This window comes from Nuphar pumila, chromosome 10, assembly GCF_984573655.1.
Source record: "Nuphar pumila chromosome 10, dmNupPumi1.hap1.1, whole genome shotgun sequence".
Lineage (NCBI taxonomy): Eukaryota > Viridiplantae > Streptophyta > Magnoliopsida > Nymphaeales > Nymphaeaceae > Nuphar > Nuphar pumila.
The window spans coordinates 95,094,000-95,166,088 of NC_143258.1; the positions used below are offsets into that span (position 1 = coordinate 95,094,000).

The following is a 72,089-nucleotide window of genomic DNA, read 5'->3' on the forward strand; positions in this document are numbered from 1 at the left end:
TCGGCAGGGTTCCTGAAGATGAGCCAGGCGGGCGCGAACGGGAGGAATGCGAATCGTCCGGGCCGAGTCAGAGTCTCCAGCCCGGTTCCCGGGACGGTAAGCTTTACTTTTCTCTCACGTTTTGGTTTCCTTTCCAGTTATCATCTCCTGTCCCGAATCATGATGATTTCGGTTGGTTATTTGGTGCTTACGGTAAAACGAAGAGAGGAAAAAAAGGGTTATGGTTGGAGGGTACACATCCCATGTGTGGGGGCGTGCATCATGTCGCCATCAACTCTTTCGTTTCCACTCGAGAACATTAGAGGTTTGAAAATTTGCAATAGTGCCACTTTAGCCACTTTGTGTCAGCATCCAATCCTGACCAAGCCGACCCCTATGTGAGAGCGGACGCCCAGCTTGGTTGTGAAACGTCTATCCTACTGCGAGCCCCGCAAACATTAACTGGTTCTTGACATGTTTTAGGGGGGGCTGGCAACACACGGCATGCAGTGAGATGGGGGCACCACATGTTTTTTTTTTTGTGCAATGTAATTCGACATTCACTGATCCTGAATGCTTAATGTCGGCATCGGAAGCCTTCATTCCCCGTAACTTTTCTGGTTCTCGCTGGTTCTTATTTCTTGACCTTCTCTCATCATCGAGTTTGAAAATAAGTCATGAATGTAGCTGTTGGCACGTGTAAACTGTAACCCTTTTTGTTTCTCAGATAATCAAGTGTAACCCGTCTCTGTGGTCTTCCTTTTGGAGCCAATTGGAAGCATGAAGAAACGGAGTGACCTCTAGGTTCTAGTTTTACTTCTCCTCACTGTGTCACACTACCCTTCATATATTCTCTATAAGTAACTGTTTCAACTTTCAATTGCTCAAATATGATGGCTTTTGCATCTTTTGTAGCAAGGGCATACCTTAATTAAGCATTTCTCATACTACTAGGGGATGGGATTTTATTCTTGCCTTTGCATTTTTACAGCAAGAGCTCGCGAATATGACTTTATGTACTTAGTCCATTTGATGTCAATTCGAATGTTCGACCTCCCAAATGTTTTCTTTCCAAAAAAAGAAAGAAAGAATGTCCCACCTCCCAACGGTACGATTCGTTTTGGCGGAGTGGGTGCTCCATACCTATCCCAAACTCCCCTTAATTCATGGGTCTTAATGTCTTGGACGTACTCTCACACAATATCGAATAATTTAGTCCAATACGTAGGGTTCAGTTTATTTGTTAGGAACACAAGTCCAGGCTGGCCTCAGCTGGCGTAGAACCATTTATTTAAAATGGACTATATGCTCACCGAATCGCAGCATTATAGTTGACCTAGAAGTCGTGGTTTTAGGCTTCAGTTGGGGTATAACTCAAACAGGCTACGCTAGAGCAACTTAAGCAGGCCAAGCTCGACTCCTTGGCCACGTCCAAAAGCCATGCATGCTCTTAGCCGGATAGGGGAAATCACGGCAGGTCGTGAATTCATAAAGCGTGTGCGTGAAAATTGTCATCCCAAGCAGGAATGAGAGTGAAGGCTTGATAGCACAGTGAGAGTAGGCTGTTTCATTTATCTCGGACGAAACCATGCAAAAGTACTGGTCTTTTTCACTTGACCCACCTCGACTGGGTTACACTTACTTCCAAGTCCCATATAATGACGTTGCCGTGTGCGTGTTGTGTCGAGCAGAGGGTCCGCGTGAGCAGCGGGAAGGACGAAGACCCGGAAGTGGAGGTGGAGGCGTTCAAGCAGGGCATGTTCAAGACAGAGCTATGCAACAAGTGGCGGCAGACTGGTGGCTGCCCCTACGGCGACCACTGCCAGTTCGCGCACGGCATCGAGGAGCTTCGCCCCGTCATCCGCCACCCTCGCTACAAGACGGAGCTCTGCAGGATGGTCGTCACCGGAGATAACTGCCCCTACGGCCACCGCTGCCACTTCCGGCACGCCCTCACCGAGGAGGAGAAGGGCGCAGCCCGAATCCCCTGATTCTTTTTCTGAATAAATGGCGCCTCTCTAATGTAACCAACGGAAGGGCCTAAGCTAAAAAAATCTTTTTCTTTCTTTTAGGTGGGGGGCGTGGCTGGTGAAGAGTGCTTGAAATAATAAAGTCGGTGTATATATTCCGAGGGTTTTAGTAGGTATAATAATATTTGTAGGTTGGCAGTGAACATAGGGCCGAAGGATTGTCTATTTGGTTCACAGACCTAAGGGTTTGGGTAGCTATAATCAGGGTTCTTTTCTTCCTTATTATGATGAGTGAGCATAGATGGAGGGGAGCGTGTTAAACTTTAGAGAGATAATGGTCACGTACGGCCTCGAGCTTAGGTCGTGTATGCTATTCTCACAAGACATCTCTTTGCCACGGAATTTGGAAATTATATGATATCCGATAAGCAATGTATACTTTGATAACTATAATATGATATGCTTTCCGAAAATCTCTCTCTCTCTCTCATGCCCCACTGGACTTAAGTGTGAGTCATGAAGGCTCATGGTCGAGACCAGCCGTAGCATGAGGAGTATATCTAGATCAAGGAAACAATTTTCAACACTCTTCTTCGAGTTGCTTACACTTACACATTGAAGGACCATTAAGCCAACTTCATGCTTGCTGGGGTTAAGCAGTAGCAGCATGATTTTCTTATGTCTTAAGACTATGCCAGTGCCTTGCTTAAGATCAACCGATGTATTCTCTAATAACGCACACGCACAAGTATACGAGAAAAAATCAGAATCCTCCAAGAAAGAACTAAATTTGCTCGTTAACAGCCATGCATTCTTGCTGGAACGTGGAGAGACTCATTATGAGTCTCCTATCTTGAGCTGACAGTCTTCAGAATAAGTCCACTGCATATATGTCAACACCCTTCAGTGCCTTCTCTCCAAAAACTTTTTTTTACCTTTCCTCGCCAACCATCAAAGATACCTCTTTTTATCTCCTCCTCTTATCTCTCCTATTTAAAGACTGTGCAACCCCCTTCTCACTCACCTCATTTTGGGAAAAGACTAAAAAAGAAAGGGAGAGAGATACCGACAGGAAGAAACTACCAACAATGGATAGCAACCATGATTTATATCAGCATTTCCTTCCACCTCTTTGATCCAACTGTGCATAGCCGGCCTGATACCCACTGCTGCACACTTTTCTGGCATCCACTACCAACATCCACACTCACATCAGGTAACCACATCTATCTCTCTTTGAGTGTGTGCAAGGAAGAAGATTTGACAATGACTTTTTAAACCGTGCCTGGTGACTTTTGACATGCAATAGGTACACTGCATTACATTGTTTAGATGGATAAGTAATAATGCATATCGTTCGTTATCAATGGTAACCAACGATAACAACCGTGCAGATTTGTTACCATTATAAAACAGTAACCGAATAAAGAAGATTAGCATGATTCTCCACAATGAAGATCATTACAACCTCATTTCCTTTTTGTTGTATCATTTTTCTTATCTTGTTTCTTATCTTTCCTAAATGTATGCACTTTGTAAACTATAAATTTTCTAGTTGAAGAGACAATACTCTCAACTAATTTTTGGTCTTATTTGTCGAGTTTCTCACGTCCTCTCTTTTCTCATGGTATCAGAGCATGCATCGTTCAAGTGATCATCTTCCCTTTCAGGTTCCATAGTAGGTCTCTGCAAATTATTGGTTGCATGTGGGAGTCAAGACCAAAGTTGTATACACCCAAGGTTACATCCCTGAGTCTTTGACATTGTTGATCGTGATATAGTGATCAACATTTTTTTACCTCAGGCTATCATAGGTTCCATCGACTTCTATAGTCGATTTATTTGACTTACCCATAGAAAATTGAAGGCCTCATAATTACATGGCCTCTACCAAAATGCAACATAATGATGACAGATCCAAAGATGTAATTTTATTTGCACCACTCTGATAATCCAAGTAAAATTCTAGTTTCCTCTCTCTTTAATGACAATAATTATTGAACTTGGAAGAGAGCTATGAAAATGACTCTTAGCGCAAAAAATAAATTTTGATTCACTGATGGATCCTTACCGTGATCCAATATTCCTTCATCGAATTCTCAAGCATGGAACCGATATAATCATATGGTTTTGTTATGGCTTTTAAATGCCCTAACTAAAGAGTTGGTGAAAAGTGTCATTTATGCTGACACCGCCATAGAGGTATGGGTCGATCTAGAGGAACAATTTTTTCAAAGTAAAGTTGCAAGAATCTATCAGTTAAATAAATTAATTTTAGATTATAGACAAAACCAATCGTCTCTTGCTTCTTACTATACCACTCTTAAGTCTTTGTGGGATGAATTGAATTCATACTTACTTATTTCGAATTGCACATAAGGAGCCTTCAAAGAGTTGAATGAATGTCAACAACAGAAAAAATGTATCAATTCCTTATGCGTTTAAGTGACTCATTCATTATCGTGAGGAGTCAAATCTTAACCATAAAACCCTTACCGAGCATTCGTCAAGTGTATGCTTTTGTAATGCAAGAAAAAAACCAAAAGATGTTGCAAGCCAATCCCGCAGTCATAAGTGAATCAACTGCTTTCGCTGCCAATACAAATTTGCGTAATCAAGGTAACACTTTTCTCGTTTCTTGGGACAAGGTCGAGGATGCCCAAGGTGTGAACATTGTGGGATGGTCGGTCACATCAAGCCACAATGTTATGCCTTATATGGTTATCCGGTTGGTTATCCTAAATATAAGGTTGACAACGTGTTTGCATTCAAGCCTCACTCTCTGAATGTCGCCAATGTCACAGTCGAGCAACATGCCTCTTGCTATGCAAAATGACATTTTTCTTCTTTGTTGCAACTCACTGATAACAAAAAAATCAACTTATGTCTTGACTCAATACCGATGTTCAAGTCTCCTTGGGCAATCTTGCAGGTGATACCTTTCCAAATGTTTCTTACTGGATCATAGATAGAGGTGCTTCAGATCATATGACTCCACGCATGTCCTTGTTAACCGATTGTTTTCTTGTCACTAATATTAAACCTGGTAGATTACCCAATGATTAAAGCATAAATGTTACCCATGTAGGTACTGTTGGAATATCTTTGGATATTTGCCTCAAGGATGTTCTTTGTGTTCCATCTTTTCAATTTAACCAATTATATGTTAGAAAATTATTTCAATCTTCTAATATTGTTGCCACTTTCTTTCCTTCTTTTTGTATATTTCAGGACTGTTTGATGAAGAGGTCGATTGGAGGGGGTGAAGTTCGAAATGGGCTCCACCACTACCCACCAGCCTACCCACACCATCATGCCATGACTACCAAAAAAATTACTACCTCAGAAATATGACATTCACGACTAGGCCATCCGTCTAAGGATTAAATTTCTCAGTTATCTAAAGAGTATTTTGATATTTTTTCTTCTTCAAAATTTTTATGTGATGTTTGTCATCATTCTAAGCAAACAAGATCTCCATTTCCTCTTATTACTAATAATTAAAGCTTATGTTCCTTTTGATCTTATACATTGTGATATTTGAGGTTCATATTATAAGTCTACACGTACCGAGGCTCATTACTTTCTCACCATTGTTGATGATTTTTATAGATGTACTTGTGATTATCTCATAAAATATAAAAATGAAACCTTTCATGATCAAAACTTAATACAATTGTCATGTGCAACATGTTCGCACAGACAATGGTATTGAATTTATGTCCCACATGATGCAGAATTTTTTCAACCAAAGTAGAATAGACCATCAACGTTCTTGTGTTCATTCACCCCAACAAAATGGGCGAGTGGAGCGAAAACATTGTCATATGCTCGAAGTAGCATGTGACCTTCGTTTTCAAGCTAATATGACATTAACCTTTTGGGGAGAATGTATTTTAACCACCACTTACCTCATCAACCACATTTCCACACCAATCTTTCAAGGCAAAACTCCATATGAGATGTTACTCAATGTTAAACCCTCCTATACCCACCTACGTGTTTTTGGTTGCTTATGTTATTCTAGAAATTTGGAATCTCGTGATAATTTTTCTCCACATTCCAAACGTTTTTTTCTTTGTTGGATACCCTTTCGATCAAAAAGGTTATCGCCAGTATGTTGAATAAACACATTTTATTTACTAGTCGTGATGTCATATTTTATGAGACGACTTTTCTCTTTGAAAATAAAAATTTTTCTCACTCAGATCTACATGTTCTACCCCATCCCGTGCTTGTTTCAGATCTTTTTATCGTTTTTGACGTCTTCTCGTATGAAGAAGATTAATTAGCAAGATTCTCCAAAATGAAGATCAGCACGACCTCATTTCTTTTCTCTTGTAATGCTTTTCTTATCTTATTCCTTATCTTTCCTAAATGTATGGGCTTTGTAAATTATAAATTCTCTCGTTGAAGGGCCAATACAATCAATTATTTTTTTTTGTCTTATCTATCGAGTTTCTCACGTCTTCTCTTTTCTCAATAAGAAACAAAAGAAACCATGTGAATAGCCAGATAGAAGTCCCTATTTTGTGTTAATATTAGACTGATTCTCCTTCTTTCTAGAACAAAATAAAAGTTTGATAAGTCTCTACATCAAAGTGTGTGTGTCTATCACCACAACAAAGTCATGGATTAGCGACGACCACATTCCGTCGCTATTCCGTCGCTAACAGGCTTAGCGACGACTAGGCGACGGTATGCTTACGTCATAAATTTTTCGACGCTAACTGGCGACGGAATAAATTCGTCGCCAGGTCCGTCGCTAATTGCGACGAAATAACGAGTGATATATTCTGTCACCAATCCGCTGGTACTAAACGGCGATCACGGCTTGGCAACGGATTTACGTCCATCGCTAAGTCGTCGCTAGATTTATATGCATAGCGACGGATGGTTTCGTCGCTAATCCGTCGCAAACACGAAAAAAAATTAAAAAAATTATTTGAAAATTAAATACCGAGAACGATATAAATTATATTTCCTGTACAATTTATATTTCCTGTAAATAAAAAACAAACCACACAAAAAATTCCATATAAAAGGAATCTACAACAATTAATCGTTTCACCTTAAAATTAACAAGTTCAATTAACTACAATTCAATAATTACATTTAAGAAACAAAAAAAAATAGAACTTCAACACAGTTCTCTAATCATCGCCAAGATTTTGTGCGTCTTCTTCTTCATTGCCTTTATCTATCCCTTCAGCTCCGTTACGCTGATTATCGCTAGCAGCCTACACAAAAAAAGAACAACTAGTATTGATAAACAAAATATAATGAAATAAATTACACGCTATATGTGATTCTATCATGTGCTCATATGTGTTCTAAGGCAATAAAAAAACTTTAAATGTGATTATATCATGCTCATATGTGCTCTAAGGCAGGCAAAAAACTATATATGTGATTCGATCATGCTCATATGTGTGCTAAGGCAGTCAAAAAATTGAATATGTGATTATAGCATGCTCACATGTGTTCTAAGACAGACAGAAAAACTCTATATGTGATTCTATCATGCTCATATGTGCTCTAAGGCAGGCAAAGCAAAAAACTTTATATGTGAATATATCATGAATGATATATGTTCTAAGGCAGTAAAAAAATTCTATATGTGATTTTGGCATGCTCATATGTGTTCTCAGGCAGTCAAAAAACTGAATATGTGATTATAGCATGCTCATATGTGTTCTAAGACAGTCAAAAAAACTTTATATATGATTCTATCATGCTCATATATGCTCTAAGGCAGGCAAAAAACTTTATATGTGATTATAGCATGCTCATATGTGCTCTAAGGCAGGCAAAAAACTCTATATGTGATTCTATCATGCTCATATGTGCTCTAAGGCAGTCAAAAAAACTTTATATGTGATTTTATCATGCTCATATGTGCTCTAAGGCAGGCAAAAAACTTTATATGTGATTATAGCTTGCTCATATGTGCTCTAAGGCAGGCAAAAAACTCTATATGTGATTCTATCATGCTCATATGTGCTCTAAGGCAGGAAAAAAGTTATATATGTGATTCGATTATGCTCATATGTATTCTACGGCAGACAAACAAAAAACTGAATATATGATTATACCTGAGAGGGACCTGCAATCGAAGATCCCCTGTTCAGCACAAGATTGTTGATCTCATCTCGGAGAAAGGGGGCGACGGTGTCATGGAAGTAGTCATTCATTGTGTCCTTAATGATCTGACGTACATCATCACCAGAAAGAATATGTTGTTGCTTGGAGCTTATGCCGGTGGAAGAAGTCTGCGAGCCGTAACTAGAAGAAGCAATAACTGGTGAAGTGTTCAGATTACTCCCAAACCCGAACACGTGACCTTTTTTGGGTTCACTTGCTGCAGTCACCGATGCGGCATGATCAAATGATGGATGTTGAGTAGCGTCATTGTCATATCGCTCTACCATTTGTTGCTCATATGCCTCATACAAAATAATGTTTAAAGTATGCATTAATAATTAATGATAACATTACGATAACTTGCATATTGCAATGATTATTAATAGAATAAATACATACCGTTGTCGTTCTCGCCTTCTCTGATACGAATACTCCCGTGGTCTTCCGTTTATGTGTTTTAACAAACAAATTCTTATATGGTACAATGCCTCCTTTTTCTGCTTCCTGCGAAGTTAAAGGACAAAAGATTTAGTTTACAAGTTTACAATAATACTTATAAAATTAATATGATATATTGATGAGTTACCATTTTCTTCAGGTGGCTTTCAAATGTCTTAAATCCACCTGTGTGTAGATGGGCTTCAGACATTTTCGCTCGATTTTGTGCAGCCTTCGCAGAGCGATTTTGAAATGCATCTCTCGTCCACTTATCGCACATTTCATCCCAATAATCTCTCCTGATAGTAATAAGGTCATGGCCCTTCCACTGTAGTGGATCATCTATTACACCAGATGCTTTTTTTGCTGCAGTCTTCATATTGTGCAGCATGTCTGCAAATCGATTGACAGTCACCTTCTGCCACACCTTCCTTGCATCATTTTCTTTCACCGTAGTTGCGAAGCGATTCAAAGCTTACAAATATTTTCAGAAAGTTAGTAGACATTACTTAAATAAATTAAATATGAAACACATTAACTATGAGAAACAATTATATACCATGAATAAGGACCATAATCTATCTAACACCTCCTTTGGGTACTCTTTCCATTGAGCCACCGATCTTGGTAGATGTTGAAGAAGTGAATTCCTAATCTGCCGTACTACTTCTTGTGGCTCAAACCTCGTGCTGCACATGAATTGGTACACAGTAAATATCAATACAAAATATTTATAAGATATGCAATAATTGAAAACGAAATACTTACGGTCGATTATCGATATACACTATTCGAATGAGTCTTCTTGTGCCAGACTGAGAAGACCCTGCTTCTTGTGTTGGTTCATGACTTGTGTGATCAACTAGTGTTGGTGGGTCGTGTACAAGCGAAACATCATCTGTAAAAAAATACATTAGACTTTCTCAGAATACGCATTTGAACTAATCAAGCATTCAATTAGTTAAATGATATACCTATCACAGGAGCCCATGAAGATGAAAGATGGGTCTGGCTACTACTGGATGAGCGACCACTGTAACCTCCACGAACCATATTCTAACAAATAACATATGTCATACAATACATTCAAATAATTTACATCAAGTATTACAATACATTCAAGTCATTCGCGTCAAGTATTACAATAATTCAAATCATTCGCATCAAGTATTGCAATACATTCAAATGATTCACATCAAGTATTACAATACATTCAAATCATTCATATCAGGTACTGCAATGCATTCAAGTCATTCACATCAAACATTGCAATGCATTCAAATCATTCGCATCAAGTATTACAATGCATTCAAATAATTCAAATCATTCATATCAAGTATTGCAATAATTCAAATCATTCGTTGCATAAATTACAATACATTCAAATAATTCAAATCATTCACATCAAGTATTGCAATGCATTCGAATCATTCCTATCAAGTATTACAATACATTCAAATAATTCAAATCATTCACATCAAGTATTACAATGCATTCAAATAATTCGTATCAAGTATTACAATACATTCAAATAAAAATTTTAATCATTCACATCAAGTATTGCAATACAACTCATTCATTCACATCAAGTATTACAATACATTCAAATAATTCAAATCATTCACATCAAGTATTGCAATGCATTTAAATAGAGGTTTGTATTACAAGATTTTGCTCACTAGCTTGAGAATTCTTCATTGTCACTTGTTTGACTTTCTTATTCTTCTTCTTCTTCTTCATTGTTTGCTCATCCACTTGGTACATCATTTGGATCACATTTCTCTATGAATGTTTTATGCCAATGGAGATATGACATGCATATCATGCGCAACATCGTGACCATAAGTGAAGTCATAGACATCATCTGATTGATAGTAATCGCTGTCTTCAGCTAACTCATCTTCCTGTACTGATCATACTCAGGGTATAGTTTGGTCTTCACCTTGCAAACTGCTCACCATTCATTTCTATTTGACTTTTTTATACTCGAATATGAAGTATAATATCGACAGCTTGTCAACTACAGTTACTTGTTCTCCATCATCATTACGGGGCGGGCATGTGTAACGTGTTGGAATATGTGGTTCGAAGTACATAGATGAGAAATTTGAAATCTCTTCTAAAGTGTACGCCTCACAAATAGAGCATTCTACTCTTGCTTTATTACGAAACTTTTTTTTGAGGTCGAACATGCATCTGGAAAAAAATATATATTTCAAATTTTAAATATCTGTCATTAAAGAGACAAATATAAAAAAACATATACCTTTCAAATGGGTACATTCATCGATATTGCACAGGGCCACCAACCCATAGTTCATATGGCAGATGTATGATCAAATGTTTCATAACATCGAAAAATGATGGCGGAAATATCTTTTCTAGCAGATAAACTGTGGTGATAACAGAGTCCTCGAGATTCTTTATATCTGATACTATGACCTCCGATGCGCACAATGTTCTGAAAAATCCGCTCAACTCAGACAGTACCCCCCCATATAGGTTTGTCTAACATATCATGGAATGCTAGGGGTATCAATCGTTGCATAAAGATATGACAATCATGGCTCTTCAACTCATATAACTGTCCATCGTCAATCTTCACAGCCCGAGCAATGTTAGAGACATATCCATCTGAAAATCTCAATTGTCTCAACCATTGACATACATGTTTTATTTGATCAGGTCTGAGCACGTACTTTGCCTTTGGTTTCAGTACTTTGCCATTATACTCTTTGAGTTCCAATTCTGGTCTTTTACATATTGATTTTAAATCCATACAGGCCTTCGGATTATCCTTCATTTTTCCTTTAACATTCATTACTGTATTGAACACATTATCAAACACATTTTTCTCCACATGCATCACATCTAAATTATGTCGTATCAATAGGGTCGGCCAATACGGTAGTTCCCAAAAAATAGATTTCTTCATCCAATTGTGATCTTTCCCAAATCCACGAAAGGGTGTAGGACTGCGGGCATCTGTTAATACATCTGGAAAATATCGCAATCTTCTTAGAATCTTCATGCCAGACAATCTTGATGATGGACCTTCTGTTTCAGTTGTGCCTGCTTTAAACACATTATTTTGTCCTCGGAACGGATGGTCGCTAGGTAGAAATCGACGATGGCACTTAAACCAGCAAGGCTTCCTTCCATGCCTCAATCTAAAAGCTTTGGAATCCTCCATGCAGTACGGACATGCCAACCTCCCATGTGTGCTCCAACCAGATAGCATACCATATGCAGGGAAATTACTGATTGTCCATAGAATAATGACCTTCATCTTGAAATTTTGTTTTTGGTGGGCATCATACGTGGTAACACCGTCATCCCATAGTACTTTTAGTTCATTAATCAATGGCCTTAAATATACATCAAGATTTTGGTCAGGTGAGGTCGGACTAAGGATCAACAGAGACAAGAAAAGATTTAGACGTTTCATACACAAGCCTGGTGAAAGGTTGTATGAAGTTACAAATACTGGCCAGCATGAGTATGGAGTTGATCTACCCCCAAATAGATTAAATCCATCTGTACATAGACCGATTCTAACATTTCGCACTTCCATTGCGAAGTTCTGATGAGTACGATCAAAGTGCTTCCAAGCTTCAGCGTCAACAGGATGCCTGATCTTGTTTTCATCGTGTCAAACTTTATTTGCATGCCATCTCATGTGTTTAGCTGTCCTTGAAGACATATATAATCGTTGTAATTTAGGAGTGATAGGAAAGTAGCGGAGCGACTTGTATGAAACTTCCTTTGATCTCGTGCTACCATTGCCTCTTGTCTTTGGCTTGAACCGAGGATGCCCACATGACGGGCATGATATGTTGTTTTTCTGCTCCTTGAAATACAACATGCAGTGATTTGGACAAGCATCAATCTTTTTGTAACTCATACCTAGAGCGTTGACCATAACTTTCGCACGATAGAAATTTTGTGGCAATTTCTCATCTTTGGGCAACATACTCTTCACAATTATGCACAAACGGTCAAAACATGATTGACTCAAATTATACTCGGACTTCAAATTCATTAGTTGAAGAACTGCAGACAAGATAGTGTGACTCTCGCAACCATTCCAAAGTGGCTCATCAACATCTCTAAGTAAATCATAAAATCTACTAGCTGCATCGTTTGGTGATTCTTCATCTACAGCAGTTCTTACATCACTAGAACTCATAGCATAACACAGTTTTGTTCCTGCAGCATTAAATATCAAATCCGTATATGGATTATCGTGCACCACATTCACCCGTGCATCAAAATCGTTTCTAAATTCTTCTCCATGAAACATCCAGTTCTCATAATCACTCACAAAATCCTTCATGTATAGGTGATGTCTAACGCTATGAGGTTTTACAAATCAATTATTCTTACAAATCTTGCAGGGACACCTAATCTGACCTGTGGGATCCACCGTACTGACACTTGCCGTTGTAAATTCTATAAAACTGTCAACACCATCTATATATTTATGCGATAACTCATTGTCCACTATCCTACGGTACATTTATTCACAGTTTGCAGTCATTTTCTTATGATCTTACGAATAATAGCCTAACGAATTAAAAGAGAACAATCAGAATGCTACGATAAAGAAAATATCAAATTTATCATACAATATATGATGTCATGCAATAACAAGAATTTTGATGTATGCTTTGATAACTTAATATTTTCATATACAAACTATTAATGACACGATACAATCATTTGAAACATGCATTCATTATACAATTTCACATGGAAGTCATAATCAAATTGAAAGTAACTACATGCAAGCATGGATACAATTATATCAAACATTGCAATACATCATAATCATTCATATCAAACAAATGGCAAACATGTACATGCTGCAAACACACTTCAATATCTCACTAACTACTATCATGCTTAGCATGGACTCCGTACTCCAAAAATAAGAACACTTCAATATTCATACATTAAAATCATGCTCAGCATGATCTCCGAACTCCAACAAAGCAACCCTAAATATCAACAACTAAGTGAGTGTGTGAACAATAAAGTGTTAAATCTAATAAATTAAATAACATGTGATACGTTTGCATCACTTACTTACTACGGGTATTTACCCGATTTGCATTGTTTTTGTCACTTACTTACCGCAGGTGGCTGAGCACGAGCTGGTTCCGTTGAAAAATCTGCACAAAAAAATACAGTTTTAAAATAAAGTCACCACAAAAAAAAAGAGGTTGTTCCGGCAAGGGGTCGACTCCCCTGTTGTTCCGACAGGGGGTCGACCCCCTCACAGAAAAAAGGGGGTTAACCGCCTTACGGAACATAGGGGATTAACTGACCCCCTGTTCGGGCAGGGGGTCGGCCTCCAGCCTTTCCGCCAGTGAGTCGACCCTCTGTCGCGGTCGACCCCCTGCCTGTTCCGGCAAGGAGTTAACCCCATGCCGAAAACAGTAGGGGGTCGACCCCCTGCCTGAAAACGCGGGGGGGGGGGGGGGGGGGAGGTGCCTTCCTTTACCTGTCTCCGGGGTTGGGACCGGTGAATGGCGGGAGTGGGACCGACGAGCGGCAAACGGCGGGAGCAGCGAAAGAAGAAAAGGAAAAACTGTCTGGGATTAGTGTTATTCGAAAATTAGTGATGGCTTAGCGACGGATTAATTTCGTCGCTAAGCCAACGTAAATCAAATTTACGGAACGAGCGATGGACTATATTCCGTCGCCATGTCCGTCGCTAAGTAGCGACGGACTAGATTCGGTCGCCAACTTCGTCGGCAAATGGTGCGACCGTAACGATAAAACATTACGTCGCAAAATCCGTCACTAAGTAGTGACGGACTGGGCGACGGACTATATTCCGTCGTTATTTTCGTAAACTTCATTAATTATAGCGTTGGATGTTTGTCGCTCGTTAATCCGCCGCTAACTAGCGACGGAAAGATTCCGTCGCTAACAACGTATTTTCTTGTAGTGTATGTATCGGCCTTCCATTGCATGCAACACTAACTTTTGTTCTTTCTTCTTTGCAGGAAACTGGGCGATGTAGTTGCCTCATGGATTTTCATGAGGGAAAGGTTCTGAGGTTCTGGCAATAACTGATGTTTGAGATGCTGCACACCACTGTTTTATTCCTCGATTCTTTTCTTATCTTTTTTTTTTTTTTTTTGTTGAAAGCCCAAATGGGAAACTCAAGGGGGTTTGGCGTGTTAGTTTGGGGCCTTGGTCGGTAGACGGGCAGTCAAGGTTAGATTCCCATGGATGTCTCTCCTCTGTGCAAGCTAATGCCCCCTACGGCTAGGAGTCTGCTGGCACGATGACCGTAGATGGTTCACTGAAAAGCCGAGTGGTCCTTTGTGTTGTGCTCCTCTCTCAGCTGTGGGGCCGAACAGAAGATGGAGGACAGGTCAGGTGGAGCGGCACATAGAAGTGTGCAATGTGATATCCACAAGGGCTCTGCTCATCTGGCAAAGGCTACTTGCCGAAATCACCAAGCTGATGGAAAATCACAAGTTCAAAACACACAAGTGACATTCCTTTCCACAAGGTCAAAGTTGGGTGTACTCCCAAATGGGCAAGGGGGATTTCAAGAGGTTTACCAACCAGAGAACAGCCAATATACAGTTGCTGATGGTTTTTTTTTCCTAGATTATAAAAAAAAAAAGTGTGCAATGTGATCGCATCTGATCTTCCATCAGAGATGACTGGAAGTCATGACTAGAACCAGAAAATATAAAAGATGAATACAAATAAAAATAAAATAAAATAATATGAGAGGCAAAGAAGGAAAAGAATCCAATGGGAGATGACCTTGTTATACATTTGTCTATTTGGATAAAAAAAGGGTTGGGATCAGGTGATATTCCACCACACATCCTTTACGGAGGGGTCATGTCCGTACCACCAAAAAGACCGGGTGATAGGGAAATGTGGGAGAGCCCAAAAAAGACTCAAATACACCAATAATGTATGGTGAATATTGAAAAAACCACCATGTGATTTTCAATATCACCTGATCTCACCCCATAAAAAAGATAAAAATAATGTCTATGATCTTTCTTACTTTTGACTAAAACAAAGGAGAAAAAATGTCCTTGTCACCTTGAAATGTTTGCACCATTAGATTTGTTGAAAATGGTGCCCTTCATATGGAGTTGGATTTGAAGGATATATATATATATATATATATATATATATATATATATATATATATATATATATATATATATATATATATATATATATATAGATAGATAGAGAGAGAGAGAGAGAGAGAGAGAGTAATGGGCTCCTTATGCGCACTTTCTGTTCTGGCCCTTAAAAATCACCATTTTTGGTATTTTTCTTACATTTAACACTATAAATATGATCTATAGGTTTTGTTTTGTGGGAACAGGCTTTTAGATCACCGGAATCTGACCTGTATACAGATTTTTAGGTGATCCAAAATCAATGGCTATGAAGGCATCATTTTTTCTCGGCTCATAAAAATATATTTTTTCATAAAAAGAAAACGATTCCCACTAAATAGCGCATGCTAAACACATCTAACAGTTCAAATCTATCATAAAACACTTCAAAACTATTGGGCAGAGAATGAAAGATGAAGCTGTTCAGTTCTCATATATACATATAGTGTCTACCATATTGAATGAAACTTTATTTCTAAAATATATAGTGAGAGAGATCACGAATGGTTTTATCTTCTTGTTGTCAATGGACCTGTAACCGTACAACTCACTCGTAACCGACCTGACACAGTTAATGGGGGACGGCCACTCTTTTTCCCAGCCAGTTCATGCTTCTATAGTTTTTTATTTTAGACAGAGAAAGCTGAGGTTGTTAAGCAGACACCTACCAGTTATACAACCGTACCAATTGGGGTTTGAACTTGCAACTACCCAGCACAAGGTGACGTGCAATAACTGCTCCTACCAGACAAGCTGAGCCCCTGTTGGTATTCCACATTTGACTTTTAATCAAATAATAGATATCATAACTAATGGGCTCCGTTTGTTTGGTAGGAGCAGTTTGTGCAAGTCATGTGATGGAACTAGGTTGCAAGTTCCAACCCCACTAGTTTTGGTGGTTGTATAGCCACTAGAAGTGCTTGTATACTGGAAAGGAGGGGGGCCTTAATCCCCCAACATGATCATAAAAAAAACAAATATCATAAATATAGTATTTAAATACGATATTGGAATAGATTCTTGAAATAAGGTGAAGTAATTTTGTTACATTAAACTGAGTTTTTTCCCATTTCATCTGTCATATTACATCTTTTTTCCATGGATAATATGTAAAAAGAATATAATTTTAGAAACAAGTAATTAAAAAAATGTAAATACACACTTCTCAACACTTTTTATAGAAAGAGAAAAAATATGAGAAACAAACAGGAACTTTGTTTAAAGTAAGTTTCTCATGTGGTGGGCAAAAGGTTTCTCACTTGGTGAGAAACGTGCTTCTCATGAGTATCCCATAAGTTTCCCACATAAGTTTTTGAAATATTGGGTTTCTTATTTCGTTTTCTACCTAGAAAACAAGTTTCCCATATGCAAGTAGAGTTTCTGATACCCCTGGAATAAACATGCTTATGATAAAGACTTGCTCAATTTAGAAAGTATGTGAAATACATTAAAAGACAGAATAACATGTCGTTTTGTGGCTTGAGGTCCACATGGGACCCACATGCTAAGACTATGTAATGACCCATCTTGTTGCTAAGATAAAGATCCACCCTCCAAAAACTTGACATAGTCAATGAAAAATTTAGGTTTACTCTTCAGCTCATCACATCAAGAATCATTTTCATGAGCCAGAAAGTTCAGAGTAGGCTGCATGGTATCTTAGAATTTGTTACTGAATTTGGTACATTGAGAAATGAATTTGGTAATTGGAAATATAAAGATCCAGTAGACTAATACATGATCTCATTTTTAAACAAACAGAAGAGGGAGTGAAATGAAATTGCTACTTAATGATTATCAGAAAGAGGAAAATTCTACTTAAAGAAGTATGTTGATGTTGTTGACCATATTGTGCACCTAGAAGACATGCATTACTTTACTAAGACTGTTTTTATAGGATGCCGCAAGCGGAACATCTGCCATATCCGATCCATATGGACCATATCCAGTGATGCACTTCCCATTTGTACTCCATGCGCCAACATCATTTGAACCAGATCCAAATCTTCAATCTGTAAGTCCTTGTTTCCCTCACAGTCTGTTGTGAACTGCTGATGGCTGCTGATGACATCATGCATGTACTGGCCCCCACAGCTTGTACAATGGATGGAGGCCATGAAAAGTGATAGAAACATGGACGGTGATGATGCCAGATCACCCATAATCGTTGGTGATTTGGCATATCACCTGATGGCAGGAGGCTTTTTGGCTTCCTTCATGCAGACCCAAGTCCTCCAAGGGCAGTTCATGTAAATGGATTAGCTACAATGGATCCCCATCTAAAAATAAGCATGCATAATTCCACAAAGCCCAACTCTCCTACCAGAATTTGGTATCCTCCAATATAAACTGGATGGCCAGGTCTGGATCTGGGTCCATATAGAAAATATGCAAACTTTTGATCTGGTCAAATTCAGTGGTCCATTAAATGGAGATTGGGCTCAACCATTAAACCAACCTTTTAGTTAGTTTTCTATGCAACAAAGTCTTAACTTTTTTATTGTTCTGAAATCACATGGAACTTATGCTGGAATTCTTTTTCATTCTACTTGGCAGTGTCACAAATATTACCATCATCTTTCTTAAGAACATTGTTCGCTTGCTTGTTGTCTTCGAAATAGGAAAATGCCGATGGTGAGGTGATCATTAAGCCATCGGTGGAAGCAGAGTCTTCGGCAACCAGTCAGGAAAATTATGATCTTCCAAAGGTGACACCCTGATTTTTTTTAGAAGGCAAGCAGGAGGATAACTCTGGTGGGATTCGAACCTGAGACCCCTCGGTTATGATAGTAAGACCATCCAACTAGCTACCTCATTCAGCCTGTGGGGATGCCCTGATTTGACTCATCAACATGTGGAATAGAACCTTTTCTTTTTGATGATGAGGAACCCCTCGCCGAAGCTAGGGAAAACCCTAGGTAGGAGACCCACGACCACCTTGCCTTACGTACCCCCACCTTTCATGTAGAATAGAACTTGTATTCTATTTCAGTCAGAATCTTAATTGGAGTAACATGTTAGCATCTGGCCATCCTAGACCAGCCTTTCCAGATAAAACCAACAACATTCAGCTATCAGGTGCACTGAGCCCAGCCTGGTATGTTGTTTGCTGGGGTCTTGAAATGATGTAAATCCAGAAAAGGATTTACAGAAAATTCTACCAACTGCGAGATTATCTAGGAAAAACAGAAAATTAAAGGAAAATGTGAAAAATAAAAAAGAAATTAGAAATAAACTGGAAATAACTGCCCAATCAACTGATTAACTACAAAATCTCACACATATAAATAAATGAAATCTTCCTAATTCTAAATCAAACAAACTTCCTAAAACGATAAAACTTATATTAAGAATATGGTTCACGCACAATTATCCAATTTCTATACAAAGATCCAAATAATAAAAGAACCCAAAAATCTAAGATGGTTTGCGTTGCTCCGCTCATGCACCATGAAAGCTTGTCCAGACCCAGTTCCTCTGGACCTGGATAACCCAATACCGAGCACTCACTATGCTTTCTTTTCCTCGTTGTTCAGCATACAATCCCTGATTAATCAGTATATGAGAATTAAGTTCGTCCTTACTCTTCTTCTCTCTGATGTTTGTACTTTCTGGATTTGCAGTTTGAGTGAAGACCAAACATCTGTGAAGGAAAATAAGTCTTGTGATAACATGGACTCACCTTTTGGTCTCGTTTAGCGCCAATTTCCTTTCAAATGAAGCGTTTAATAAATGCAAAACATTACGTTGGATGAATGATGGAATCCAATTCTGGACTCTTTATGAACCTGGTCTCTTCATCAGTTGAGCTTTTTCATTATCAAATTCGGTTGTGGAAACTTGGAAATCTGATCAAACTATCATGATCAGCATGATACCTGTGGCCTTTGCTTTTGTTTTGGCTTAGGAAGATAGTAAAATTGGCTCACTACCGGGCATGAAGTTGGGAAGTGGAAGAACCCATGTCGCAGCAGATGTTTTTATGAACAGCACCATTGGTCTGTGTGAAATGTCCGCTCGGATTCTCAAAAGGCAATGCATGTGAAACCAAGGTTGTTAAATGAGATGAGGCGAAGCGAGGCGTTGAGCCTGCGCTTCGCCGCTTCGCCTCTGAGGCGTACGCCTCTCACAACTGGTATGAAAGTGAAGCGGTGGGAGGGGAGACAGGGAGCGGCGGTGGAGCAGGTGGCCGGCACATGGCGGTGGATCCACTGGCACTTGGCGGTGGATCCACCGGCACTTGGGGTTAGCACAGCCGACGAATCGGGCGGAGGAGGAAGACTTGGGGATGAAGGAGGGGGTTCTGGAGGTTGATGAGGGGCAATTTGCGCATCACAGCACGCCTCAGTACCTTGAGCGTGTGCCTCGCCTCTGAGGCGTACGCCTCTCACAACACTGTGTGAAACCTAAGTTTGAATTAACAGAATATGGTTTGTTTGAGAACTGGTAGCTGGGACAGGAGTTTATGCATAAGGTAAAAATGAGGCCAAGCTACTTTCATGGCGGGTGATTGGAAACTGGTAGCTGGGATGGGAGTTTATGAATTTTGTTTCAGATTATGAGTCCGGCTTTGAGATGAGATAATAATATATTTCACCTGAAACGTGGTCCCTTTTTTGTGTAAAACAGGTCATGAGACGATCTTTTTATTTCATGTCAATCTCCAGAATGCACATTGGAACTCATGATTGTGTGGTAGGGCTCATGCAAGTAGGTACATGATCGAATAAATGAATTCATTTTGCTACAGAAATCTTGAATATGTACACCAAAATTGTTTTACGCTGTAAACTTATCAGACAGCTAAAACAATGTGCTAGTTCTGTTCCCCAAGTGAGTTGCAAATATCACATTGATCTCTTTCAAAATATAACAGCAGATCAAGACGACAAGAGAGTTTTTGTTTTTCTTGATGGAAAAACCTGCTTATGTAAAGCACAAAAGGGTTGTTCAGATGCACCAACTTATCCCCAAAAGAAAAGGGCTAAGTGGGTATCGCATGGAGCACATTGCAACTTTGCAAGATTTGAAATTATTCATATATTTGGACAAGTGAGTGCATCTAAAGAAAACAATGGGATTTTAGAAACTCAGGAAGTACATTTTCACACGCTGGATTCGAATTCCTTTCACAATTTGAATACAAAGGCATTTCCAACTATTCAAAATTTATGATATTCTTTTCACTAGTAGCACAAGAAATTTCCTCTTGCTACTTGCTTCTATTGGTCAAATTCTGATACATGCTAACCAACTTGGGGTATATCAGCTTAAATAGTAAGGCAATACGTACGAGAAATCACGGTAGAGTCATCAATTCAACTTTCTCATAACAGAAGATACTTACACGGCCATGATCAACATGAGCAAACTTAAGGGGAATGGCCCTGCATTGCTTTCTGAGTTCCTCTACCTGGGGCAGTGCTGGAGGGGTCTCCCTGACATAAATAAAGGAAAAATGTGAGGAAATTGGTTGTTGTTATGTCAAGGTAAAAAGTACTTCAGATAAACCAGATTATCACAAATATAGATATTGAATTAGATACTCATATAAGTCTCAAATTGATTCCCAAGTCACCAACAACCAAACAGCTATGCACAGGCTTCTGGGACTTGGCCAACAGTGACTTGGGCTTACAAGATGGTTGGCAAAAATGAGCTTCATTGCAGTGACATACATAGATTATCTTCCAGATCATTACCATCAAGAACATAAACATACCCTGCAACACATAGCATGAAACTGGGATTTCCGGGAGCTGACTTCTTGAACTGCTTGTTTGGTAAGTAAACATCAAAATTCACCTTTAATGCATCACCGCTGGCTATACTCATATTGGCAAGAAGTTCAGTGGGAGGAGCGCTATCACTTTCTGGTTCCTCTTTGTCTGATCTTGAATGATGTTCAGCATTTGGAGAAGAAACTGAACAAGTGCAAGAGCCCTTACTGCTCTTTGTGGTCCAAAGAAGACCATGCCGACCCACAACATATCCAAGGGCTTTCAAATGCCTATAAACTTCAAAGGCCTTCCATGAACACCCATGAACTCCCTCTGCTACCAGGCTATAAATGTCTTTCAGTTGAAAGTAACTAGCATCACCATTTAATAGGAGCAGGGCGCCTCTTTCAGCCAAGTACCTATTAAGAAGAACCATGAAGATAAGTCAACTCAAGATACTCAAAATGAAAATTGTCACTAGGATCATATTGAATGCAGGTTGGACCAGGTCACAACAGTTCAGGTTAAGAAGTGCCTAATGCAGCACAAATCCCTCAACTAGGTTAAGACACTAAGATAACTCACTGCAGCCAAAACCTACTACTCATAAAAGTGCATCAATCTTTGAAAGAAAAGATTAAAAAATACTCATAAATTATCGGAGAATAAAAAATCATAATAAGCAGATAAACAAAACTGTGCAAGTTCATTGAGTTCTACAATGGAACTGTGCAAGTTCATTGAGTTCTACAATAGAACACAGAAGTATGTCAGAGGCTCAGAGCAATCTCTGTTCAACAATATTGTTCATTAATTCATTAGCAGTCGGAGAAGATTTGCAGATTGCCTCTTATGACCAAAATTATCTGAGTGGCCCTACTGCTTTCTAAGTGCTCTGTATTTGAGTCACTTGTTGAAAGATAAACATGACTTTTGTGATTGAAGAAGAAAAGTTGAGTTGGAGGGAGCATAAATGGGAATAACTATGCTCAATGTTGGTTGAGTATGTGAAGTTGCAAATCCAATATCGGTTCAAACAATTATCTCCATGAAGCATTTTCTTAGTATCACATACATATGTACTTTAGGGAAAACACAATGAGTATGCACTTCTCCAGTGACATGATGCATGTTCACACTAATGAAGCATTATCACAAAACAATTATAAAACACATATTCTTGCCCATTTAATTCAATGATGAGCATAAGTTTCAAAGCATGCATGATATCACATTTATTTGTGCATTATTCAATTATACTGGATATTAGGAACTGCTCAGTCACATAGCGAAGGCATAATACACAGGGCAAGACGAATGCCTTGCCTAAATTTCCAATCTAACTATTCTAAAGGCAGGACACATGCCATCATTAGCAGTGATATACAGGTGAAATAAACATAATAGCAGCATGTCAAGCAAAAAACAGTGAGTGCAGAACAGCTGGTAATAACAAGCAGAACTAACTTTAACCAAGCAGATATTGTAATGTTCTAAGACAAGTTTCTTAGGGGCACCATACACAGCAGAAAATCTATGTATTTCTTGAAGTTACTTTTTTTAGAATGATGTATTTCTTGAAATTATAAGTAGTTCACCAGGAAGAGGTTCACATGTCAAAGGTAATTCAAGAAAGGCTCGGTCAATTCAACTTTGCCTCCTGCCATACACACCTCCTGCCTCGCCCTCCCCTCCACCCTCACCAAAAAAACAGGCACCCTTTAACCTCTCAACTAAAACAACATGCTATCTGAAACTTTTTTCCAGTTGCTACACCCACCATCCCTTTCAGGCAGATGTTTAGCTGAAACAAATATTTATCCACATTGATCCTGCCTGTGTAACTAGGTGTTTGGATTTTATCTTTCACCATTCTGGAAATGTATGATGATTAAAGTTTCATAGACAGAAATATCTTACAAGATCCTTAACTGTAGCTTTCAAAAAGAACAAAAAAACAGTGAACTAAACAATGTTTTAAACTGTGTATAGAAAAATTGACACACAAAGGCAACCTACACGTCAGAGGAATGATGGACTCATCCAATAGGTTCACATATGCATGCAAGTGTGCACAGACAGAATCATTCACTCACAACTGTTAACCCATTTAAATTTGAGTATCCATCTCCCTCCTTTTCCTGCTAGGATTGGAAATCCTGTATTTTGCATGTCCATATGATTGAGTCCTTGGGTTTTCAAAATAGTATAAAACGAAGTGCCTCTATCATTACTGATCGAATTGGACCTATTCTAAAAAAGTTGAGATATTTTAGATTCTTTTCTCAGATGAACGTCACAAAGAACCTCCTAAATGATTTCAACATTGGACCTTGGACATTAGTATAATAGTACTGAATCTCATAAGAAAGAAGATCTTTTGTTTCATTCTGTTTACGACAGATAAACAGACTTTTTGTCTCGTTTTGCAAATTTGTTGTTGCGGGTAGTTACCACAAAGGATTAGATCAATAACGTATTACAGTAATTGAACTAATGGCATAGATGTTACATGGTTTTCATTCTTCAAAGACCATGAATTCAATAGGAGCATCCATCAACAAAATATCACTCTAAGATGATCACCTCATGGTTACTGAGAAAGAATCAAATCAGATGATTCTAATTCTCAATGTTTTTTACTTGCTCCAAAATTGCCTCTAGAAAAGGTTATCTGCCTTTAAGAATTCATTGAAATACTGAAATGATATGAACAATACAAGGAACTATTCTGGTTTTGTTACGAGCAATAAATGTTGGTTTATACCACAAAATCAACAGAACACATTCATGAATCCACAAGATCATCTCTTGATTAGGGAAAACCCACAAGAAAATACATTATTAATGCCCAGAAACTCCAAATACAATTCTAGAAAAGAGGATACCAATGAACCATAAGAAAATGCTGCATAAAACCTAGTATGTCAAGATACTAACGCGAACCTTCATATTTGAAAACAGAAGACACTTTCCAATGGATAGCCATTGTCCTAAGAAGTTAACTAGTCACACCATATCTTTGCCATGTTAACTAAATTGGCATATCAAGATTACCTCAACAAAAGAAGCAACAGATACCAACACAAGTCGTTAACAAGGATGCAAAAGAAGTTATAACCCAGAAAAGGTATTCATGCTTGTGGTGTAATAGCTTCAATGCTTCAATATCCCGATGCTAACCATCCTAAGCACCAATTTCATCACATAACAACTCGGATCAGAATATAAACAAAAGGTTTAAAGACAACAGAAAGATCTACTAAGAGATAAGTACCATAATGCTGCCAACCTTAAATTTTCAATCTAGTAAGACATTTCTCACATTGAATGATAGGGGTGAGAAAACATGATGGACTATTGTGCACAGTGTTGTGAAAAGCGTTGAGGCATAGCGAGGCGCTCCACCAAAATCTGAGGCGAGGCGTAAAGCCTCGAGGCATAAAGCGTAAGCCTCAAAAAAAAATTAAAAACTATAAAAATATCTAAAATTATAAATAAAGAAAAAATGCTTTATTGATGAAGCAACAACCAACAAGAAATAAAAAATCTCAAATAAATACTGAAAAATATGAGATTAACATGTAAAAATAACATTAATGCAACAACTTGATCTATGTAAGTATCCAAGAAATAAAATATGAGCATTCATTCAATAAATCCAAACATACTTGGAGAAGGCATCAATAGTTGTCTTATGGCCATATAACCCTACAGAAGGTTGTTCAAGAAAGGTGTGACCTGAGTTACCAGTCGAGGAAGCGGGAGCGGGAAGCGATACGGGAAGCGGGAGCGGGAAGCGAGGCACTTTCAAAAATTTAGGAAGCGGGGAACCACTTAGAAGAAAATTCTGAACCGTCTCGGAAGCGAACCGGAAGCGACCTAGGAAGCGAACCGGAAGCGAGGGGGAAGCGAAAAAAATGAAAAAAAATGGGAGAAGCGTGGGGGACAAAAATGTAAAAAATTATATATATATATATATATATATATATATATATATATATATATAATTTTAAAGTTTTAACACTTAACATTGTCATAATATCATTCATCATGCATGCAATATATCAAATTAACAATTCTATAATTTTATTCTACATCACAAAAACTAACACCGCACTTAAATCAACCTAAATATCAATTAAATAAGTAAAGCAAAAAAGAACTAAATTACTTACCAAAAGTATATCCTATAATGTATATGACGATGAAGTAATGAATCTTAATAATTTTCTCCTTCATCATCAAATGCATCATAAGAAGGAAGACTGAACTTAGATAAATTCATGTTTGTCATGTTGAAATCATGCTCTCCCTCGAAGTCACACTCTTCTGGTTTACATCAAAAAAATTGGATGTTTCATGTCTGCATTACCAACCCAATTTGAAAATGTTAAATACAATACAAGTATATTTAAATGAAAAACTAAAAAATAATCAAATAACTAAGAGAGCAAATTAGTACATGTATTCATCATTGGTTCACGAAAGTAGTCGAAGATTTGAATGAACATATACTAAATTATCTACACGCTTGTTGGTGAATTTGTTTATCTTCATGTTGTGGATTTGATAATATGTGCTCCAATTTCTTTCACAACAAGATGAACTAGTAGGTTGCGATAACAATCTTAATACAAGACGTCGGAGAATAGGTGTTTCTGATTCAAATGTTGACCACCATGCGATAGGATCTATATTATCCTCCTCTCTCACGAGTAATGTTTGTCCATATAATCTCGAAGATGAAAAATTTTCAAATTCTTGTGCGACTTGATTTAGAAGATATGCTTCTGGAAAAAGTCTTGTCATACACATATTTCTATGTCTTGATAGCTTTGGGTCTAAATTTGGAGGGACACGACCAATACCACCTGCCTGCCACTTTTTTGCATAATATTTTGGATTAAGAGAATGTGTCATGCAATGCAAAGAAGTGTTGCTCTTATCCCATCTTCTGACTAAAATTGAATGAATATGGTTAAAAAATTCTGAATCATCCAATGCAGGATTTTTTTTCTTCATACTTAAAAACTATAACTTATATTTTTTTCAATCATATTATCCCATATTTCATAAACTCAGTGAAGCATGGGCTCATCCTTATCAACTTCTCCCAACATTTCCCAAATAGATTGCGTAAATTAAAGGAAGTATATCACTCTGTCCCAAAACTCATCATCAACAATGAATTTCTTAATTTATTGAGCCTTGACATCATCATCAGCACGATAGAATGTCGAATTTTCATTAGTTACCATGCTAACCAAAACATCTTCACTTTTTTAATCTTCTTCACCATCACAATGATGGACGCAAAACGTGTTTCAACGACCTTCAACAATTTCAGGTCAGAATGCCTATTAAATATAGCATTAGCACGATGGTGGTTAACAACAAAATTCCTAATACTTTTGACATTTCTTTCTAAATCTTCAATCCATGAACATAAAGCATATGCTTGTGAATTTTCTTCTTCTTTGGGGTTGAATATGCTCTTTAGGGTCAGATTTAAGATGTGTGCTACACAGAGAATCCAAAAAATATGAGGGTACTCACTCTCCAAACTCAACGTTGCACTTTTACAAACTGGAGCGTTGTCTGTAATGATTTGTACTACTTTTTGACCACCCACTTCTTTTATGACTTCTATAAACAACTCTTTCAAATACTCCGCATTTTTATATTTCCTAGATGCATCAATTGCTTCCAAGAATATTGGGCCACTAAGCGAAGAAGCAATGAAATTGATTAGTGAATGCCTTTGAATATTTGTTCATCCATCAGAAACAATAGAAACTCCATTTTGCTCCCATGAATATTTTTTAATCTCCAGTAACCTCTCCACATTTGCCCTCTCTTATGCAAGAAGTATGGTTCGTAGTTTTTCTGAGCTTGGAGGCACATAGTCACTTAAATTACAATTTGCCAAAGATGCTACTAAATCCTTTCAATAAGTATTTCTAGCCGCACTAAATGGGAGTGAACTAGAATAAAAATACCTTCCTACTTTTCTATTCATATCCTCCCTTCCATATGTATTGAATGTTGCTTGTATCGTTCCTCTACCTCTTACATTGATTTTTTTTTTCAGCATCTTCTTGGTGGCTTCCAAATGGCACACTAATTGCACAAGAATCATTCATTGTCTTTCTCTTCTCATATTCTTCTTGTATTGTCTTCGCATTGCCTCATCAACTTTTTTGCATCCTGAAATACCATGTCCTGATATCTTCAACAAATGAGTCTTCACTCTTGTGTAAGACCCAACAAAATCTTTTTCACAGAGCTTGCATCGAAATCTCTTGTTTCCACTACCTCCTTTTTCAGTTTTTGCAAGCTTATCTACATGTAACTATAGTGGCCCCAAATCATCACTCCCACCACAACTATCAGCAACACTAGCAGCAAAACTCACATGTGGGGATGAGGATGATGCAAGTCCTTTCCCTTTATTTGTCATTTTTGTCCTGAAGACACAAAAAAATTATATTAAAATCAATTATGCACACAATCAATATTTATAATATTGAGTGCAAACCGTGTGACACACTAGCTTCTCCAATCCTCAACATGGAGAAAATTTCTCTGGATACTTTTTCTTTCGGAGACAAGACTTTGAGCTCAGGACATCAGACTTATTTCTGCAGAAAGTGTGATATTTTGAATCTAAATCAATTACAGTAAATTTTTTCTTGGACAAACTTCTACTACATAAATTTGTCACTAGGATTTGTTTCTTCTAGTATGAAATTGTCATGGCAGTCAAACAGCACCTAATGATCTTGGCTTGCAGTCATAATTTACAGTTTGAATTTTATTTGCATCCAATATTTTTCAGTTTGTTGATCCTTTCCCATTCTATTGCTCTTACAAAGTTGACTAGTTTAATTACCTAAGCAAGTTTATTCAAAATTAGAGCTATTTCAAGAAGACATGATTGAAAAGGATTTAACTATGGACATAACAAGTTGGAGTATCATCTAATCAAGCAGTCAAAAACTAATAAGTGAAAAGTGCTGATAGCAAAATGGACTGCCATTCAAGCATACTAAGCATATAATACATACTAAAACAACTGAATGTACCATATAACTACTTAAAGTTAAATTCTGACAAAACAGCAGTTGAAATTTAAAAACAATCAAGTGGAAGCAGATCTGGATCAGACTGAAATAAATACCTTCACATATCAAACACAAATTTCGAAGATAAAAAGTAACAATATCTTCAGTAATAAACCATAAATGCCTCATTGGGTTAGCATTCTTATAATGCCTGATAAATAACCAGTACTTTTGTGGGACAGGATTCATGTCACTAACAAAGATCTTGCTTCACCAGCAGTCATTACAAGATCAATTTCTGAAATGGTGTAGCAGCTGCAGTCCCAAAGAACAATTTCCTGGTCAAAGATGCTCGAGATCATCTTTGTTGAAGAATGACAATCAGTACAAAGTTACAAAGCCAGAGATTTTTAGATATGTGGATTGTGGCTCCAGGTGAAATACAAATAAGCCCAAAAAGAAATTGTGAAAGAGGCAAAGACTTCCTCCTTTTCTTCTGCATCCAGTCCGGCTTCAGCCGTATCTAGTACAATAATTTTTTGGCGTGAAAACATAAAAGATTAGGTTTGTTTAAACTTTAAACCTTAATTTTTGGTCAAATGAGGGGTTTGACCCTCATTTGACCAAAAGCCCCAGGCATAAACGCCTCAGTTTGAGGCACGCCTCATACGCCTCGAGGCGTGCGCCTCAAGGCGTATGAGGCACACGCCTTGAGGGTTTTGCACTGTATATACGCGCCTCAAGGCATAAAGCCCCTCGCCTTGAGGCGAGGCGCGCTTTTTGCGCCTTGAGGAGCATTTTTAATAACACTGATTGTGCATATGACACAAAACATATTCCAAAGTAGGCAAATTGATAATGACATCCAGGAAATTCAAAAGATACTATATAATAACTACATGAATCAAATGTATTTGGTATCAGAACTAGATCAAGAGTCCAAGACCCAAATTGCCCATTGTCAAACTATAACAGGCTTAACAGCTAATGCTCCAACTATATAAGCAATACATAACAAACTAACAACAAATTCAATCCGCATAAATAACAAAGATTAATCAGGTAGGAAAACCCATTTGAAAGCCAACATGAAGAATGTGGAACTTGAAAAAGTAAAAAAGATGATAGGAAACAAAGACTACCCACACGATTTCCTCGATCAAGCAATAAACTTTGCTCTCCCAAATTATTCCTGTGGTTCCCCACGTCCCACCCTTCTTCTGTACAACTTCTCCCATACCCAGTTTTTGATCCCATCTTGCAATTGAAACCTTAGTGGTTCTGAACAAAAGGGCAATAAACTTGGTTTTTTTCAAATTCAAAGGTCAAAATAAACATCTCATAGTAAACAACTAGATAAACACACTATCCAGAGTAAAAGAAAAAGAGAACCACATAATTTCTCACCTAATTTGCAATCTAGGAAGTGTTATAGACATATATGAAATTTCCTCATCATTAGAGTCTTCATCATCTACATCTGAATCGCTTGACCCTTCTGAGTCAATCCATCTGGTGGCCTCCATTAAATAATTTTATTGATTTCTTTTAAAGTATCTAGATGAACAGATCCCCAAAAAGCATCTGATAGACTGATACATTACAGAATCAGAAATTAATGAGAGAGAGAGGTTGAAAAGTTGTTACTAGTATTCAAAGATGCTACATAATTGCTAGTGCCTTTACTGAACCACATACAATTAAGAGGCTCCTTTACTGAAAAAAAAAGCATGTTGATTGTAGTGCCTTAAAACATGTTACAAATGTATGACAAATGTGAGGGCAAAACATCAGTCTTACAAAAAGAGAATTTGCTTTCAAAAGGGAGAGGGATGGCACTCTGGTAATCCCTGTCTCCCCATTATCTTACTGCAATAAAATAGGGCAGTATATATATATAAGGAAAAGACTAACATCAAGAATAGAAACTCCCCAAGTTTAGGATGTTTAAGTTTAACCACTTCTCAAAAAAACAATAGCTGACAAATTGCATTATTGGGCAGAATAGACATCACCAACTTATCTCACGTGTGGAAAATGGGTCAAATCAACATACTCAATTTTAGGGTAACCACTTGGTAACTGGTTAGACTTTGCTGCTGCCTTGGCTCTGCCTGTTGCAACCCACCCCAGTTTCCCGTCCAGCCCTCGGAAATGCTGCCAGAACCTAGCCATTATGCAAGAGACCCATTGATATCATTGATAGTTAGGTTTGTGTCAGATGGCTGCTGTGGAGTAAAGTGTAGACCACTTGGATAGGCCTGTCAAGTGTAGTCTCTGTCGATGTAACTGGCCCGTTCCCACGCGCAGAATATCAAAGATGACAAGTCTAAGAAGGGGATGCCGTGTGGCTTCAACAACAGAGAGAGGGTTGTAATGCTTCTATCTAGCTTAGTGAGAGGAAGGAGCGATGTTCCAGAAAGCTAAGCAGGAAGTGGAAGCATCACGTCTAAGATATAGCAAGACTATGTGCACAACTGTGGGATAGGAAGAAATGGTGGAACTTATCTATGATGTTGTTCGTATGGCATGCAAAGCACCTGTGACAGTAATGTCATCAACTTCTGACCTGATCTGCTCTCTGTTATTTCTATCGTACTATCATGCAAATCTACAAACTAGAGACTCATAATTATGTAGCTCTCGTCTAAAGAAAGGTGTGCATTTGAGTACTAGATACCAGAGTATATAGAGATTCTAAAAGAAAGGCACATCTTTCTTTAAAGGCCCAGCATTTCAGGGAGACCGAATCCATGGAATGATAGTGGTGAATGTCCAAATAAGATGGCAGAGAATGAAGGGGAAGAGTGAGTTCTGCTAAGACCTAGAGCTAGCTCGACATGAGAAGGCTTATTAATCAATTTAGGCCCTCCAAAACTAGCATCAGAGAGAAATGGACGGCTCTCCCTTGTTTGCCAGGGGTGAGGAAGATGGAGGAGGAGTTGCTAGGGTGCCTGTTAAGAGACAATGGAAGCCGCCTATAAACACCTTCCTTCATACCAACTGGAGTGGAGACAATTGCGAAGATAAGTCATTGATACATTTGCTTTTACCATTGTTCCCAACAACAGATATGGAATAAAAACTTATAATGAAAGGAAAAAGAAATCTAGACAAAAAAAGTATGCCTCTTAGCATGTTGATGTACAAAAAAAGAAACTCATATTTACAAAGGTCAACAAAACGTAGGCTCTCAACTAGAATAACTGTGACTTTCCAAATTTGAAATCCAATCATTGTAAGGAAGGACACAGAGCGCTATTTGCCAATTCTCACATCCTTGCAAATTAATCTCAGTAAGGTCTTGCTTGTTTCTCCTTTAATAATACTTTTTATATCATAATGTCCTTGTTCTATAACTATCAAAATATTTTGTCATATCATCATGTCCTTCATGCTAAATAACATTGGAGTAACTTATCAGGGTATTTGACAAAACCTTTTCCCATTATTTCTATTCCATGAAGATGGCATTAAGATCAACCTTGATAAGAGCCACACTATCTTGGAAAAAAAACAATCTAGCCATTTAAAAGAATTAAGAAGACCAGAAGATCACTTGGATCTCATAATATCAATATCAAACTCGGCTAAGCAAACTCATCCCCTTTCACAATTGACCACAAAAGATCATGGCTCTTTTTGTGGGATGAGGCTTGCCAATAGCTTTTTGAACACACAAAGACTATATAGCAGGACAATCAGTCCCCTCAGAGTGTCTCCATAGCTCAAGGAAGAGGACCAGCCCCCCTCAAAAAACATTACTGCCTAACTCGAGGGGCTGCTGTTGAAAATGGGGGTCTCTTTCTACAAGGGAAGACATTATTGTGCAATATAGTCAAAATCGGTTTCTGAACCAAATCAATTTTCAAAACAATTCAGAAAATTGGCCTGAACCAAATTGAATAAAATCTTTTGAGTCGACCAATTTAAAATTTAGATTTAAAATAAAATAAAATCATAGAAAATGAAAAAAGAACATTTTAACTAAATCAAAGAAAATACATTAACATAAATAATGACATATAGGGTCCAATCAAATTTTAAACTATGAATTTAATGCCAAAAGGCCCAAAACAATAAAATAGCCAATAAATATCATAATTATAAATATAAATAAAAAACAAATATAAAATCGATTCAGGCTGATTTTCAAGAAAATTCATAAAGGGCCCTATTCAATTTGAATTGGTCACTTTAGGCTGATTTGATTCAATTTTGACACCACTACAGATGCATTTGTATTGCTGCAGTGAAGGCCACAAAAACACAATGTATTTCATATGTTTCTGCGAAAAGGTTTCCACAGCACGCAAAACACATCCTTAAACACTAAACATGCCTTAGGTTTCATTGAATAAAGATCTTGTGATTGTGTTTCCTTGAACAAGTAAAGCTTAAACACAAATTCTCAAACCAATTTTTACAAATGGAAAGAAAAGATACGTTCTTAAAAGCATGAAGAAATGCAACAGAAATCTCTCCATCACCAAAAGCCTAGTCCATGAAAGAGAAGGAATGACAATCCTTTCCAAGACACTAGTACTTTAGCACACCAAGATAGAAAAAAGGCACCCTCTTGGGAAACTAGGTTCCTTTATAAGCTCAGATTTGATCAACTCATGTATGTTTGACAATGTCAATTAAAACTGAATTAACTTGAACCCAATTGACTTAACATGTGGCCCATTTTCATATTTTAAGAACATGTTCTACCTTAAAAATTGACCAATGGATACCTTTCCTTTTTCAAATTTTCTTCTCTCCCTTTCTGGGATGACTGATTCAACAGTACTTAAGACAATAATTTTGAAGATCTAAATGACACATCAAACTTTTATGGTTGGTTCATGACGGGCGTAGAAGTATATTTTCCTCGCTTCTTGCCCTTAAACCATCACATATACCCTCTTCATATTACTCATGAATTAAGGTCAAATATTAACACGTTCCTACCTGCCCATGTTTGAAGTTCTGCACCACATTATCGACATGGTTTAAGAAAGGAAATAATTGTCAATCATTGGTGTCAAATAAATTCAAAGGAATAATAAAGTATTTCTACAACAATACCCTTGTTGCTCCTGCTTTTTTGTATTCATTGGGCTTATGATAGGAGATCGATTATAGACCTCTCAGGCATTGTGTCGGATTAAAAAAAAAGACCTGAGTCTCCAAACTACTATAGAAATATTTTATTTCAGGATATGTTAGAAATATCATGATCAATATGGACAAGCATTTCCAAAAGGGCATAAATTCAAACTCTAGCTACAACAGTAAGGACCTGTTTGGATGCAAATCAGATTTAATTGTCTACTTAACATTTTTTTGAGTTTTTTAGAACCTCAAATTTTATTGTCCAGGAAAAGTGAGTGTTTGGCCCAGAGTTACCGAAAGCTTCTTAGATAGGTGGGAAGCTCGCTTACCGGAAACTCTCTTCGGAAGCGCGATACTCCTCGCTTCCGAAACTTGATGAGAACCTTGATTCCCCCACGCTTCTCCTATGCTTTCCACGCGCTTCATTTATTCTTATTATATGTTCTCTTAATCAACTTTTCATGATTTTTATGTGTTTTCTCTGACTCTCATCACTCACTTCCATGTGCTTTCGCTAAATTGGTAGTCATTGTTTTTAGATTTTGTTAAAAATTTAATTCTTACACTAAAAAATCATGAAATTTAATATTACTCACTTTTATTTTAGTTTTTATTTGTGTTTTATTTTGATTCTCGTTCAATTCTTATATTTCTTTTTTTTATTCCTCGCTTCCCGCTTCCTATATATTTTAACATGCATTGCTTCTCACTTCCGCTTCCCGTATCGTTTCCCGCTTCCGCTTCCTAGTCTGGCAACCTTGGTTTGGCCGCACTTTGATACCTAAAAAAAATTATCCCAGTTTTAGTTCTATGGATGTTTGGCAGCTCTCTCTCTCTCTCTCTCTCTCTATCTCTCTCTCTCTCTCTACACACACACACACACACACACACATATATATATATATATATATATATATATATATATATATATATATATATATATATATATATATATATATATGTTTTAGTAACATGAATTTTTAAAAGTGATCAACTACACTTTGCACACATGCGGATCAGTGAAACACCTAAAACATGATATGCATAAGTTAGCAAGCCAAGTTATCGGCTGTGGTCAAGTATGATATCAAACAAGTAGGCAAATTAAGTTCTCACAACTATGATATTAAACAATGATGTAGCTGCAGAGGCATTGGGGCTAATCTAGCAACTCAAGAATCACAACACCATACTATTCTGCAGGCTATATTGAAAGTTCACCTAGACTAATCCACATCCCTAACTTCCCATGACTCATAGCAGTGCATGTAACCATAGTTCTCAGAGGCATTTCATCAAATAGTTTCTGTGTTTCTGTCCCCTCCCAGCCTCCTCCTTTCTAGCCATTTGACTAGTGCATCCTCCAGGTTAGAGAGAGAGAGAGAGAGAGAGAGAGAGAGAGAGTGTGTGTGTGTGTGTGTGTGTGTGTGTGTGTGTTCTACTTCTACCATGGTAAATTCCCGTCTGATAAATCCAAAGTGGTTGTAGAGGCTCCAGAACAACTCCAAGGAAGAGAAACAGATTAACAAGAGAGAGAGAGAGGAAGGTGGGGGCAGGAATCATAAAACCCAAAGCCCAACCATTTTGTCGACCCAATATAACTCAAACCCAACTAGCAGGTACGTGAAGAACTGAAATGGCACCAGCGCTCCAGCGTCACATGGTTACAGTCCAGGGATTCAAATACAAGGTTCTTCCATCAACCGGCATCTGATCGGAAGCGGAAGAATCATATTGACTTGATCAAGATTGACAGCAACATTGTTGAGGATCCAGATATTGTAAAAGCAGTCACGAGTTATTTTTGTTAAAATATGTGTACTCGTACACATATATTTTGAAATATAATCCTTAAATGTACATATATATATTTATATATATCTAAAGATATGTATACATATATATATATATATATATATGTATACGTATCTCTATTTATATATATAAATATATATATTTTATCTTCCTAAAATACCCTCAAGGGTATTCTTGTAATTTGACATTTTACGCATATTCCAATTGGAATATGCATTGTAATTTTTTCCTTAATTTTCTGTTTTTTATTTTCTTAATTTTCGTATTTTGTACCACATTGGGGGCCTCCCAATAGAGACGTTGGGGGCTCTCCAACGTCTCCCTTGGGAGCCCCCAAGGTGGTCCCTTTCATGCTTATAAATAGGGGCTTGCCCCTTTGTATTCTTCAAGATTTGGAGGAGCACTTGCTCCATTGTAAGGGGTTTTTACCCTCTTCTTCCTCTTCTTCAATAATATTCAACTTATGACTTTATGTCATATTTTTGCCCCTTGTGTGGGTTTATGTGTTAGCACATTATGTGCTTGTGTTGTTCCCTTTAATGGGTTTATTCGCACTTCATGTGCATGTGTATGGGTTCATTATTGAACCTAATGTATTCAAAGCCACTTTCTAACAATTTTCAGGCATTGTTCTCTAGACCTGCTGTGGAGTGGGGCTCTATCTCCCCAGCTCCCGGAGGGGGAGGTGTCTAATTTGGAGGCCCCGTTTCAAACCGCCGAGATCTGATAGGTCGTTGGTCAACTCTTTAAATTGAAATCTCTGGGTCTGAATGGATTCCTTGTTAACTTCTACCTATGGTTCTGGGAGGTTTATTGTACCGACTTGCAACTGTTCTTTTCTGAGTTCTACTATAACTACTCCCTCCTTAAGGTGTTGGGCAGATCGGAGATCATTTTCATTCTGAAAAGGCTGCCTGCTGAAGATATCGCTTCTCTTATGCCCATCTCGGTCTTGGGGGTGACCTACAGGATGCTGTCGAAAGTTTAGGCCAATAGGCTTAAGAAGGTTATGCCTAAATTGGTGAGTGTATTGCAGCGGGTCTTTATTCCTGGTAGGCTAGTGCAGGATTGTGTTGTTCTCGCCGATGAAGCTATTCACAACATTAAAAGGGCGAGTAAGCCAACATTCATGCTAAAACTAGACATCTCTAAGGCTTTTTGACTTGGTAGCCTGATCTTTCTTAATGCAGTTGCTGCAGAACATGGGTTTTGGACCTCGATGGAGTAGGTGGATTCAGGCTCTGCTGACCTCAGCATTGCCGGCTGCTAGTATCAATGGTGAGTTGGGGCAGTTCTTTGATTTGCAGAGGGGATTGGAGCAAGGTCTCTCCCTATCCCCTCTGATTTTTTATTTTGTCGCTGAGGGACTCGTAGGGATGGTGAGAAAGGCGTCAACAAAGGCTCTCATCAACCTTATGATGTACTAAAGTTTTGACTTCGCTATTCTCGACGAGGCCACCAAGGAGCCAATATTTTGGTTTTGTATTATCAAAGATTTTGCGTAGCGTAGGTCTCGATCCTTCAGGTGAATGAGGCTAAATCGGAGGTATTTGAATTCAATGTTGATCATTTTTCACTGGCATCAACATCTCACATTTTTTGTTGCAAGATTGGGGCATTGCCCACCTTGTACCTCGGTCTCTTGCTAGATTGTTGTCTTGTTATGGCCCATTTATGGTCTCCTACCGTCGAAAGGATAGATTCTCACCTATAGAAGTCTAAGTATCTTTCACGAGAAGGAAGGTTGGTCCTTATCCGATCTATTCTCATTTCAATTCCAACATATTTCTTGTTTTTTTACAAAATGCCAACAAAAGTTGATAGGGAGATAACTAGAAAGCTCAGATCTTTTCTCTGGGGCAATTCAAGCGAGGGTGGTGGCATGCCTCTTGTGGGTTGGTCGATGGTTACACCCCCGCCAGGAGGGCCGGCCTTGGGATTCACTCACTCCTGGGCCAGAACGTTGCTTTGATTTCAAAATGGTGGTGGGAGATCGCTAAAGGTTCGGACGATGTGGTCATCTACTTTAGAAAAAAGTATAGATTCCTGGGGGACCCAGGTGAATGGGTCCCTTTCAAAGATAGCTGATCCTCGTCTAGGGTTTGGACCTATGTCACATAGGTGCGGGTGCGGCGATGCAGCACTTTAAAAAAACTTGGGTGTGGGGGTGCAGGAGGGTATATATATTAATATATATAATTTTTTTAATATTTTAATATATGTATATATAAAACTTATCCATAAAACAAGCTCCTAATAAAAAAATCTATTTTTCACCATAAACAATAAAAAATTTAAAAGTATTGCTTAATCAGATTTTAATCGGGTATTGCTTAATCAGATTAGGATTTATATACATTTAATACAAAAGTCCATTCCAATACAGTTTTTACTTTTTTTTATTAAAGCATTTAATACAAAAGTTTGACCTACTCGGTTCTTCCCATTTAATACAAATGTACATTTAATACAGAATCTGACCTACTCGGTTCCCCCCATTTAATATATAAAAGTTCATTCCAATGCAGTTCTCATTTTTTTATTAATGCATTTAATACAAAAGTTTGACCTACTCGGTTATCCCCATTTAATACAAAAGTACATTTAATATAGAATTCAACTTACTCGATTCTCCCCATTTAATATAGAAATTCATTCCAATGAAGTTTTCACTTATTTTTATTAATGCATTTATGACAAAACTCTAGAAAAAGTATAAAAGAATGTAATGGCTCAACCTTTTATGACAAAGTTTTTAAAAATAGTAAAAGAACGTAGATGGCTCAAAACATTTAATGCACAACATTTCAAACTTTCAAAGCTTTGTATATAGGACAAAACTTTAAATAATTTAAAAAAAAATTAATGTATCTATTTTGGACAAAAATAACCCTAGGTGCGGGTTGACTGCAGCCAGGGTCACATTGATCGTATCGGGTGCCACACCAGCACCCGCACCAGCGTAGCGTCAACGCGGGTGTGGCGGCCTCTATGCCGAGTCCCTGTGACATAGGTTTGGACCCACTAGTGCAAGGTATGGAGTCTATGGACACATTTCAAATCTGGTATTGCTCCCTCAAATGAGGCACATGTAGATGGTTACACTCTTCCTCTAGGGAGTTCACGGTAGCTTCCTGTTACCTCTCCTTATGTGATCCGGGTATGGATCCCTAACTGGACAAATGTTTATGGGGCTCGGGTCCATCTTTGAGGGCGAGATTGGTTGCATGGTTGTCATTCTAGATAAGGTTCCTACTCATGACAACCTTCATAGGAGGGGCATCTACGTTGTTGCATGTGTGCAATTTGAGGCTGGGTTGAAGAATCTGCCTACCATTTATATTATAATCCTGCATCTTATTCCAAGGCATTTTCAGGTCTGCATGACAGTTGGGTGAGGTCAATGTTAGGGAGGCCTCTTTTGGAAGGGATCTACTTATTTTTCCAAAGAAGGTCCCCTGGCATGGTAGGTCGTTCTTCCTGTGGAGGTGTTGGTTGTTCCCCACATGGTGGGCAATATGGTGGGAGAGAAATGAGAGGATTTTTAATTCAAACTCTGCGACTATGTCACAGAGACTCGACATAGAAGCCACCGCACCCACGTCAACGTGATGCAACGCAGGTGCAGGTGCAGGTATGGGTGCCGCACCTAGTGCGATCAATGTGACCCTGGGTGTGGTCAACCCGCACCTAGGGTTATTTTTGTCCAAAATAGTTACATTACAACAACTACGCCTTCATCCCAAAACAATTGGGGTCGGTGATATGAACCAAAAAAGAAAATCATTATGGGTCTTCCACATGAATCCTTCTCCTCCAATCATTTATATCCAATGCCATGTCCTCGGTGAGGTTCAAAGCATTCATATCATTTCCTATCATCTCCATCCACGTCTTCTTAGGCCTACCCCGACCACTTTTAACTAATATATGTTCCCATTTCTCCATCCTTCTAACTGGAGCATCATTAGGCCTTCGCCGAATATGTCCAAACCACCGTAAACGATTCTCTCTCATCTTATTTTCAATGGATGTCACGCCTACCTTCTTACGTATCTCCCCATTTCGAATCTTATCTTTTATTGTATTTTCACACATCCATCTAAGCATACGCATCTCAGCTACACTCATTTTTTGAATATGATGTCTCTTGGCAGCCCAACATTCTGTATCATATAGTAAAGCGGGCCTAATTGTCGTCCTATAAAACTTTTCCTTCAACCGCAATGGCATTCTACGATCACACAACACTCCAGTTGCACTTTTCCATTTCATCCACCCAACCTTTATCCTATGATTTACATCTCCATCAATTTCTCCATACTTTTGAATGATAGATCTCAAATATTTGAAAGTCATTCCAAAATAGTTACACTAAAAAAATAATTATTTAAAGTTTTGTTATACAAAGTTTTGAAAGTTTGAAAAATTGTGCATTAAATGTTTTGAGCCACATACATTCTTTTACTGTTTTTAAAAAGTTTTGTCATAAAAAGTTGAACCATTACATTCTTTTATACTTTTTATAGAGCCTTGTCATAAATGCATTAATAGGAAAACTGAAAACTGCATTGGAATGAATTTCTATATTAAATGGGGAAAACCGAGTAAGTCTGATTCTGTATTAAATGTACTTTTGTATTAAATGGGGAGAACCGAGTAGGTCAAACTTTTGTGTTAAATGCATTAATAAAAAAAGTGAAAACTGCATTGGAATGTACTTTTGTATTAAATGTATATAAATCCAAATCCAATTAAGCAATACTCGATTAAAAATTTGATTAAGCAATACTTCTAAATTTTTTATTGTTTCTAGTGAAAAATAGATTCTTTTATTGAGAGCTTTTTTTATGGATAAGTTTTATATATACATATATTTAAATATTAATTATATATATACCCTCCCGCATCCCCGCACCCAAGTTTTTTTAAAGTGCCGCATCGCCACACCCGCACCTATGTGACATAGCTCTGCGATGATGTAAGTCGCAACCAGTAACATTTTGGCCGACATTCTTCTCATGGTCAGAAACAAACAGTCGAATGGGGATATGCTTTGGCTTCTCTCGCCCTTTTGAAAGCAAATTCTCTCTTTGTAAGACTAATGTTTCTCCCATCATCACATTTGTCATACATTTGTAACATGTTTTAAGGCACTATAATCAACATGATTTTTTTTCAGTAAAGAAGCCTCTTAATTATATGTGCTTAAGTAAAGGCACTAGCAATTATGTAGCATCTTTGAATACCATTAACAACTTTTCAACCTCTCTCATTAATTTCTGATTCTATAATGTATCAGTCTATCAGATGCTTTTTGGGGACCGGCTCATCTAGATACTTTAAAAGAAACCGATAAAATTATTTAATGGAGGCCACAAGATGGATTGAGTTAGAAGGGTCAAGCAATTCAGAAGTAGATGATAAGACTCTAATGATGAGGAGATTTCATATATGTCTATAACATTTCCTAGATTGCAAAGTGAGAAATTATGTGGTTCGCTTTTTCTTTTACTCTGGATAGTGTGTTTATCTCATAGTCACTGATATCGCCGATATTTTGAAAATATCGTGATATTATCAGCAATTTCAAGGTTGTTGATAATATCAATAATATATCACGATGTTTTTAAAATATCAACAAATAAAAAATATCATGATAATATCATAATATTTTCTGAGTTTTTATAAAAAAATTAAGTTTGCATTTCCTATTTTTTGTTTCTTTTATATGTTAAAACCTTTAAAAAATGTTTCTTTAAATTTTTTAAAGAAAAATAATACAAAACTTATTATTTTCTTAGGTTTTTTGTTGTTATTTATATTTTTTCAATTTTTTAAACTCCCAAAATTTTCCCAAGATTTATCAACTTTTGAAAAATTTCTCCAAGAAATACCCTCGTCGAGAAATTACCTTTATTTTGACCTTTAAATTTAAAAAAAAACTAATGTTGTTAAAAATGTGCCTCAATGTGCAAAAGGCGCGCCTCGCCTCAAGGTGAGGGTCTTTGTGCCTTGAGGCGCACATGTGTAGCGCAAAAGGCCCGAGGCGTGCGCCTCATAGGGGTCAAATTTTCGCCAATGGATGTGACATCTTCAACAACAACAACCTCATTTTCTCCAGCAGTTGAAATGTCTTTAACACCAACCTCATTTTCTCCAACGGTGATGATGTCTTCTACACTAGTATGTGCTTCCATCTTTATTCTCTACAACTATTTAAGCAACATATCAAGGCCATCCAATGCAGGTTCATAACACAAGTCACACTCCAATACTTCATTCAGGCATTTGTTTGACTTCAAAGAGAACACATCATTTTTTATAGCTGGAAATGTGCCTAACTTAGATGATCCTTCTTCTGAATCTCATCGATGTATTGCTCCACTCTTTGCAGTCCTTCATCTCTTACAAATATAGTTTTCTGGCAATTTATGAATTTCTTCAGCATTAAAACAATGTCTGCAGATTCCCATAGGTGACACCGACAACTTGATAATTTTCTTATACTTGTATCATATGTAAGCATATATTCTAATTTGCACCCATTTAGTATAGTTTTCTTCACTTTGTATGTTCTAACATTTCCTTCATCTTCAAATTTAGCATAACTTACAGATGCCAACAATCGCTTCTTGAGTCCTACAAAATTTGATGGAGTGAACGTATCCCGCAAGTCAATCTCCATTGCACTATCAGTTGCACACGTTTTTTTCCATTATTCATTTGATAATCATGTTTTTTTCACTTTGTAATGATGCCTATCTAATGCAGTTTCAAATCTTTCTAGAAACAAATGCATTGGAGTATTTGCCCAATTCTTAAAAAAATATTCATGCTCTCACTATGCTGAGTTGTAGACATTCCTGTCATAAATGTGTCACTAGAATATGGCCAAGCCCATTTTGTACATATCTCCCAAAGCTCAGCAGCCCACTTAATGTCATTTAGCTGAGGATATAACTCCAACATTTCATTCCATATACCTTCAATTTGTTCAACTGTCTCAGACTTGTGAAACCAAATATCCAAATAGTGCTTAAAAACTGGATCATGTTTGCATAAATCGCCTATATTTGAAGGCACTTTCTGCATAATATGCCAGAGACAGTTCTTATGAATTGTATTCAGAAATACTTCTTTTATTGTTGCATTCATAGATGGATCTTGATCAGTAATGATGGAGACTGGAGGTTGATCATCCATTGCATTACCATTCTTTAAAAAGCCAACAAAAAGATTTTTTTTTCTCATCTACAAGTAGTGCACAACCAAACAAGAATGATTGATTATGATGATTAACACCTTAAATGCAAATGACATCATATACTTGTTCTTCTTGTATGTTGTATAAAAAAACACCAGATCACCAAAATAGTAGTACTCTTCACATGCTATAGCATCAACCCAAAAACAGTTGGCAACCCGTCTCTTGTCAACAACTTGAACGGCATAATAGAAGTCTGAATTCTCTTGTTTCTTCTTAAAATATTCCATTGCAATCTGACAATCTTTTTAGCATCTTTTATAAAATAGGCTGATAAAAATATAGGAATGCAGTGGAAACAGGAAACATAAAGCCCTTAAAACTCCATAATCTAAAAATTGCAGCATCCCACCAGAATATGCTTGCACAACATAGACCAGCCACACCATTTTTCATACCCAATAGACACATTTCCGTTTATCATACATCCAAAGAAGAAAAAATTGATGCAACATTTAGAGAAGACCATCAAGAAAACCAGATTCTGTCAACTGCCAAGTGACAGATACCAAATGAATAAAATACAAATCAAAAGAAGAAGAAGAAAATGACAATCAAATGTAGAATCCGATAAAGCCTTTTTCAAACAAGCACACGGGGAACAAAATTGGGGCATTTTCAAACAACCATGGTGCTCAACCAATGAAGGCAGAACAAAAAAAACGAAATCAACGATAATCAAGAACAAATAGATATTCAAGCACTCAATACTACAGAAAAACAACTCACCCGACGATCAAAGAACCGGACTGCTTGGGGTCCTGAAATTTAGTGGGTGTTCGTCAATATCGCAGAAAAACTCGCGTAGTTACGATCGTGGAGGAACGGGGAAGGGAAAGAGGGTTACTTGCTACAGCGAACGGAAGAACGACAGAGAGAGAGCGGGGTCCGTCGATGGAGGTGGCCGGAGAGAGAGGGCTGGCGATGGTGGTGGCCGGAGAGAGAGGGTCGACGATGGGGGCAAGGGCTCCGCTGAGAGAGAGCGAGGGCCTGCGATGGAGGTGACCGGAGAGAGAGGAACGGCGCCGGTGGTGGCTGTAGAGAGAAGGCCGGGGCCGGCGCCGGTGGTGGCTGTAGAGAGAAGGCCGGGGGCGGCGACGGTGGTGGACGGAGAGAGAAGACCGGTTGAGGGTTTGGGCTGAGAGGGAGAGAGGAGAGAGAGGGACCCAACGTCGGGTACCCTGATAAAATGAGGGCCGTCCGATCTGGGTTCTCTCTCTCTCTATATATATATATAACGTTAGAAATCCTAATATATTTCTCTCTCTCTCTCTCTCTCTCTCTCTCTCTCTCGTGGTAACCCTCATTGAAACGAAAAAATCAGCAGCAAGTCACAGCAACAACAAACGTCACTTCCCCTTGAATCTAGACTTTACTGCCAGTGTTCTCCTTATTGGTGTTACTCTTCTTTTATCTAGAATTTACAGCAACCCTTGAATCTATAATTTACAAACATTACTTCTTCAGTTCTCCTTATTGAATCTAGAAGTCACAACAACCCTTGAACCTAGAATTTACAAACATCACTTCTCCTTATTGAATCAAGAAGTCACAGTGACCCTCGTCTTTTATCTAGAATTTACTGCCTTTGGATCTAAAATCTACTACATGCATTCTCCTTTGGCATCAACACTTTCCCTCTTTCTGGTACATTTTGTTCCTACGATTTATTGGTGTTACCCTTCTTTCTTGTGATTTCATTTGATCTCCATGGCCATGGCTATGTTCACTTTTTTCTCACTTTCTTTGTTCACTGGCTTTTTGCATAAAAGTTGTGCAAAGTTTGCTCAAGCAAGAAACCCTCTTTTCTTTACTTTTGAAAGGAACCTTCGTTTTTTATTTTGGTTATATGATAAAAGGTAAAAGGCAATATGGTCATTCATTCATAATTAACCATGGTAAACCTAAGAAGCTTATATATTTATTAAATTTATAACCCAAATAAACTGCTCCGGGGCAAAGACTTGATGGCACTGACTCAGCTGCCATACCTAAAACTCCGTGGGTTCCTTGAGGTCTATGCTACGCATTGGATTGCGCACATGAGAATCGATAGCAGCCCAAGGTCCCATCCCACAGTAGGCCAAGTGGCCAACCCCCCATTGGGGCTAGGAAGGGTGGGTGAGAATTATTTTCCTAACTAGGCGGGTATTCTTGAAAGAGAGGCATGCTTTTTAAAATACGCCAAACGTTGGACGTGTTTTTGTAAACTCTTATTTTTTAATGCCTCTTTTAGATAAAGTTGATGAGATTGTTAATATCCTTTAATACCGACACTGATAAATCCCTAATTTCGAAAGCAATTGAAATGGGGCTGTCAGTGGGTTAGGTTTGTGTTCGATACCCGAACCCAAATGTCTAGGATAACATTTTGCTCGAAATACTAATCAGGTGAACCTGAACCCAACCTGAGTAACATGTGGGTGGGGGTTTGAGTCATGATGATTTTTTTTAAAATATCTGACCCAACTTGGTTGACCCTAGTGTTATGAATGTATTTTTCTTAAGGGAAAATATATATTTTAAAATTTTTTTTAAATAAATAACCCCACAAAGCCCCCCGTGTCATGTAGTTAAGGGTGACTTGACCTTAAGGGTTGTACCAACCGAAGGCCTGCCAAGGTGTGGTCGGTGATGAGAAGTTTTCCTCTTGTAAGATAATTAAACAAAGTTTATGTTGAGACTTAGACCTATCACTTATATATAATAAATCGCTACTGCATTAAATGTATAAATCGTTATTGCTTTAAATATATAAATCATAAATCGTATCGATTTGGCTTTGTTACCAAAATATGTGTCATTCATTTATAAAAGAAACATCGTTTCACATCTCGCTCGTTGTCAAAAATTGATATGCCTTGTGAGGCTTGTATTCCGATTGACAATTTATGAGATTTACGCACTGACGTCTATGTCGGCCACAACGATTTGCCTTTGTATAGAAAATATTGGAATAGTATAACGCAAATCGTGGTTGTAGTAATATACTATCAATTTAAGAGATATTGTTTTATTTGTTAATATCAATTTGTTAGCTATTATGTTGAATTTCTGTATCGAATTGTAATATATTATGCGATATGTATATCAAGTTTTCATTCTCCTCCTCCTTTCTTTGTTTTTCCTTATCTTCGTCATCCTTCTTCTTCTTCACCATCTTTAGTTCTTTCTCATCCTTCTTCGTTTGTTTTTCATCTTCAATATCTGATGGATCAGGCTCCGCGATTTGTATTTATGATTTATGAAGTTACCACGATTACTGTTGTCCAGGGTTTGTGAGGCATAACAGTACTTACGTTTATCGTATCGATTTGTAATATGAATAAACGATTATGATGAATTATCGTATCAATTTGTAGTATATTATGCGATATGTACATCGATTTGTGTGTTCAAATCGTTGCTCAGTTAGTGTTTTCTATTAAAATCGTTTCACATTATTTGAAGTATGAATCGTTGTAAATAGATATTATGTGTTTGCTAGTGTCAATTATTACGATATTTGACGTATGAATAATGTCAAAACATGCTAATACTATAAATCGTTAATTTTATTGGCATGGTAAATAATAACTCGAACATCATTACAAATAACTGAATCACCTTTCCTTTGGCAGGGTCAACCCATTTTTTTTAAAGATCTTTAATTATTTTTCTTCGATGACTATATACAACCACCAATTGAAACAATATTAAATGTAACAAACATATGAGAAACTGTATCGATTTAAATGGTGCAATGTGCTGCCATTACAAATGAACTTGTTTGCTTGTAAAGGATATGTGGGATCTGACCCCTGATACAGAGTTGTTGTCAAAACTTCTGCAGAAGAACATGGAGCTACCAACTGCACTGTATACTTTTGCATCTGCTATTGTTGATTTAATATCTGATAGATCCTCAGCTGATGCACGACAAATGGTGGTCTGACAACAGATGACGGTAAAAGGTGGTTCGACAGTAGACGATGATAAAAAGTACTCTGACAACAAACGATGGCAAAGGGTGCTTCCACAACAGCAGACGACGACAAAGGGTTCTCCTCTAGAGGTGTAAGGGTGATCCGGAACGAAGAGAGCGACATATTTTGAGGTTGAGACTCTTCAAGCAGAGGTGTTTACTGCTTAGGGCGAAAACAAAAAGTTATCCTCCATTTTCTGGCTGGAGGAGATGTTGGTACATTACTAGAAACATAGTTTCATGGTGCTAATGGCGGGAAAGGATACTTAAGTCTTTACAAATGCACTAGACTTCGATGCTAAGTGATGCAGACAAACACGGATAAACGAGCCCCACGTGCTTACATACAGGATGCTCATTCAGACCCAAAAGCACGCACCTGCGTGTTTCGAAGGAGAAACATATAACCTGCTTTGATTAGTTTTAGTGGAGATAGGCTTTTGAATAGTTAGAATCTGACTTGTGTACAAGTTTTTTCATGATGCAAAGATCGATGATTGTAAATGCACCATTTTTCCCCGACTGAAAGACATGTTTTCATACAAGAATCGTTTGTAATCTATACCCTTTCCAAGGAAAAAATATTGGAATTGAATCATAAGTTTGGCCAAACGACCCAAACCTGATCCTTTTGTACTCATGATATCTCCCCACGATAGATCAATTGAGCCAAGCTTAAGCTAACTCGTTTATATAAAAAAAAATACATTATTTTAACACTGGAAGCCACTTTGTATATATTGCTTGCAACCAAACACTTTTACTGTTTATTTTACATTACATTATGAATATAAAATATACATTTTATGACTTAATGAGCCTATACAATTTGAGCTGAGCTGAGCTGAGCTGAGCTGAACACTTTCGTTTCGTGTTCAACTGGATGAACCAAATTTATGCGCTTACACTTTAAACGAGCTCGTTATGAGCCGAGCACGAGCCAAACCACGGGCAACTCATTTCTCAAGTAACCCAGATCTGAAGCATGCAGTTGAGCCCTTGAGAGTAGGGGTGGGCATTGGGCTGGGCCGTTTAGACCTCGACCTATCGGGCTTTAAGTGCGGCTCGGTCCAGAGATGACCAGGTTCATAACAGTCTTGAGCTTGAAGAACAGTTCATGACTCGGCTCATTGGGCCAATGTGAAGCGAGCCAGGTCAACCCAACTAATTAGGTAAAATAATAAATAATTAACATGTACTCAACTAATTATTTTTCTAGTTTTCATAAAATAAATACAATTAATTAGGTGAATAAGAATAGTTATCAAGTTGCTGTGCAATTAATTATTATTTTAAAATTTTATATTATTAATAATTAATAAATAACCCAATAGCATGCAGGCCAACCCAGACCTGGCCCACGTATATAATGAGCCACGTTTTGGCCTGGTGGCTTACGAGCCCAGACCTACAACCTTGACCCAAATCCGACCCATGGCAGACCGGATTGGCTTTTGCCCATCCGCCCGTTGCCCGCCCCTACTTGAAAGCAGAATGGTCAGTGCATTAAATAATATTTTACAAATTCTCAATAATTTGTATATTTATATTAAAATATCAAAAATAGTTTTTATTGATTAAAAATTGAAAGATTACGTGTCATCGTGTCCGTTTTTTTCTAAAATTCGACGAATCTTTGTGGCACAGTTCAGGGTGCCTGAACTTTTGAGGGGCTCCTCAGTTGCCGTTCATCTTGGAGATGGACGGGAACCAAAACGACATGCTGGGGGAGGGGGATTCCCCATCACATGGACAGACGGACGGGACCACGTCTTCATTTTCCTGTTGACTTTCATTATATGGATGGACGGCATCGGAAGGGTGTAATAAAATGAACGGCTCACACTGAGCCGTCCTAAGGTGGGTCCCTTGATCCCCCTCCCATCTTCAAGATGAGCGGCAAACAGGGAGCTCCCTGGCGATTTACCATCAGGCGCAACCCTTCCGTGATCCCTCCTCTACTTTTACTGGTCGACGTCCCCCGTTCCGCTGGAAGCACTCTCGAGAGGTCTTTTCTCTGCCACTCTGATAGACGCCGACGATGAACGGATCGAGGGTGATGGCTCTGCGCAGGGCTCTCAGAAACGGCTTCAGTCAGTCATCCTATTCATCCTCGCAACGAGTAAGAGATCCTCCTTTCCTCTCTTTAAAACCGATCTTTTATTCATTTCTTTGTTCGTTTTTGATGTGTTTCCGCTTCGTTCTTCGGCTATTCTGGAAGTAGCCAATTGGGTTTACCACAAAACCTAGAAATCGATCCCTGATTCAGTTTAAAATATGCGATTTTAAGGTTTCTCTACGCGCTTAGTGAAGGTAATCCACCCTTCTTATCTTTTCTGTTGTTTCTCTTGTTTTTTCTCTAATTTAGCGTAAGAATCTGTCAGATATCCACCGGTCGTTTTGATCGTCTGGCGAAATTTGATGTATGAGAGTCCGATACAAAGTCTGTGAGTTGGGGAATATGATTAGAGTTGCGTCGGAAGAATCATGTGCCTTTATGAACCTGCACTCGCCATCATATGGGACTGAGATTGAAGCATTGTCTTTCTATTAGCAAGAAATTGATTCATGGTAGGGCATTCCAAAAGTCCAACTTTAGAGTTCAGAAGCAGGCATAATGCTTTGCTGCTGTCATGAATTTTAGTGAAATAATGCATAATAAGACGTGAAAAAGGAATGGATCTGCACAAGCTTGTTAATCATATAGATGTGGTTCAATTGCATACACATGCCTGGGCCTCGTATTAGGACGATGGCCTAGGCACACATATATGGTTTTTTCTTTTTCATTTGAAAGAGTATATATGGAGTGCATTGTGTGCAAGTCAACATCGACAGTATGATTACTAGAAGCTCCACATCGACAATCTGATTACTAGAAGCCCCTACATGGTTACATGTTTGCTTCCCCGGAAGCCACTTCCAAAACTGAAAGTTGGGTGCATCTGAAACTCGCTTCCATGTCGCGGAAATGCACTTCCAAGAACATGGGATCATGATTCCTAATGATGGGAATGACACTTCCACTAAAAAGCAAAACACGTCAAAAATTAAGAATCTGTGTGAAGGAAATTGAAGTTGCCCAGTTTTGATTGGGTTGAAGGAATTAATAAAGATCCATTTTCTATCGTTTTTTCAATACAAAAAATATATTCAATTTTATAGCTCTTTTGTTGCATCCATGTGAAAAAATAAGTCCAAATAATTTTTTTTCTCGTTATAAGATGTACTATTGCCGATTTGCATGCATATAAATCATATATTTTAATGCTAAACTGCAAAAAAGTTGCCACTTATTTGTTACCATAGTATTTGTGAGTAATGATTTTTGCATGTATTTTAGATATTATTGGTTTTTTTTCCACTATGCTTATAGCAAACCAATTATGCAGTGGTATTCACCCTTTTTATTTTTAAAATGTAAGGCAGCATCTCTCTCTCTCTCTACACACACAAATATATATATATATATATATATATATATATATATATAGATAGATAGATATATATATATATATAGAGAGAGAGAGGTTCCTCCCACTAAGGGCGTGTTTGCGTTGCACAGAGAGGGACTCTGAGCCACCTTACGTGCGGAGGTGAGTGCCCTTCTACGGTAAACAAGTTCGACCCCCCCACAGGAAACATTATCACAGAAAGAGGGGGGCATTAATTTTGGGGGCCTCCTTTCACGCAGAAGGAGGTTCCCCTGTTTGCATCGACATGATGGGCCCCGTGAAAACACATGGAATACTGTGGGTTTCCATGGAAACACCCGACTTTCTGTGCTATGCAAACGGGCCCTAAATGGTCCACCCACCTGTCCTCACCTTCAAACGTCATATCTAGGATTTTTTTTGACCATCCGGATGTGATCTCCATGGTTGAAAACCTACATATACACTCTTGGATCAAACTTTTTGATGTGTAGGTAGGATTTTATAACGTAACAAATTTCAGAAATTTCAAAACCATTGATCTCTAGATCCTTGTAAAATCCTATCTATACATCAAAAAAGTTTGATCCAAGAACATTTGTAGGTTTTCAACCATGGCAATCACATCCATATGGTCAGATTTGCGAAGAAACATCCCTAGATATGATTTTTTGGTGGTAAGGACATGTTACCTCCAAAAAATCATATCTAGGGATGTTTCTTTGCAAATCTGACCATATAGATATACAAGAATGAGTGTAATAGTGGACTCACTGATCACCGCTATAGACTTTTTTTTAAGTTTACACAACATTGATTGTGCACATGATCAATGGTGCACGTGCGTCTGGCATTACACCCTTCTCTCTCTCTCTCTCTCTCTCTATATATATATATATATATATATAGCTGCAATTGTTTGTATGTGCAATATAGTTGGGATCTCATGATACCAGTTTGTTTCACTCAATCTGACATCATAGACGTGCTCAGCATGGTCAATTTGTTAGAAATTGATCCTTGGATTGTGTTTTTTTAGCAAAAATTACATTTTCATGGGTCAAGAAATTTTGAATTGTTTATGGCTGTCGGTTTTTGGATTGCCAAAAAAATCCACTCAACATATATAAGTCTAGTGATCGAAATGTTGATCCTCACAAGAAAAATCACATAGATCATATATATGGGGTCAAATTTACAAAAGAATGCATGTGTATTTATATATATCTATTTAATTGTATATATATATGTTTACTTAAAATAGGAAATTTTTTAGAAGAATATTTTTGTCTAAGAAACATAAACAAAAAATGAATAGAAACATCCATTTTCATAAAGAGAGCAGGGAGGTATTTAATTTTTATATGCATGCCAATGTTTTTTGTTTAAGTTATACTGTCATTGTAAAGTCCACTCAATTTGGTCTGACAAAGAACCCAGGGGTGATGTCCACCACAGGTAACCCAAGGCACCATTACTTTTTGAGAAAAGAAAATCTTCAATTAAAGAAAGTAAAGGTGACAAGGGGCCACCGAAAATAGTACATCAAGTAAAGGAAGTTGAATTAAAAAACAATAGGAATATAAAACAAGATTCAAGGTATAAATTCTCCAAAGACATGATGTGATTTTTTCTCTTAGCCCCAATCTGCTTGATGTTCAATACTTCCTATTTTTCATTCGTATCCCTTTTGGATTTTATATGTATAGCAAGTGGATTTTATTCTAAATGTTTGAATATTCCATTATGCTTTTGCCTTTAGCTTCCTGTGGAAATTTCTCAAACCCAACCAATGTGAATTTAACCATTTGATATGGTCAATTTCCTTCATAGCTAAGGTCATGTCGCTGATCATAACCCTTTTGTAGTTAGGCTAGCTCTGTGCCCCCATTTGACTTTTACTTGATAACGGTAGACCCATCTGCATTTAATAACATATTTATTTTTAGGCCTTGGAAAAAATGTCCCAAGTCTTATTATAGTATTTGATTGTATCCATCTTTTTATAATAGGAATCTTCGGTATATAAACCCAGCTCATGGTCATTTTGGTACTTCATTTATAGCACCTTATATTTATGTGCAAAGCTTTGATAAGATACCTATCGCTCTATTACATATCTTTCATGACTCAGTTTTTCAATGAGGCAAACTGTTCTATTACACCAATTGGCACATTGACTGCTCTTTCATTAGTTGTCTCTCCTAATTGTGAAGAATTTATCTGAAACTATTTTGTTAACCTTCTAATGTATACTTGCAACTCTTTATTTGTTGGTTGTGACACTGCATTTGTTGCTCGTATGTCATTTCTTTCACTATGTCCTAGTCAGCAAGTTGTTCACTGTTGCAACAATATTCAGATTCTTCTATAGGATTACTAGTTATTATGTCTAACATAAAATCTAACTTTTCATTACCAAATGTTGAACTTTCTTATAATGAATATTTTTATGGCATTAGATGATTGTGAATCTTCTCACTTTGTGTGACCATTCTTTACATCAAATAATTTGGGCCAATGAGAAAAAAATATATTTATCAAATGTCATATGCCATAAATTTAGTGCTCTTTTGAGGCAAGGTTGTTAGACTAGGAAGAGGAAGCGGGAAACAATATGGGAAGCGGAAGCGATAAACAAGACATTTTGAAATTTATAGGAAGCGAGAAGCAAAAAATCAATTTAAAAGAGAAACAGTAATAAACAAGGAAGCAATATGGGGATTGAATATGAACCAAACATGAAGCAAATAAAAACTAAAATAAAAATGATTATTCTTATATTTCATGATTTTTAAGTGTAAGAATTAAATTTTTGTTAAAAGCTAAGAATGATGGTTACCAATTTAGAGAAAGCACATAGGAAGTGAGTGAATTTTTGAGAGAAAGCACGTGAAAAACATGAAAAGAAACATGGGAAATGCATATAAGAAGCTTGTAGGGAAGCATGGACAAAGCGTGTGGGAAGCATAGGAGAAGCGTGGAACAATCGTGATTCCCATGAAGTTTCGGAAGCGAGGAGTATCCTACTTCCGAAGTGAGTTTCTGGTAAGCACGCTTCCCACCTACCTAAGAAGCTACCGGTAACTCTGTTCCGAGGCTAAGGGAATACACATGTATCTTTTAATTTTGAAAATGCCCAATCAATGTGCACAACTCAACTTGCAATCTATTTTTCTTTTCTTGTTTTCATAAATGTGGACGTAAATCAACATCAGAAATTTTTAGAATTGAATAATGAGAAGTTTTCAAAGTTAATAATCTGTATAATAATAATAATAATAACACAAAAAAAAACATTATTATTAAGCACATTAGTGGTAAGTCGATTTAGAAGGTACATGACCATGTGAAAAGCTTCATTCAGCAAAAGTTTTGGGACTCCATTGTTTTCTGAGGTCTAGGAAATTGTTGGTGTCTCCAATTCTCTATTGGGCAATTGTCAAATGCATATAATAATATTTTCCTCCATAATCATTTGGGAGAAATAAAATTCTTTTCATGTTGTGCTTCTAAATGTAGCATTTGGAATTCTTAAAGATCCAAAATGCTTGTAGATGTGGGAGTTACACCCCTTATATAAGTGTTAATTAAATCAAAAGCTCCTTTATTATCATTGACAAAAGACAAACAATTGTGCTTTCCAACTATCAGATAAGCTAAAGAGTTTGAAAAGATCCCTTATTACATAAAGTAAGAAAGACTTTTTAATGCAATGTCTTAGTTATGACCAAATGTTTGCATCATTATTCTGTTAATGAAACGAGAACTTGAATCTTCTTTGTGCAACCATTTACTGCATAAGGTTCTCCATGTTCTGATCTTTTGGCACCTATTTAGCAGTTGGCTAGCTTGGTGCAAGCTTGGCGCTTGGTCCTGGGCACCTAGTCAACAAACTATTTTTGGCGGTAAGGCCACCTAGGTGCTGAGGCGGGGACAAACTTGCCCCCTTTTATTTAGCCATCTTAAAAATACCAATGCTGTAAAAAGCATATGCAAAAAATTGGAAAATTGCTCAAATGCTTTCTCCTTTAATCTTAGAATTTAAGATTTGCCATTTATATTGATTGTTCTTCTCCAAAGGTTCTACAATATATGCTTATATATAGTTTCAATCCCTATCCATGTTCTAATCATTCTCTAAATCTATTCAATTTTTCACAACTAATAATAATTTCTAAATAAGAATCAAACAATCAATCTATATTTGAGATGTACTTGATCTTGAGAAGTTCTAGAAACAGTTATCCTTCTGCCACATCCTTGCATCTAGTGTTCATCCAAACTTTCAAGCACACTCTTTTTCACATTTTGAAACATCATATTGATTAGTTGATTCATGTGTATCCAATCATTTGAAATATAGGCAGATAATGGCCTGAGTGCTAAGGATCTGTGGAACAATGTCATGGATCATAGTGTCTGATTAAGTTAGTAAACCTAATCTAATGTATAAACAAGTTTTTCCTAGCCTCTTCAATAACTGGAAATTGTAGAATGAAAACCTGTACATTTCAGGGAAATAACAATAATTTCACAGAATTCTGAACACAGACCACTTGGTCTTTATTTTTAGCTTCTTTGTGTTTTGCTGGCCATGTGAACAACAGGGGAGTTTTTGTTTCAGACTTGTCAAAAATGGCATCTATGATACTGATGCATTCAGGCAGTTTACTTTGCATCCTATATGAAAATTTGTGTAATAGGAACCAAGGTTGTAAGTATCGTATCGTTACCCGTATCGGTCGAGCCCAAAGTAACACTGTATCGTATCGTATCGTAAATTTTTAATAAACTTTTTCCAAAAAATCCAAAAAACAAGAAAAATTAACAAAATTTGTAAACAAATCATAACATATGAAACAATGATAAATTGCATAAAATACAACCATAAAATCACATTTATGTCTCTATGAGCTACATAAGACATCATCAAACATCAACTAATATAAAATCATAGATAATATTGAATGCATATCTCACAAGAACAACGCCACAAGACTCATACTTTCATATTATATAAACAAAAACAAAATAATCAAGTTTATGAAATATGATTCAAAAGAGAAAAAGATACTTATCGTACGATGCAATACGATGCAGGGGGTATATCATACGATACACCCGATACAAGCATGATACACACCCGAGATTCATATAAAGGCTAGAAGATATGCTCTAGCATGGTCATGTAAAGTCATTGTCAGCCTTTGGCAGAACTCTAACAGCTTGAAAAGAATGCGAGCGGAAAGCCATTGTCAGCCTTTGGCAGGATTCTATTAACTTAAAACAAAGTGTTTCTTTAAGCATTCTACTGTCTTTGTTTTATTTCATTTGGCTTTTAGGGTGCCATTGTTAGAATATCAGTGTTACTTATATATATATATATATATATTTGTGCATGTAATATATTTTACCCTTTAGGGTTATTTTGGCCTTTTTGATACTTGTAATAGGAACAACCCAATAGGGGAACTAATTTTTATTTCTTTTATTTTTATATTTATTTTTGGGGTATATTTGACATTTGTTATATTATCAAGGACATATTTGTCCTTGGAAACATAACCGTTGGAGGCTCCCCAACGACTAGATTTCTAGCCGTTGGGAGCTCCCAATAGCTATATTGTGGGAGCTCCTCATTCCCATCTTGTGTATAAATATGGGCCTTGTGCCCCTTGTTTACTTATGCATTTTGTGTGCATTTGTTAGTGAATAAAGATTATATTTTTATGTTGTGAGTGTTCCTTTATGCCCCTAAGTGGCTATTGTGCTTGTGCCCCTTTTGTGGGTTTGTATTTGTCTCTTGTTTGAGGTGTGTGGAGACTTTTTTATTTCATTACATGGTAATAGAGCCATTGCATTTTTGGCCATGGTAAAGCTTGTTTGTGAGGACGTGAAATCGTGGACTCGTGGTGCCTTAGAAACCATGTGATTGTCACTATGCCTGCGAGACTCAATGATACAAACTATGTAATGTGGGCATCCATAGTAAATCATACAATTTGGGAAAAGGGCTTATGAGACTTGGTGGACGGATCTGAGAAAGAACCAAAGCTTATGCTTACAAACTAAGTCACACGGACTCGGCTATAAGGTCGACACACCCTGACACGGGTGCGGCTTCGGACACGGGGTGGACACGGTCAACCAAGTGTCGGACTCGGTCAACGCACCGAGGTTGAGTTCGAGTCTGTCCGCATTTTAGACTCGATCAACTTTGACCAAGTCTATTTTTGTCCATGTTTAGGGCAAAAGACATATAAAAACTAAAAAAAATTTGATCATTATATATATATATATATATATATATATATAGCCGTGTCCTCGTGTCCAAAATTTTTGAAATTGCTCCACACCCGTGTCACACCCATACCCGCACCCATGTGACATAGTTACCAAGAATGAAAATGGCAAAAAAGTTGCACTTCAAGAAGAAGAGATGAATAAAGCCATTGCCGACTATGAAAAGAGATGAAAGAAGTGGAGGATGAGTCATTCTAAAATAATGGGATGACTCGTTAATAGTGTTGAAATAAAAAATGTTTTAGTTTAACAAAATTGAATTTTCTAGTGATGCTTGGAAATATCTTCAAGATATGTATTCCCTAAGATTAGTCCATATATGTAACCTCTAAAAGAAAGATAAGATAATGACCCAAAGAGATATGAGCATAATAGAATACTAAAATGCTTTTTCTCTCAGTTGAAATGAATTAGCTCTCCTAGAACCTAGTGGCATTACCACTTGACATAGAGCTCCGTAAAAAACAAATTAACTCGGAACACTTTTATGAGACCCGAATTTGATGAGACTAAATTGGCCCTTCTTCATAGAGGAGGTGTTCCTTCCATAGTAGAAACTCTAGAAGAACTAACTATGGTAGGGAATAGATAGAAGAAACCCTCTTCTATCAAAGATGAAGAATCAGGGCTTGCTATGTCGAGATTCGAAAATCACATAACAGCATATAGGCCTCTTCACTTTGGAAGAGACTGAAATGACTTTGGAAGGAATTCAAATGACTATGGAAGAAACTCAAATGACTATGAATACAAGAAATGTGGTAAGATAATATGTTACTTTTGCAATGAGCCAGTTCACATCAAACCATTTTTCCGAAAGAAGAGAAAAAAAGATCAAGAGATGAAAGGAAAGTAGTTTCTATGGGATTATCAAGTAGAAGGGGTGGTATCAGTGTTTGAAAAGCATTGAACCATAGCGAGGCGCTCCACAAAAAACTGAGGTGAGGCGTAAAGCGTCACCCTCATATTTATTTTTTGAAAACTTTAAAAAAATTATAAAAAATATCTAAAAATACAAATAAATAAAGAAATGCTTTATTGATAAAGTAACAACCAATAAGAAATAGAAATTCTCAAATAAGTACTAAAAATATGAAATTAACATATAAAAGTAACTAAGAAACTGATTATGTAAGTGAAAAATTAATTATATAATTGAAAAATATAATGTTCTCTAAAGCAACAACCAACAACCAATAGAAAATCTTAAATAAGTACTAAAAAATATGAGATTAACCTATAAAAGTTAAAACATATGAATAAACTAAAAGTTCCTCCTCCTCCTCCTCCTCACGCCTCAGGCTGGCGCCTTGAGGCGCAGAGAGCCTCGCCTTAAGGCGAGGCACACCTCAAGGCGCATTTTTGATAACACTGGGTGGTATAGATGAAGGTTAAAAAACGTCTCACTTTCTCAACTCATGAAAATTCTTCAACCACTACTCAAGTCAATCTTGCTCTCTCTCTTTGGTGCGGCCGTCTCAACATGCGTAGACCCAGGTAAGAACTCTTGAATTCTTGATTCTAGTGCCTCTTTCCATATGACTCTTAATGAGTCCATAATATCAAAATGTCTCATTAACCATCCAAATGTCTCATTAACCCCAATGTTTCTTTTGTTTCAACCACCGATGAAACATCTTTGAAAATCAAAAGTTTTGGTACTTTGAAAAACTCTTCTAAAATTAATAAAATTTTTTATGTCCCAAACGTTAGAGTAGTACCCAAACTTAACTTAAATCTCTTATTTGTTTATCAAATTACCGACTATTGATGTAAGGTCACATTTTCATCTAATGATTGCTTGGCAAAGGATATCCAATCCAAAAAGCCAATTGGGCGAGGACAAAGAAGAAGAGTCATCTACTATATGGACAATTTGGAACTATCCAATCAAGTTTTTTGTAATTTTGTCGAAAAGAAAGATATTGAAAATTGGCAGGAGATTAGAACAGTATGCCAAAACAGTTTCTATTCGCTTTTCTTGAAAGTTGAAATGAAAAAGATTTGATTTGTGATGATCACATTCTTGAAAAAATGAATTATCTACCTTATGTAACTAGCCGATTTGTGTCTAAAGAACCATTTAAGCTAATACATTCGGATGTATGGGGACCAACATCAGTTATGTCTAAAGAAGGAGTTTCTTATTATGTAATATTTGTGGATGATTATAGTAGGCACACGTAGATTTATTTTCTTAGACTCAAATCCGAAGTATTTGAGTGTTTTTAAAAATTTCATAGTTATATCAAAAATCAATTTAAAACCTCCATTAAAATATTTAGATTCGATCTTAGAGGAGAATTTTTATCAAATGATTTTAAAAGTTTTCTTGATTAATAAAGGATTATTCATAAAAAAATCTTGCCCCTACACCCCACAACAAAATGGGTTGACCAAAAGAAAGCATTAACTCATTATTCAAACTATTGTGACTCTTCTAATATCAAAAAATGTTCCTAAAAGATTTTGGGCTAAAGTCACACTTACGACAATTTATTTAATTAATAGAATGCCTTTCTCTATCCTTGGAAATACTTCTATTGAAAAATTATTTTAAATCCCTTTCGATTATACAAGATTGAGAATCTTTGGTGGTAAGTGTTTTGTTCTTTCTAACAAAAAAGATAAGTTTTTTGCTAAGGCAATTCCTTGTGTTTTCTTAGGCTATGCCGAAAACTAAAAATGATTTAGGTGTTATGATATTGAAAGAACAATGTTACTTTTCTTGAAAAAGAAAATGATTTTGGAAAAATTGAGTCTAAGAAACCATGTGAGTACTTATTTTTGCTTAATCTAATGCATGAGCATGGTAATAATATTATTGATGGAAATGGAAGTGATGATATTCATGAGAATGAAAGTAATGATATTCATAATGTGCATGAGAGTGTCAATGGTAACACTCATGATGCTCATGAATATGATATGCCTATTGTTAAACCTCACAATAAACTTTAAAGTTTAAACCTATTCTCATTGTACACAAGACCAACCACTGTGTGCATTATAGAGGTATTCTCAAAGTCAAGACATAAATCAATTTACTGTTAGAAGATCTACGAGAATATCCCAAGCACCTAGTAGGTTCATATCCTATGAGTCATTTGAACCCAACTATAGAGCTTGTCTTATGGCCATACACTCCTATGTCGAACCATCCTCTTATAATGAGGCCAAAAATCATCATGAATGGATTGAAGCCATGAATAATGATATAAAAACTTTGGAAAATGCTAGAACTTGGGAGATTCAATCCTTACTTATAGAAAAAAAAATCATAGGGTGTAGATGGGTCTATAAAATTAAAATCAAAAGTAATGAAACACTAGAGATATACAAAGCTAGCTAGTAGCTAAAAGGTATAGTCAAGAATATGAAATAGACTATGAGGAAACCTTTGCCCAAGTCAGTAAGATAACTATAGTTAGAACTCTCATCACCATAACATTTATTTAAAAATGACCTATTTTTCAAATGGATGTTAAAAATGTTTTTCTAAATAGAACTCTTAATGAAGAAGTCTATATGGAACCTCCACCCGGATTAGGTTTGGCACATGAAAAAGTTTTTCGTTTGTGAAATGCTTTATATGGTCTAAAATAAGCTCCTAAGGGTTGGTATGACCGATTTAACAATGTGATGGTTCAACTAGGATTTAGATCTTGTTATACTAATACTGTCTTGTTTGTTAAGTCTTGTGATGCGGGCATAATTATCTTGCTCCTCTATGTAGACGATATGATTATCACAAAAGATGATAACCAAGGAGTTAATTATATCAAAGATGTTCTAAAAAAGAACTTTGATATAATAGATTTTGATTTTTTTTTTATTTTCTTGAAATAGAAGTTGCTTATTCACCTTGAGGATATTTTTTGTCTCAAACTAAGTATGCAACCGAGATACTTGAAGGGTTAGGTCTTACTGATGAAAAGATGGTTGACACACAAGAGGTCATCAATAAAAAAATGAAGAAAGATGATGAACCTCTGAAAGATCCAACTCTATGTCACCAAATAATTAACAACCTAACTTACCTTTCTATTACTCGTCCTGAAATTGCTCATGCTATTCATACTGCAAGTCAATTTCAACATTCTTCCACTATAGTACATATGACTGTTGTAATGAGAATAGTTAGATATATTAAAAATACTATTAATCATGGCTTATTTTTATCATTTTCATCTCCTCCATTAGATGTTATTGCATATATTGACTCTGATTCAGAAGAAAATGTAAATGATCATCGCTCAACTACCGATTTTTGTATTTTTGTAGGTCATTCCTTGATATCTTGGAGATGAAAAAAGCAACAAATTGCATCTTTATCCTCTACATAAACTGAATATCGTGCCATGACCTCTACGACTTCTCTTTGGAAAACTCTCGGTTGTGATTCCATGAGTTTGAGTGTGTGTGTGTGTGTTAGAATGTAAGTGTTATATATATATAATGTTCTTATACGTATATGTATTTTGTAAATATACATATATATGTTCAATTCATATATATACGTGTGTGCATGTAATATATTTTACTCTTTAGGGGTATTTTGGTCTTTTTGATACTTGTAATAGGAACATCCCAATAGTAAAACTGTATTTTTATTTATTTATTTATTTTTGAGGCATATTTGGCATTTGTTATATTGTCAAGGGCATAATTGTCCTGACAATATAACCGTTGGGGCTCCCCAACTGTTAGATTTCTAGCCGTTGGGAGCTCCCAACAGCTATATTGTGGGAGCTGCCCACTACCATCTTGTATATAAATATGGGCCTTGTGCCCCTTGTTTTCTTATGCATTTTTGAGTGCATTTGTTAGTGAATGAAGATTGAGTAGTCCTTTAAGCTCCTAAGTGGCTATTGTGCTTGTGCCCCTTTTGTGGGTTTGCATTTGCCTCTTGTTTGAGGTGTGTGGAAATTTCTTGATCTCATTACATTTATTCCTAGGCCCTTGTTCTATATTTGCATCTTTTTGTGATTATTGGTTCCTGCACCTGCAATTTCCTTGGTTTAAAGCCATTATTAATCACCAAAACATGGATGCTTCCATAAGAATTGGGGCATTCATGTCCATACTTATCAAGGGAATAGTGATGGTGTTTCCTTCTTTTGCAGGCCTCTCCAGTTCTTTCAACTTTGATGTTGAAGCAGGAGCAAGATGGTGCTGGGCCTGCCGGTGCAAAGTCTCTAAGGGCATTGGCATTTCTTGGAGCCGGAATTTCTGGACTTCTAAGTTTTGCAAACTTGGCATCTGCTGATGAGGCAGAACATGGTTTGGATTGTCCAAGTTATCCTTGGCCACACAAGGGGATACTTAGTTCCTATGACCATGGATCGTAAGCAGATGCTTATTTCTTTGCATGTTCTGCAATGCTTTTAAGAATAAGATGAAAACACCCGTCTTAAGAGTTTACATTTGTGAAAAGACCGTGCATTATTTTTTCTGTGAACATGTGGACATGCAGACTAGAAATGCTAGGAAATGCTTTTGGATTCTTCTACATCTCCCATCCTCTTTTCTTCCTTTTAAGTGATTCATTTACTAGATATTTCTGTGATGAACTTTAGTAAGTGTCTGCAAAACATGGAAAATGTAGGATTCGACGAGGTCACCAAGTTTACCAGCAAGTTTGTGCATCCTGTCATTCAATGTCTCTGATTTCATATCGCGACCTTGTCGGTGTGGCATATACTGAAGAAGAAACGAAGGCAATGGCAGCTGAGATTGAGGTGGTTGATGGTCCTAATGATGAAGGTGAAATGTTTACCCGACCTGGCAAGTTAAGTGACCGTTTTCCCCAGCCATACGCTAATGAACAAGCTGCAAGATTTGCTAATGGTGGGGCCTATCCCCCAGACCTAAGCCTTATCACGAAGGTGTGTTTCTCATTATCAAACATAGAGTAGCCTATTGAGCTTTTGTTTAACTTCAAAAACAGATCTCCTTATTTGTGGTATTATGCAGGCACGACACAATGGTCAGAGCTATGTTTATGCCCTTCTCACGGGCTATCGTGACCCACCAGCGGGCATATCGGTAATTGTTCTTAGCATACTGTTTCTTTTGTTCACATGTTTTGCTGCTGTCAGTGGTGACGCCCATCTTTGAATTGCAGATTCGAGATGGGCTATACTATAATCCTTATTTTCCTGGTGGTGCAATAGCCATGCCCAAAATGCTTATCGATGGTGCAATTGAATATGAAGATGGTACACCTGCTACAGAATCACAGGTACTATTTTCAGTATTTACTGCATTGTATAAAGTTTTTCTTATCCTTTGGTAATGTGAAATCTTGGCCAAGTTTCTTCGTTAAGATATCTTGGTGTTTATTGCCATCTGTCACACAATCCCTATTTATTCCGTAGAGAACTTTGGCCTTTTGGGATTTTGTGGGCATTCTACTCGTGGTTAATATATTCTCCTTGAGAGCTTTGTGATTTAGCAGAGATCTGTATAGCAGGCAGTGCTTTGAACAGAGGAATTGTTTACCCAATCTTTTGGTGAACAACCATGGTGTAAACTTGTAAAATTGGATTCTTGTCATACCGAGTTCAGTGTTTAAACCCTTATAAACTTCCAAGGAGAGAGAGAGAGAGAGAGGAATTGTTTATCCAATCTTTTGGTGCACAACCCATGGTAGAAACTTGTAAGATTGGATTCTTGTCATAACGATTTCAGTGTTTAAACCTTTATAAACTTCCAAGGTTAACAGCTGGCATCTTGGATATCTGTGACTAGTATTCAAGTTTCTACCTTTGCATTTAAAATACAAATGCTTGGACTGATTCATGAAATGATTCTTAGATGGGGAAAGATGTGGTCACATTCTTAGCATGGGCGGCAGAACCTGAGATGGAGGAGAGGAAACTGGTACATTAGTTCTGGCTCTGGTTGATGTTTAAATTTTGAACTATTTTTTTTCCATTGATTTAATTGTGCAGCTACATTTCTCACTGCCATATTTCTTTGCAGATGGGTTTCAAGTGGATTTTTGTTCTGTCACTCGCTCTTCTTCAGGCTGCTTATTACCGCCGACTGAGATGGTCTGTGCTCAAGTCACGCAAGCTTATTGTCGACGCTATCAACTGATTCCATTCTTGGAAGGATTCTTGAGAGATTTTCAATCAGCAATAACGTGCACACTTGATGTGGTAAAGTGTGCTTTGCTGTATTTAATGTTACGTCGTTCATTGACTAGCAACCTTTGGATACAAAGATTTGATCACATCTTGCAGTTTGCTGTGAAGTCCTTTTATTTCTCTGTTACATTATGCCTTCTGATCAATTTTGTCTGAATAAGAATAAAAATTATAAACACAGAAATCTGGCCATGATTGGGTGGTAGGGCTCATGCAAGTAGGCACAAAAACTTATGTGACAGCTTATACAATGTGCTAGTCATGTTCCCCAGTGAGTTGCAAATATCACATTCATCTCTTTCGAAATATAACAGCCCATCAAGACGACAAGAGATTTTTATTTTTTATTGATGGACAAACCTGCTTATGTAAATCCCAAAAGGGTTCAGATGCACCAACTTATCCCCAAAAGAAAAGGGCTAAGCGGGTATCGCACATGCAACTTTGCAAGATTTGAAATTATTCCAGGAAGTACATTTTCACACACACTATGGATTTGAATTCCTTTCACAATTTGAATACAAAGGCCCTTCCAACTATTCAAACTTTTTGATTCATAACATAAGATACTTGTACAACCATGATCAACATGAGCAAACTTAAGGGGAATGGCCTACTTCAGATAAACCAGATTATCACAAATATAGATATTGAATTAGATCTTCATATCAGCCTCAAATTGATTCCCAAGTCACCAAGAACCAAATAGCTATGCACAAACCTCTGGGACATGGCCAACAGTGCGTTGGGCTTACAAGATGGTTGGCAAAAATGGGCTCCATCACTACGCACATGCGCTAACCGACCTACTCCATCGACTGGTTCTTCGGTTGACGGAGCGGTCCATCCTATCTGCAGGTCTGCTCAGAGAGTGACCATAGTTGTCGGTTCCGGAACAGGTGGCTGATATACCACCATAATGAAGCTGCCTTTTATTTTTTGCATTCGGATATGATTTATGTTGGCTTCGTCGGAAGGCTTGCGTAGTTTGTTACATCAGCTTCAAAAGGAGAAGTTGCATTGGAATCAAGAAAGTTCCATTGAGTTCATAATTGCATAAAAGGAGTCAAAGTAGTGGCTGTGGCGCATCGAGGCACTTCTTCGATGGTCCCCGTCTTCTTGAACTGCTTGTTTGGTAGGTAAACATCAAAATTCACCTCTAATTGAGGCCCTTCAAAAATAATAGTTGTAGGCATTTTTTTCATTTGATCTAAACTGATAGAAAATCTCTCTCTTTTTTTTTAAATATCAAATTCAAAGCATAAAAATATAATTTTGTATTTTTAAAAAATTGTAAAAACTTAAAAGATAAAAAGGAAATAGAAATTATACATAAATAAATTGTAAAAATACCATGACAATATTTCATGACCTTAAAATTGAGGATATTTTTAAATACCAGAATATTTTTTTTTTTCGATTTATAACCTTAAAGAAACTGCACCGGATATGAAGACCCGGTGGCACCGGCTCAGCTCGCCATAAGATCTTTTTTTTTTTGTAATATTACATTATAGTATTGCAATGCTCCCGATCTGTGCAATTATGTTGACAATGATTCTTGAAGAAAACGAAGGTTTTAGAATTTCTTGCACTAAGCATAGCTTGTTTTTCCAATGTACACATCCGAATATTCAGAGCTCATATATTTCTTTCCTTGGTGGTCAACAAATCAACATCAATCTACCAACTTGGCATGCTTATTATATTTTGCAGTATGATTTTTCATCAAGGTCCCCTCCTTTTCAATTCCAATAGATAAGCCCTACTGGTGGCTATACAACTACCTTTTTGGATCAACCACCCATGCCAGTGGTGTTCGACCATCACATGATGACTTGCACAAACTGCTCCTACCAAACATATGGAGCCCTCATTAGGTCATCATTTGGTAGTTGCGCGGCAGTTCTACTATTGTCCAGTTATGGGACATTTTCCTTTTTGGGCAAAGGAAATAAAAGAGCAGATAAGGTTCAGGGGTACTCTCACGTTAAACTGTGAGGGATCTCTCAGATACCGTCCATCCATGGTGATAAATGGCATCGAACCACCGCAGCCACAGCCGAGTTGCATGTGCCTCAGATGTGCCCCACAAAAAAGTTCAGAGCCATTCATGTTCATGATCAACAACATCTATGGCATGCGACCTCTTTCAAATTCTGGATGCTCAAAGCGTGATGTGATGATATTGTTAAAGCATGCTGGAAAAGAAGAGTGAGTGGATAACCAATGTACAGATTAGTAGCTAAGCTCGTACCAATGAAGGATGGTCTAAGAAAATAAAGCCTTTTTCTCTCACTTATTGGTAAACTTGAAAAGCAGTCAGGGCTCCAAGTAGGAAAACACTACATTTACCCATTTCAACCTTTCCCAGGCAACTTCTCAAATTCAGCAACTAAGTGGATGACAGGTGAAGAACATCCCTGTAACATGCTTAGGCCTTCCATTTTTTAAAGGAGCTTTAAAGAAAGGCATGTGTGAGAGGCTAGTAGAGAAATTTTGAGCAAAGCTGAAAACATGGCATGACAAGCTTCTGGCATTGGCAGCTAGAATTGTGCTAAGAAGAATAGTACTAAGCTCATTCCCACTTTACTGGATGAGCTGCTTTTGATTGCCCCAAGCAACCATCCAAGAAATTGAAAGAATCATACGCAATTTCCTGTGGCATGATGGTGAGAATCATAGGAAAAACTCATCTCCTTAGTTGGGAACGTGTATGCAAACCTAAAATGGAGGGGGGTTTTGGAATAAAAATATGGAAGAGAACAACAAAGCTGCACTAGCTAAGCTTGTATGGAAAGTATGCTAGAATGTTATCACGCCGTGGACTTCTATTGTTAAATCTAACTACTGGGGTAAGGAATCTATGTGGGTACCAAAGAAATCTTAGGTCGTGTATCATGGATGGAGGGGTGTCAGGAATGGGGAAATGGTTTTGTTGGAAGGGATACAATGAGTAGTTGGAGGAAGAGAAACAAAATTCTGGTTCGATTCTTGGATGGGGTGGGGGGGGGGGCTCATTCAACACTTGCCTGCTAATTCTTAACGAATTTTGTATAATGATCTTCGAGGGATTTACATCAACACTGTCATTGATCAGCATAGCTTTCCATGCATGAAGCTCCATGTAGGACAAGGCTTCAGCCTTTGGTCACATAAGATGTTGAAAAGAATACATGGCAACTGGGGGACTAACGATGCGATCCAATGAAACTCAGTGGATGGCTTTTCTATGAAAAATGCATAGGACCACATTAGGAAAAGAGGGTAGTGAAAGAATGCTTTCAAGAAGGTCTGGCACAGAAGAGCTCCCCCCGAGCGGCTATCACTCTTAGATTGGCTATTGAAGGCAAGCTATTAACTCAAAACCTATTAAAAATTTTGGGATTCCAGATGGCCAACAAGTGTGAATTTTGCAAGAAAGCGGATGAAAACCAGGTGCACCTATTCCTGCAATGCCCTTGGGTGGGACAAGTTTAGGGTTTGGTGGATCAGTTTTTTTGGTAAGAAATGGAAAATGGGCATAAGGATCTAATGAGTTGATCAGGGAGAAGGTTTAGGGAAAAAGAGGTTCAAGCTAGTTGGTAAAACTGTTGAGGTGACACAACGGAAGGTCCTCAGGTGGTGGCGGCAACAGAGAGTGAAGAGGGAAAATAAAGAGCAGATGATAGTTTGGAGCTTAGAGGTTTGCTTCAAAGGCTTTACGGTGTGCTGTATTGCATATCACCATAGGGGCCGAGTCCCGTGTTTATATAGCCTTCAGATTCCTTCTCTCGTTTCAGCAGACGGTTGAGAGAATATCAGTGAGCCCAATGTATTTGATAAACTAGAGTTTGAAATTTAAATAAAAAAGTTGATTTGTAAAACGGACTTAGCTTATCCATGAGCAGGCCTACTCATGGATAAGCACAACGTGCAACGCATGGCCACACACCAACATCTCCCACTTGGACATGAGACTGCTCAGTTTCCTTCCACTATTGTAAACTTCCTTGAATTTATTATGGATTTTTCGTTAAGGATTTCCTTCATAATCATATATATCTTAATTCCATTCGGGCAACATGCTTGGTAAACAAGTCTTCTGCAATACCCTTAGTTAAGGGATCCGCTACCATATCCAATGTAGCAACTCCTCCAAAGAGGAAGATGTAGCCAGAAGTAGATTTGTTGTCATCTTTGCACCCTATAAAGTCAGCATCAGAGTATCCAATCAAATCAAGGTTGTAAGCTTGCAAGCTCAGTTGCAAGCATTTAGAACCTTTTAGGTATCAAAAAAATTCTCTTTACGGCTTGCCAGTGAGGCCATCCTGGATTACTTTGATATCTGCTAACAAGACCTACGATGAAACTTATGTTAGGTCTTGTGCATAACTTCACATACATCAGGCTTCCAACAGCCTGAGCATAAGGAATTTCAAGATTTGGTTGGCCCTCACCAGGACAATCACTTTTGCTTAAGTTTACTCCTTTTGCAACACAAGTTTCAATAGGTTTGGAGTCATGCATTCTCTATATCTCTTAAGAATATAGTCAATGTACCTTTTTTGGCTTAAACAGAGAGTCCTTGAATCTCTGTTTCGAGTGATTTTAATTCCCAAAATATAGGAAGCTTCACCCATATCTTTCATTTCAAAGTTGGTATATAACTATGTCTTTGTATTGACTATCTTTTCATTATCATTCCCAGTTAGCAGAATGTCATCAACATATAATAACAAGACACAAAAAAGACTCACTTTTCTATACATATACACAGTGGTCTAATTGATTTGGTTCATATCCAATATTTGTTATGGCTTTGTGTAAAGCCAAATACCACTGTCTTGGAGATTGCTTTAATCCGTACACGGATTTTTTCAACTTATACACTTTATCATCATTTATCGCATAACCTTCTGGCTGAGTCATATATATGTCTTCTTTTAGGTCACTGTTTATGAAGGCAGTCAGCAACTGGTGAATATGTTTTCATATAATCGATTCTCTCCTTTTGGGAAAAACCTTTCACTACTAGTCTTGCTTTAAATTTATCTATAGATCCATAAGCTTTATACTTTTTCTTAAGAACCCATTTACAACCAACTGATTTTCTTTCCTCAGGAAGATCAATTAAGTCCCAGACTTGGTTATTTTCAATGGATTCAATTTCTTCATGTGTAGCTCTTTTTCATTCTGATGCCTCTTTTGAATTAATTGCATCAACATATGCGAGATTATCAATCAACTCATCAAGATCTACTGAATAGCAGAATTCCTCACATAAATACACATAATAGTCATCTAAGTAGGATGGAGAAACTCTAGATCTTTTACGACCACTTAGTCCTTGAGAGATAGAGGGTTCAGAATCAGTTGGTTTATTACCTGACTGTTCCACAACTGGTTCATTACCTAATTGTTCTACAGTTTGTTCATTATCTGACTGTTTATTTTGATCATCATGATCATCTAGCAAATCAAAGGGATCCTCAGTTGGATCACCAGATTCATTGTTGAGATTTTTCAGAAACTTAACATCTCTATCATCTATCAGTCCCAGACTCTGGTGATACAATCTATAGCCTTTTGACCCTTTTGGATAACCAATAAAGATACATCTAGCTAATCTGTTATCCGATTTATCCATAGTTGGGTCTAAGATTTTTACATGAGCTACATATCCCCATCTTCTTAGATGATTTAAGTCTGGTTTCATACCAGTCCATCTTTCATATGGAGTCTTTGGGACAACCTTACAAGGTACTCTATTTAATGTATACATAGCTGTATTTACAACTTTACCCCAAAAAACTTTGGGTAGATGAGCACCTGCTAACATGGATCTTACCATATTCAGGAGAGTTCTGTTACACCTTTCAGCAACACCATTTTGTTGCGGTGTCCTTGGTACGGTTCTTTGCCTATTAATATCAAGATCTTTGCAATAATTGTTGAACTAATTTGAGGTGTATTCACCACTTCTATCAGATCTCATAATTTTAATGTTTCTACTAAGTTGTCTTTCAACTTCATTTTTGTATTCTTTGAATTTCTTATATGCTTCTGATTTATTTCTGATGAGATACAAGTATCCATATCTCGAAAAATCATCAATAAATGTTATAAAATATAACATGCCACTATGAGTTTGGACTCTAAAAGGTCCACAAATGTCCGTATGGATTATTTCTAATAGCTTAGTGGCTCAAATAACATTATGTGGAAAGAGTTTTCTTGCCAACTTTCTAAAAATACAAGATTCACATTTTTCAAAGTGAGATTCATTGAAGTTAGGGATTAGTCTTTGTTGTGCCAAATTTTTTATTTTCTTTAGGCTTATATGCCCAAGTCTTTTATGCCATGCATTTACATCAATCACTAAGGCAAAATCAATATACGAGGAAAAGTTCTCTTTATTTTCAGATAATTTAAACATCCCATGTTTTTTGTCAAATTTATCCTCAAAAAAGATTCTACCATGTTTCCCCATAGTGACCTTCCCAGGGATAAACCAGACCTCAAAGCCTTTCTCAGTCAAAGCTGGTACACCACCAGGTTTCTCCTCATTGAAGGGACATAAAGTATATCTTTCAGTAACACACCAGTCGCTCCCACATTGAGTCTGTAGGACCCAACTCCTAGAACATCACTATAAGAGTTATTGCCCATATAGACCTTGTGCTCACCTAATCTTAGCTCTTTGAGATCCACAACTCCATCGGTGAATTTGGCTATATGTTGAGTAGTCCCAGAGTCCACCCACCACCCTGAGAGTTCTTCATTCGCAAAGTGACATTCAGATACAACACATATGACTTCTTTTCTGTCATGCTTTTTGCTTGAATTGCTATTGTATCTCCCACCATTCCAGTTGCTCCTGTTATTGGAAAATTTTGTCCTGCAGTTCTTCTGGATGTGTCCTATCTTGCCGCACTTGAAGCACTTGACTTGTGAGCCTTTGTGGCCTTGAGGTTTAAAACCTGGACTTTATCCTTTATGAAACTTGCCATTACCCTTCCTTTTAAAGTTATTTTGCTTAACAGGTATTTGGCTATGAGATGGTGTGTCTTGAACTACCATCAATTCAAACTTTTTCTCCTTAATCTGTCACTCTCTTTCATCGTATATGAGTTGTATTGTTCGAGTAACAATTGAATGTGGACTTCGGATGTGGTATCATACTTGGTGATGATGGCTTCCATCATTTCCTTGAATTTCAGACTAAAAAAGTTTCTTTATTCTAAATAGACCTAATTTTGGTCTTAAATAGAATTTAAATGAGCTTTTTTTTTAATTTAACAGAAGCCAGGGTTTTTTTGAAAATTAAAAAATTATTCTGGGTATTTTAGCAAATACTTTTGAAAATGTATGCGGGTTATAGAATATTTTATTTTAACCCTCTTTTTAAAATACATAAAACATCTAGAAAGGGGTCTTTTTACCCCTCGGGCGATTTAAGCCCCGAACAGGTTGAAACCGACTCAAAAGGGCATCGGGTTTTCTCTTTCTTCCTCACTGGAGCTCTAGAAAAACGGGAAACCTATTTTTTTTTGCCGATCACCGGTGGCGATAGTCCGACTCTGTGGTTGGGTTTGATGTTTTTGTTGCAAGCTCCCTCTGACACAGGTCTGAGGTCTCTTTCTATGGCGGAGCTTTCTTGGAAGATGAAACGATCGATTTTTTTTTTTTTTGTTCTCTGACGACGATGGGCCGACTTCCTATTTGGGTTTGTTTTCCTTGACACAGGATTTTCTTGCGCTCAAACCCGAGGCCAAACTATTTTTTTTCTTTCGGTGGTTTGGGGGTTTTCCCTCTCTGTTTTCTGTTTTTTCGATTCTGTGTTTGTGATTTTCTTTTTCAGTCAGGAAGCAATAGTAAAACAGGCGGGAGGACTTTTACCTCTAATAGATCGGTGCTGCGGGAAAGAATGGCAGACGACCGATGTCTTTCGACGACAAAACCTATATATTTTTTTTTCTTTGGTCGGTCTTTCTGTTTTTCCTCCTTTTTGTTTTCTTTTGGTGTACAGAGACGAGCATGTAAGTATTGACTTTAAGTCTCTATTTTTCTGGTTGAGGTTTTCAGAGGTAGGCAAAAAAAAAAAAACAGAGGTCTCTATTTTAGAGACAAAAAACGGGAAGCTTAAAGACCAGTAGCACTTACCTTTCCCTCTCTTTTTTTGTTTGTGTTTTTTTCTTCTTTGCAGGTTAAAGGCCGCAGGTGTTGATGAGCGTCTTTAAACCTTTAGCTTTGATACCACTGTTGAGGTGGCATAGCGGAAGGTCCTGAGGTGTTGGCGGCAGCAAAGAGGTTGATGTGCGACATCAAAGAGTGAAGAGGGAAAAGAAAGAGCAGAGGATAGTTTGGAGCTTGGAGGTTTGCTTCAAAGGCTTCATGGTGTGCTGCATTGCATATCATCATAGAGGCCTAGTCCCGTGTTTATATAGCCTTCAGATTTTCTCTCTCGGTTCAATAGACGATTGAGAGAATATCAATGAGTTCAATGTATTTGATAAACTAGAGTTTAAAATTTAAATAAAAAGATTGATTCGTAAATCGAACTTAGTTTATCTATGA

The 72,089-nt window shown here is 37.3% G+C and overlaps 2 protein-coding genes across 3 annotated transcripts; one reads left to right on the forward strand and one right to left on the reverse strand.

The window, feature by feature from the left end:
• Window positions 1-20,760: 20,760 nt before the first annotated feature.
• LOC149827442 (uncharacterized) lies at window positions 20,761-43,873 on the reverse strand. Of its 2 annotated transcripts, XM_090020318.1 has the most exons (5): window positions 43,402-43,872; window positions 29,898-30,082; window positions 29,637-29,771; window positions 21,426-21,842; window positions 20,761-21,141 (listed from the first exon to the last, which is right to left on the reverse strand). In XM_090020318.1, the coding sequence occupies exons 2-5, from the start codon at window positions 30,014-30,016 to the stop codon at window positions 21,003-21,005; spliced, it is 810 nt and encodes a 269-aa protein (XP_089876444.1). In that variant the 5' UTR covers window positions 30,017-30,082; window positions 43,402-43,872; the 3' UTR covers window positions 20,761-21,002. The 2 variants fall into 2 exon arrangements, with proteins under 2 accessions (XP_089876444.1, XP_089876445.1); XM_090020319.1 differs by lacking the exon at window positions 29,898-30,082 and having other exon boundaries at window positions 29,637-29,761; window positions 43,402-43,873.
• Window positions 43,874-48,624: 4,751 nt separating this feature from the next.
• Window positions 48,625-63,714, forward strand: LOC149827443 (cytochrome c1-2, heme protein, mitochondrial-like). The gene is made up of 7 exons (XM_090019370.1): window positions 48,625-48,758; window positions 61,503-61,723; window positions 61,985-62,264; window positions 62,353-62,424; window positions 62,504-62,620; window positions 63,196-63,261; window positions 63,364-63,714. Exons 1-7 carry the CDS (start codon window positions 48,678-48,680, stop codon window positions 63,478-63,480), a joined length of 954 nt encoding a protein of 317 aa, XP_089875496.1. The 5' UTR covers window positions 48,625-48,677; the 3' UTR covers window positions 63,481-63,714.
• The last annotated feature ends 8,375 nt before the right edge of the window (window positions 63,715-72,089 follow it).

Excerpts from the sequence above, each read along its gene's own strand:
- LOC149827442 (XM_090020318.1), bottom strand. The coding sequence starts at position 30,016 with ATGGAGGCCACCAGATGGATTGACTCAGAAGGGTCAAGCGATTCAGAT. Across the intron at positions 29,772-29,897 it reads CTTCCTAGATTGCAAATTAG|AACCACTAAGGTTTCAATTG; the intron begins GTGAGAAATTAT and ends CCTTTTGTTCAG. Across the intron at positions 21,843-29,636 it reads TGCTTGATCGAGGAAATCGT|GTACTTGGCTGAAAGAGGCG; the intron begins GTGGGTAGTCTT and ends TCTTCTTAATAG.
- LOC149827443 (XM_090019370.1), top strand. The coding sequence starts at position 48,678 with ATGAACGGATCGAGGGTGATGGCTCTGCGCAGGGCTCTCAGAAACGGC. Across the intron at positions 61,724-61,984 it reads AGTTCCTATGACCATGGATC|GATTCGACGAGGTCACCAAG; the intron begins GTAAGCAGATGC and ends TGGAAAATGTAG. Across the intron at positions 62,425-62,503 it reads ACCCACCAGCGGGCATATCG|ATTCGAGATGGGCTATACTA; the intron begins GTAATTGTTCTT and ends TTTGAATTGCAG.